We start from the raw sequence: 71,388 nt of genomic DNA, 5'->3' as shown, positions 1-71,388 counted from the left end.
TCAGCTGAACAGGATACATTTTGCAGTTTTATCTTTGGGCTAATACCCTTGTCTATGGGGAAGTTATAGAGTGGAAAAATATTTTACAACTGGGGGATTGGGACCACCTTGATCCTAGGACCAGGGGGCTCTGGTTCTCACACAGGTTTGGGGGACCAGATGAGGGGCCAAGTTGACTGTGTGTAATGTAAGTGCTTTTCTTACCTATTGAATTGTAATCACTTAGGCCTCAAGGGACATCCCATCATCCTAACAGCTGATCATCAACTTAAAATCCCTTCCACTGCTAAAAATACTAAAATCACTTGCAAATCAACAGAATCAAAATTAACTAAAAAAAAAAAAAAATAGCCAAGAGGCAAATGACCCAGCACAGGGTAAAATAAGCTAATTATTTGGTGGAAGCAGAAAATTAAAGCCGGGCTGTCCGGGAGAAAATTTTCCAAGGAACACCAAACTCCTGAGGAAGATGAGCACCAACTGGCAGGGCTACCTGGAGCCCCCACCCCGCTATATCCTGCTGCTTCTCAAACTTTCACCCAAGGCAGGGAGGTCTGGAAGATGCCCACGAGTCACCCCAGGGCCTTAACACAGCTATACTGGCCTCTGGACCCCTGAACACAATAGGGCTGCCCTTCTGACCCCTCTCCTTATCTCATCAATAGGGAGAATGTCCAGGGCATGAAAGTCAGGTAGAACCAAAGTGAATGTTTAGGGAAAAACAGGAAGAGTTGCTTCCCTGCACACAGCTGCCCTGTCTCCACCCAAACTTCTCTGGCCAGCAACTTCCCATAAGTCTTAGAGAAAAAGGGAGAGTACAGCGGGAAGCGAGGAGGCTTGGCTGGGGTGGGGGAGGCCCAAATTGAAGTCACCACCAAGCATATGGTCCAGGCACTAGCCTGGGACCTGCATCTGACCTGCCTCCAGGAACCCCTCTGGTCTCACTGATGACCAGGCCTGGGGGACTGGCCATGGCCCAGGGTCCAGGGAGAAGTGCCCCCTGAATACAGAAGTGGGAGTGCTAGGGAGAAGGTGGCTAGAGCTCACAGGGTGTACACGAAGAAATGCATAAACTCAAGCACCCCGGGGGCGAAGTCTGGCACCACTCACTCTGCAACATCTTTAATCTTGCTTGCTTGATTTTTGGTATTTGGGCCACACCTGGCTGTAGAATTTACTGCCAGTTTTCTGCAGGTCCTGCCAGGCTGCAGTTACTGCAGGAATATATAAGGTTGCCAGGCTCCTGAAGATTACTGCAATAAAATGCAAGTCCGCCTGTGACTTGTTTGCTGCTCTACTACAAACACGCAAGGCTGCAAGGGCTGCATGCTGCAGGGGCTTGCGGCTGTCAGGGCCTGGTACTGCAAGGCTTGCAAGAGCCCATGGGGCCCCAGCTGTCAAGTGGAGTCAAGTATCCCCCAGGGATGCCAACATGTAGTGACCGCCAGTCCAGGACTGAAAGAGAGAAGAGAGAGAAACCAATAATCTTTCTTATTCCTCTTGGAGTCTGAAGCCTGGCACTACTGCCTCCTGGGTTTCAGGGAGAGAGAGAGAGAGAAAGAGAGAGAAAGAGAGAAAGAGAGAGAGAGAGAGAGAGAGAGAGAGTTTCAAGCAGTCAGAGGTGGCTAGGGGAGGCCTGGGTTCAATAGAGAAAGAAAGAGGGATAGATATAAAGCAGGCAGCATCTTGCTGATGCTTTATCCCACCTACCCCCCAGGACCAGCAGGAGCTGCTCTGGTCACTATTCTGGCCCCCCCCAACTGTCTAAGTTTTTCCTTTCAAACCTGGCACGACAAGGGGGCATGTTCATGAGCATGTTCAGGTTCAATATTATTTCAGAGAGGGGCTCTAAGGGTCATGTCCAAGTCCAACTATCATTATATCAACACCTGGCAGGACTCAGGGCTTATTCCTAGCCCTGTGCTCAGAGATCCCTTCTGGCAGGACTTGGGGACTATATGGGATACTGGGGATCACACCTGGGTTGACAAGCTGTCCTGTTGCTCCTCCCTGCTGTCCTATTGCTCCAGGCCTGGAAAACTCATTTCATCCATCACAGAGCTGCCAGCACCCATTTGCCACCATGAAGAAATGGAAGGACAAGGACCTCTGGGGAAGAGGGGAAGCGAACTGTCTCACACATTGTCGCCTACACCTCCAGGCATCAGGGATTGCACTGTAGTCACCAACTGTGTAGCTCCTCACAGTCCCAGCCAGGCCACTCCTTCCTCCTGCTCAGTTTCTGATGGACCAATTCAGTATTAGAAATAACTAGCTTGCTGTAGGATATTAAGGACCCAACATGGTCAGCAAGGCAAATGCCCTCCCTGCTGTGCTATTGCTCTAGCCCTGCAGGTCCTTTTAAACACAAGGGGCCAGAGCCTTGGCAATGAGTCAAAGCTCGAGTGTTCTGTCCACTGGGAGCTGGGCTCCGGCCAACCAGCCATCCAGGGCCAAGTGAGGCAGCCAGGCCCGGCCCCATCTGTGGACTAAGCCTGACTCTCCCATTACCTTTTAGTTCACGCTTCTCTCAAAAGCCTGTGAGGACGATGGAGAAGCACTAGGCAAATAAGCACTCACCCAACCGGTTTGAAACAAGGTCTTTCCCCCACCTGCTTCCAGCCTGGCCTGGTTACCTCTGTTACTGTAGGGCCCCAGGCTGGGGGTTTCCCGAGCTCCAGTGAATACTGGGTGCTTCCTGCCCTTTGTGTGTCTCCACAGAGTTGTTGCTGCTGTTTCTTTTCAAGGTGGTGCTGGTGTGGACAGTCAACTGGGGTTTAGAAAACTCCTGACTCTGTGCTGGGGAGCGAGGAGGATCATATAGTGCTGGAAACTGAACCCAGGACTCCTGTCTGCAAAACCTATGCTGGCCCCTGAGATGTCTCCCAGGCCAGACCCTCTGCCAGGCCCTGAAGTGAAGGACTGGAGCTGACCACTATGGTTGGTGTCAGCCTTAGTGGCCATGGTCATGATCAGAAACCTAGAGCATCCCCTGATCACCCTCATAGCCCTGCTTTGCATCTCCCTTGAGACTCCCCAGGCATTGGGGGGGGGGGCAGAGCAGTAGCAGCACAACCTTCTTCAGCCCCCAAAGCAAGGCCAGGACACCCTCTTTAACTGATCTATAGTTTGGTTAACTCTCATTGAACTGATCATTGGGAGGCCTGGGGAAGTAGGAAGCCTGGTTTCACTCTGACACCCACGGCAGGGCTTGCTCACCTGAGGGAGGAAGAGAGGTGGATTCTAGTGCCCCCAATCAATGTGCTAAATTAATCTTCAATTGGCTCAGAATAAACACGTATGGCCCCTGGGTAAACCCATCATTGCCCAACCACCATGCCCCATCCCCTTTGCTAATGGTCAGTATTTAATCGGCCAAGATGGTCAGTCCCAGCGTGGATCTATCCTTGTCCCTGGCTTGGCTTCCACCAAAGGACAACTGGTTCCCCCCCCCCCCAAGGTGACCACAAATGCATCCTGAAGCCAAGTGGCCTCTTAGGGACAGTCACCCTGGGAAGGAGAATCACAGCCAGCAAGATTGGGTGGGATCTTGGCAGCCTCCCCCCCCCCCCCACTGCACCTGTTCTGACTCCAGTCTGTGATTTCCAGAAAGAGTCCAGAAATTTGGAACTGTGCTTTGCCCATTGATGATGAAGGCTGAAGATGAAGAGTGGATCAGGGGCATCTGGTGGGGTGAGGCCTGGAGCAATCGGGGGCTCCCATCACAGCCACGGTACCTACTGCCATAGCAAAGAGGGTTGCCCCAGCAGTCCCCACAGCTGCTCTGCTATCCTAATGCTATGACTGCTGCAGGTAACCTAAAATCACCACGTTCATTTCTTCACCAGAAAACACAAATATTTCTTCTCACCAGCCGGTTTGCGGGAGAAACAGATGGATACATGCACTCTATGGTTGCACACGTGTGTGTGTATGTGTGTGTGTGTGTGTGTTTGTGTTTGTGTTTGTAACATAGCAGAGCTGCATAGGCGAGAGATTAAACGAACATGGCGGGACCCCACATAAGCATTATCCCCATGAGCATTGCAGGCTGAGCACAGCAGATTCAAACCAGCATAAACGTGGGTGCTCTGTCCTGCCGTTCAATGATGCAGCCACAGCTGGTGTTTTGGGCAAGAAGCCAACTAGCAATAACTTTGTAAGTCACCGTATTTGAACTAAATAGCGCGTGCATGCACACACACACACACACACACACACAGACACACACACACACATACACACATACACCAGGAGCTGGTGCAATAGCCCAGCAGAAAGGGCTTTTGTCTTGCACATGGCCAACCTGGGTCTGATCCCCATCATCACAAAAGGTCCCTCAAGATTGCCAGGAGTGATTTCTGGGCGCAGAGTCAGGAGTAACATCTGAACACTACTGGGTGTGGCCCCAAAACAAACAAAAAATTATCATGTGCAGTTTCAGGGGACAGGTGGGTAACACCGGTGGTGGGACCATTGCTAGAATATTGAGGACCCGAAACAACCGCATAAGGAAGACTTGGTAAACCACGGTATTTAAATAAAGTTAGAAGGAAAAAAAAAAGCCCAAGAGTCCAGGTGTCCCTCCTTGAATCATGCCCAAGAGAACTGGGCTGAGGCTCAGACTGCCCCCTGTTGGCCTGAAGAAGAAATAGCGCCTTTTCCATACTGAAGGTGTGTGAAGACATCTGGGGGCTTGCAGACACCCCGATATGGAGAACAGGGGACAAGCGTGGCCGGGAAGGGATCCTTGGAGGTTTCAGAATAGACCCTGATGCCCAGTGCTATGTCCCTACTACTGATAATACTGACCTAGAGAGATGCCCAGGTAGATGCAGCCTGGACTCTCCCCACAGCAGTTTCCAGGAATAAAGAAAATGTCTTGGTTCTGACAAGCTCTGCTCATCATCATCATCGTCGTTGTCATTGTCATCATCACATACTTACTCTTTTTTATTTGCTTCCAAAACCATCCTGGAGGGATCCCTTCTTGGGTTTTGAGCCTGCTCACAGGATTATCGTCGAGATGGCAGAATGCACGTAGGCACAAGCTTGTCTGTGGGTACACTACCCGCACCTCAAACTTTAGGCGTTTTAATTTTCTATTACTTTTTTGGCGGGGCACACCAGGTATTGCTATCGGCTCTCTGCTCAGGAATTACTACTCCCAGTGTTGCTCAGGGGACCCTATAGAATGTCAGGATGTCAGCTAACCCAGGTCAGCTGCATGCAAGGCAAGCACCTTCCCCACTGTGCTATCACTCTGGCCCCTTAATTTTTTGGGGGGGGTTTGGGTCACACTTGTTGATGCTCAAGGGTTACTCCTGGATATGCGCTCAGAAATCGCTCCTGGCTTGGGGGACCATATGGAACTCCGGGATTCAAACCACCTTCTGTCCTGAATCGGCTACATGCAAGGCAAATGATCTACTGCTGTGCTATTGCTCCAGCCCTGGCCCCTTAATTTTAATTTTTATTATGACTATTGTTCATGGAAGATGGTTGCAATAGGGTTAACATTAATGGGTGTACAAAGTTCCTGCCCTCTCCACTCCCATGCTTGGCTGTTGGAACTTTGGAACCCAAGGTCAAGGTTCAAATCTGTTCCTTCCCTTATGCTGCTCCTCTTTTGCCACAAATGAGGGAGACCGTCAGATATTTCACCCTCAGACTTATTTCATGTCACACACTCCAGTTTCATTACATCCTTACATGGTGCCATCCCTGGCTCCTTCTCATGGATCAGGCAGGCCCTTCCGGTCTCTGGGCAAAAGTCTCATCTCCCTGTGCTCTGGACCTGAGTAAATCACATTTTTGTTCATTGGATTGGCTGAGCTTTGAAAGTAAATGAGACAATCTATTGAGGAAAAAAAAGTGATTTACTTAAGCCCAGCACACAGCAAAAAGAGAATTACACAGATCATAAAATGACCCACCACAGACATCATAGGGACCCACTTGCTTGATGGAGACCAACTGAGACCAAATACAAGTGACCACACAGAAGGAAAACCTCATCACCAGGGCTCTTGGTTTGTATATTCCCAGACCAGCAATGCTCTTAGGCAATGATTTTTCAGTAAGACATGCAGCATGATAAAGCCCCCTTTCTTGGCCCCTACCCTGTATTTTTAACAGTTAAATAATGAAATTCTCAGAATGATTAGAAATGAGTCTAGTGGGGATCATGGCAAAAACAAGTGATCAGAGGCTTAGAACTATATCCATCAAACAAGAATCAGCACATTAGCTTTGGACACCAGGTCCTTAAGGATCCTAAAGGGCCATTTGGATATTCAGGATTTAACCATGGATCAGCTTGGCCGAGAAGGGCTGGACAGGCCCCCTGGGCCACCTGAGCAGCCTTTGGGAGGACCCAATCTCCCATTAAAAAAAAAACACATCCACAGGTTTTATTTTTATTTTGAGGAATATGTAGACACATTCTATTCTGTCAATGGGACTGAGACCTAGTTGCTGGGTGATTATGGGACAGATGAGTCCAAAGCAATCATCTCTTTATCTATGAACTAAAATTACCAAATTAATGCACCTTAAAACATCAAATTAAGTGAAATGAGGCAGGTGAAGCTTCTTTCCCAGGAGCAAGGCTTTAGAAAGATCTAGAAGCATCTGGGACACAGGGGGAAAGAGGGTTGGAACCACCCAGTAGTATACAGTGGCTACTCCCAACTCTAGGCTTTGTGCTCAATGATCACTTCTGGTGATGCTAGGGTGTTGGGAAGCTGTGCTGGGGGTCTCATTGGAGGAAACCCATGAGCAACGCCAATGCTGAACTTCCTGTTCTGTCTCATGACTCCCAGTCTCACCCTTGGTGTCATGTGGCCATGGGCCAGAGAGAGAGACAGAGAAAGAAAAAGCAGGGACCTGACTCAAAGCAGGACTTGTCTGCTCTGAAATTCAGGCACATGGTGGCGGGGCCCTCACACACTTTCTACCAGAAAGTTCTGTGAAGTGGGGTGTCTACTTGGGCTGTGTGACCTAGACACACTTACCTCATTGCTTTGGTAGGGCTGCCTCCCAGACCCACAGTGCAGGGCCCCTTCCCACATAACTGTCATTAAAATCTAGGCAGGGGGACACACAGGTTGTGGAGTTCCCTGCATTCAAACAATCCTTTCCTTTTACCAACAGCATCAATTGACAGCAGTAAACAACAGAGGTGGGTTCTACAGTAATGATACCAGACACAGCGTTTCTGTGTGAAGATTCTAGAAACTCACATTCACCTCTGTGGAAGTATCTGCTGCTCACCTCCAAGCTGTTCCCATGCGGAATTTCTCTATGGGCCTGACCACATCTTCTTTGTCTCTTCCAATTCCCATTGAATGCTACATCTAGAATGTAAAGTTGAGTGTTAAATTAGAAAGAGTTGGACTTGTGAGAAGCATAATGTCGTCTACCTATTGACTGATTTTTCAGTGACATGCATCTGAAATTTAGGTAAGGTGAGGTAATTTGAGGTTTAGACATGAAGTAAGAATAAGAGATGTGAGGAGCTAATTAATGTCCCCATTGACACAGAATTTTTCAGTAGGGCATGAACATGGCCTGTCACATAAATGACCTATCTTGGCTGGTTTTCCCAAGGCAATGTCTTACTGAGTGCATGAATCTAGTTATAAATCTAGTGCTTATGTGGATGTTTTACATGATTTTATGTTTTACATAAATTCATGCCTACGCCCAGTTGCTTTTGGTTTTGTTTTGTTGGGGAGGTGCCCTGCCTGGAGGTGCTCAGTGTTTACTTACTCCCAGTTCTGCACTCAAGGATCACTCCTGGTGGGGAATCAGATCTCATATGGGTGTTAGAGCTTGAATACAGGTCAGTTGCCTGTAAGGAAAGTATCCTGCCCATTTTAAAATATCAGTCCAGCTTTTAACACCTTTTTTTTTTAAAAGAAAAAAAGAAAAATAAGAATTAGTCCCTAATGTAGACTTTTGTGCAGGTCAGCAAACCAAATCAACTTAACTCCAAACCAAATTGCCAGATAAGTGATCCTAAACTGCCCTGATCAGCAATATCTCATCAACATGAGTAAGTTGAAGAGACTAGAGGGAGGGCACAGTACTTGCCTTGCACATAACCAACCTAGCTTTGATCCCCAGCACTGGACATGGTCCTCTGAACCCTGCCAGAGTAAGCCCTGAGCTCTGTTGGATATAACCCAGAAACAAAACCAAAAATAATAAAGTTGCATGATAAGATTTGCCTGCACTCCACTAAAAGGAAATGGCCTGGCCTGACGCAACCACTTTTCTTTGCTGATAACCTCCTTGTCCAATCATCTTTCTGACCTTAAATCTCCCGTTGTCAAGGGCTTGAGTGATATAGCACAGTGAGGAGGGCATTTGCCTTGCTTGAAGCCAACCCGGGTTTGATCCCTAACATTCCATAGGGTCCTCCAAACCTGCCAGTAGTAGTTTCTGAGTGCATAGCCAGGAGTAATGCCTGAGAGGCAGCAGGTATATTCCCCCCAAAAAACAACATATATCTCATTGTCCAATCATTTCATGATTTCTTCTGCTAACTCTATGGGATATGGTGAACCCCACAATCAAATAAACTATTTGGGAACCTTTTATTAAAACCCTTCAGCTAGGGGCCGGGTGGTGGTGATAGAGGTAAGGTGCCTGCTTTGCCTGCGCTAGCCTTGGATGGACCACGGTTCGATCTCCCCGGTGTCCCATATGGTCCCCCAAGCCAGGAGCAACTTCTGAGCGCATAGCCAGGAGTAACCCCTGAGCGTTACCGGGTGTGGCCCAAAACTCTTCAGCTCTTGCAGTAAATTCAGTGGAATTTTTTTTTCTTTTTAACACTTGAACAGAAAAGAGTGGCACCGAAGTGAGCTTGAAGTATCTACACACTTGCTAAAATATAGATTATCCAGTTTCTAATAGCAAGAGACAAAAAAGCTTTTCTGCAGGAAGCAATCCAGGGTCTAATTTAGGCTCTGAGGGGCGTTTGGTCTCTGTCATTCTCAGCTGGGTTGTGGAGGCGAAGAAAGGGCCACAGAAATTGCAGTGAAGAACAGACAATGGTTTGTTCCAGCTGAGGATTAGGAGAAAAAATGGGGGCAAAATGGAAGTGCCCTTTATTGGAAGTACACTTCATTGGAAGTGCAAATCAACACCTCAACAGGTGAGAAAAAATGGGAGCATGTATTTTTTTTTTTTTTTTTTTTTTTTGGTTTTTGGGCCACGCCCGGCGGTGCTCAGGGATTACTCTTGGCTGTCTGCTCAGAAATAGCTCCTGGCAGGCACGGGGGACCATATGGGACACCGGGATTCGAACCAACCACCTTTGGTCCTGAATCGGCTGCTTGCAAGGCAAACACCGCTGTGCTATCTCTCCGGGCCCGGGAGCATGTATTTAACCTCAAAGTCTATCCCAACAAAATTCCAACAGAACCTCCATCAAATCTATCAGCAGCATTGTCTCAGTGGCCCTTGGAGGGCAAGAGAGTGGCCCCGTAGTAAGAATGTACAAGGATGGGGAATGATTCCAGCGATCAGCATGAGCCAGTATTCTAGGGCCCAACCTGGCACACCTGAATGACAGCACCTCGAGAGTGAGAGAAAGGGGCCGGAGAGATAGCATGGAGGTAAGGCTTTTGTCTTTCATGCAGAAGGTCATTGGCTCAAATCCCGGCATCCCATATCATCCCCCTAGCCTGCCAGGAGCAATTTCTGAGCCTGGAGCCAGGAGTAACCCCTGAGTGCTGCCGGGTGTGACCAAAAACAAAACAAAACAAAACAAAAAAAGAGTGAGAGAGTTTGGTTTGGGCTCCTCTAACATGTCAAGGTCACACTCAAGGTCAAGACTGAGAAGCAAAAGAGAAAAACAGAGGGAAAAAAAGATAAAAAATTTAGATGAGGAAAATGCAGAATCCTCAACTGGATTCTTGACTTTAAAAAATGGGGCGGGGGGGGGTGTCATTGGCACAATGGGTAAAGTCAGAATGAGGAAGGACATAGCTCCATTCTGTTGCATCAAGGTCAGTCCCCAGGGGCTTTAGTTTTGCTCTGGTGAAGGGGGAACACATTCCTTTTTGGGAGATTGAAGCTGAAGCACAAGCAGGTCACACAGCCTTCAACTTCTTCTTGCATGGTCCAGAAAATGACATGTCAGAATAAAGGGAGTGAAAATGAGGAAGTGACATGATGAGGGTGGAGTGCCGGGTGTCAGAGTATCTGAATTCTTCCCCCGCATCTGGACATGTTACTATAAACTTGGAGTTCTTCCAACTACAAAGTGAGACTGACATTCTTGGTTCTATCCAGGTCCACTGATGGAGAACCAGTGCCCAGATTTTTGGGGATGAGAGTCAGGAGAGATTGGCAGTGCCCATACTCACACACACTTCCAGCACCAGACACAGCATCAGAAATTTCCTGCTGACTTTGTTTTTTGTCTCTCTGTTGTTTTTGGGCCATAGCTGGTGGTGCTCAGAGCTTCCTCCTGGTGGTGGATGCTGAGGAGACCAGAGGTGCCAGAAACTGAACCAGAATCATCTCTGTGCAGGTCAAGTACCTTACCCTCCATCCAGCCAAAAGGCCATTTTGGATTTTGGCAATATGGGGTGTGTGTGTGTGTGTGTGTGTGTGTGTGTGTGTGTGTGTGTGTGTGTGTGTCTGCGTGCGTGTGTGTGTGAGAGAGAGAGACAGAGACAGAGACAGAGACAGAGAAAGACAGAATTAAAGAGAACCATAGAAACCCTGAAATAAAGCAACATCCATTGTGAAATAAAGCAATATTAATTCCAAAATAGGCTATTTTTTTTCCTTTTGAGTCCCAGCTAAATTAAAGCTTCTATTGAAAAAGTAGGAAATGGTTGGAACAAAGTATTTATTTGGGGCAGAAGAGATAGCACAGCGGTAAGGTGTTTGCCTTAGACACAGAAGGACGATGGTTTGAATCTCGGCATCCCATATGGTCCCCCAAGCCTGCCAGGAGCGATTTCTGAACGTACAGCCAGAAGTAACCCTTGAGCGCTGCCGGGTGTGACCCAAAAAGCAAAACAAAGTGTTTATTTTTTTACTCTGAAGCAGATCCCGCCCCACAGCTCTGCACCTCACACCTCTCACCCTGTCTGGATCCCATCCCCACCCCAAAGTGCTGCAGATGGCACCTGCACTGGCATTGATTACACTGCTATGCCAGGTGCCCAGATGGTCCATGGCCCAGCTGGCAGCAGGCCAGAAGACTGGACTTACCCAGTACCCACCCCTCAAGTCCTTGCCCTCGAGGTTGCCCATGGAGGATGGCTGATTATTTCAGGTGTTCATCTCACAGGAGAGTGGGGCTGGGGGGGCGCTGAGGGGACCTGAGGGGGCCCGTGGGTTTGTCTATCTTCCCTTCCACACCCCCATCATCTCCTCATCGCCCAGGATCTTGCACAGGGCATGTCGGCCACATCCTAGCCACCACCTTGAGCACTGTGAAAGATGCAATCCTGAGCACTGTCCAGGGGTCCCGATGGAGACTGTGTGTGCCAGTGTGTAAGTATATTTGTGTGTTGATGTTGGAGACTGTCTCTGACTTACAGTGTTTCCCAGCTTCAGGGGTCCCAACAAGTGGCCCCCCAATGATATGAGTTTTATCCTCAACTTCCTTGAATATCCTGGGCTCCCTGGATATGCCACCCCCTCTCCACCCCAGGTTGAATAACACTACAATTAGGGATGAAATATCTGAGAAAATGTCATCTTTTTTTTTTTTTGTTTTTGTTTTTGTGGTTTTTGGGTCACACCCGGCAGTGCTCAGGGGTTATTTCTGGCTCCAGGCTCAGAAATTGCTCCTGGCAGGCACGGGGGACCATATGGGGTGCCGGGATTTGAACCGATGACCTCCTGCATGAAAGGCAAACGCCTTACCTCCATGCTATCTCTCCGGCCCAAAATGTCATCTTTAAATGCAAATTCTTCTTTTTTTGTTTAGTTTTGGTGGTTACTCTTGGTGCTGTGCTCAGAAACTTCTCCTAGTGCAGGAGTGATCACTCAAACCTGAGTGATCCATGAGTAATGCAAGTGCCTTCCCTACTGTTCTATCTCTCTGGCCCTAAATTCTTCTCATTAGGGACCATAACCAATAGATTTGCAGGAATAATGAGAATGTGTGTGTATATATATATATATATATATATATATATATATATATATATATATATATATGTCAGGGGTTACTCCTGACTATGCTCAGAAATCGCTCCTGGCAGGCTTGGGGGACCATATGGGATGTTGGGATTCGAACCACTGTCCTTCTGCATGCAAGGCAAATGCCTTACCTCCATGCTATCTCTCCGGCCCCAATTTTTCTTATCTTATGCTTCTTTTTCCCTTGCTCCTGCCTTGACTCAATTTTTACCAATTATTTGAAAGTGTCTTCTGTGTGGTAAAAAATAAGTTCAAAGACAGGTTAGGATCTAGGGAGGTGGGACTCAGTTGGCTGAGTAGAAAAATAACTGGCATTTGTACAGTGATGACAAGTACCCATAAATTTGATTAATGGTGAGTACCCATTTGTTTGATCTCCCTAGTATATCTCCTTAGTACTTGTCATTTCCTCTCCAGTCTTAGCTTTTCTCCAGGTTTCATTTGTGTTTCAAGTTGTTTCTATCTTCCTCTCTGTGCCTCTGATGGACTGACTGGGTTTCTAAAGGTTCTCCCTTTCTTTCCTTTCCAGCTTTTGCCATCCTGCGCCCCATCTCCAAATGTGTCCCTGCTCCTCTCCTGAGGTGATGGAGAGAAGAAACATAATTTCCGGGCAGCAGAAGGGCATTTCCTGGCTGGGTTGGTGGATTGGGGGAAGAAAGAACCTTTCTGAGTGTTTGAACGGTCCTCTTCTGAGATCCTGAGGGTGCCTTGGGTGGGAAGGTGGATGTTCGTGGACTGTGCCAAGCTACTCCATGAGAGCTGAATCTTTAGCTGTCAACACAGCAGACACATATCCAAGTATTCTTTGTGAGGGATAGCCACATGTGAGGGATGCCGGAACCTGGCGAGAATCACTTCCTGTCTCCCCTTTCACTAAGACTCTGCAGGGGGTGGGTGGAGCTTAGCATGTGCACACGGATGTTCATGCCTGAACGTGCATGTGCATATGTATCCCAGGAGCCTCCTTCACTGACCAAAGGACACTTTATGGCCCATGGCGGTCAGCACTGGCCTTCGGAACAGCTCCCAGGGATGGGTGGAGGATCCACCATGGGCTCAGTAGCAATTCCTTCCTCTCCTGTTTCTTCCTGTCTCCGCTGAGTCTATTGGACCCTCATCTTTCTGGTAGATCCCCATCCTCTGAAGGCACACTTGGCTGCCAGCCCCTCATGTTGATACCGAATCCACCCAAGTGCACTGTGAAGCCTCACAGATCCTACCTGGTCCTGGGAGAGGCAACAGTGTATACAACCCCGCAGTTGAAGCCATTGTGCCTGGCGCTTCCCCTTCCCTAGGCAAAGGCGGGCCAGGCCCTGAGTGCCTGCATGAACAGGAGGAAAAGACTGGGGCTTTGTTCTCAGCACCTCCAGCTGGTCTCTTCTTCTTGAGGCACCTCAGGGCTGCACACATACACACCAGCCCCCCTTCTTTTTTTTCTGCACTCCCCCTGATCAGCCTCTCTCCTCCTGGGGTTCATATCCCCTAATTATAGTCTTGGCTGTTCTTTCGAATCCACCCAAATTACCCCTTTTCTTCATCTCTGTGGCAGGCACTGGGGTGTCTGAGCCAGGAGGAGCATGTCCCGTGGGGGTGACTCGGGGGAGGGAACATGCCACCCTATTGATGCAGGACATGCAGGTGTCTCAGAGGGCAACATGGGCAGCAGTCACAGCATGCCCTTTCCTTGGGGCTGGTGCCCAGGTCATGTCTGCAAGTTGGCTCTGAGCTGGGCCTTTCCCCATTCCTCCCTGGCTCGTGACTCACTTTCTTTGGGGGTCCTGTGGTCTTTCTACCCAGGAATCACTGTATCTAGGGAGCCTGTGACCAGGGACATGTGAAGCTGAGGCCAGTGGGGCCACAACCTGGGGTCCCTCACAAAGAGATTCATGGAGCTGAAGTTTTTCCCGGCATAAAAACTAGGGGTGCAGAGCTCTTTTCAGCTTCTCCTTCCCAGCTCAGGAGCACCCAGCACCTTAACCTGTTTTCCTCTGATGCTGATAGAATGCAGGCCAGGACTCTGGGGAGATGCCTGGCTGGGAAGGGCTGATCCTTTTCTGACAGTGACACTCACTGCTCTCGACAGCCACTCAGCACAGGCTCTGTGGAGAGAGACAAAGCAAACGAGTCATTGCATAAGGATGGAGTGTTTCTGGCTAGATCATTGTCTGGGGCTTTTTTGGTTTCGGAACTTAGATCTTGGTGCAGGGAGAGGACAGGGAAGGGGGCCTAGGGCCAGGCTATGCAGTGCAAGTCTCTGCATTGGGCTCTAAGCCAGACTGGCATAGAGCAAAATGGATGACCCAGATGAATCTGGATTTTCATATGGAGTTGCGCGGGCCTATTGGGTGTTTGAGCACCCAGGAGAAAAACAGCAGAAAGAGTCACCAAGTGCACCTCATGTGCACTGTTTGGTCCTCAAAGTTCTTCCTCAACAGGCAGCCTCTGGCCATGGGTCCAGCTTTCAACATGGTGATGAAATGTGTGGATGAGATACCAAGCAGTCCAGAGATTTTCCCTTGATCCCTGGGCTCGTGTTTGCCTGCACACACATCCGAATAATCAGAGCCTCCCCCAGGGACACTTCAAGCCTGGCAGGGATAAACAGAGGCAGAGAGAATTTTAGGAAGTGCTGACTGACTCAGGCCAATTCCCTATTCCCCAGCAGCATGGACGCCCACTGGCAAGCAGGGAGCCAAGCCCTAACCCTGCTTTCACACCACTCCCCAGGGATTCAGTTTGTGCAGAAGAGGCACAAAAGGTGAGAAGAGAAGGGCTTGAGAACCCTTCCACACCAGGTCTGTGCTCAGCAGCTCTGGGTCCCAGCCAGCTGGGGGTGTCTTGGGGCCATGACCATAAATCACCCTTTCCCAGCTACTCTCTCTCTCTCTCTCTCTTTTTTTTTGGGGGGGTCCACATCCAGCAGCGCTCAGGGGTTACTCCTGGCTTTACACTCAGGGGACCATATGGGATACCGGATTCAAACCAATGACCTTCTGCATGCAAGGCAAACACTTTACCTCCATGCTAACTCTCTGGCCCCCCAGCTACTTTCTTAAGTGCTTAGCAGAGAAGAGACAAATCCTCATCCAACCCCCTTCACTGCCTTCAGGGAAACTTCCTGAACTGCAGAATTCTGGCTCAGATCTGGGCATGAGACATTGTCTGCTCCTGGGGAGGATGGAAGCATGCGCAGGTGGGTTAGTCTGTTGTGGACAGTGATCACAGCCACTCTGCAGTATACAGGATCTGAGTAGTCAATTACATGAGAATAGTTCATTGTCCTCATAGAATTGTCCCAGAAATATCTGAAAAAATAAATCTGTGTAGGTGCTGGAGTGATACCACAGTATGGAGACTATTTGCCTTGCACATGGTTAACCTGGGTTCGACCCTCCCATATGGTCCCCTGAGCACCACCAAGAGTGATTTCTGAGCTTTGAGCCAGGAGTAACCCCTGAGCACCACCAGGTACCCAACAACAACAACAACAGCAACAACAACAACAAAATCTGTGTATCCATAAGGAAAAAAAATACCAGAATATTTGCCATAGGACCACATTCAGGGAAGGAGATTAGTGGAGCATATGCTGGCCTATTCCTCCAGCCTTGGCTACTGGGTAGGCTCACTGTATGATGCCAGGCCCCCTAACCCTAACACCATGTGAGGGACAGGCTCCAACTTACTCTCTGCACCCCTTCACTCTCAAAGTCTGCCCCGTGGCCCTTCTTTCTTGGGTAGTAGACACCCAGAATTAATCCAGATCCCCAAAGACAAAATCCCTGTTAGAAAGTTATAGCTAAGGGGCTGGAGCCGTGGCACAAGTGATAGGGTGTCTGTCTTGCATGCGCTAGCCTAGGATGGACTGTGGTTCAATTCCCGCAGCATCCCATATGGTCCCCCCAGCCAGGAGCGATTTCGGAGTGCATAGCCAAGAGTAACCCCTGAGCATCATTGGATGTGACCAGAAAAAAATAATTAGGGAAACAAATAAATGTAACTCTTCAAGAACTTGCTATATCTTAAATACAGGATTTCAAAACTATTGCTCAAGGTAACTCAGGCATTCTATGGCACATCTAGATAGTCAATTAACATTTTTTTGCGGTGGAGGGAGTCACACCCAGCGGCGCTCAGGATTACTCTTGGCTCTGCACTCAGAAATTGCTCCTGGTAGGCTGGGGACCACATGGGATGCTGGGATTTGAACCATCATCCATATTAGGTCAGTTGCATGCAAGGCAAACACCCTACCACTGTGTTATCTCTCCGGTCCCTCTGGAGCCTTTCTCAATGCTAAATATATTCTTGGCCAGATGCATTTCCTCTCCATCTCATTGGAGCTGCAAAGGAATAAGGAATCTTTATGGTGTGGATGGGTCACTATCAGGAAGGGTCAAGGCCAGTCCCTGGTTCCGGAAGCCAGCTTGGCTTCATACCCTGGTTTTTCTTGGAGCTGACCCGCTTCCAAACTCCTCCTTGTGAGATGCCCGAGTCCTGGTCTAGGCAGTTGCTGACCGCAGTGAAGGGCAATCCTTGAGCATTCTACATCTCCCATCCAACTTCCCTGGGAACCGGGCAGGGACCCTTTTCCCATGGACACACCTTCCCAATGACGCGGGAGAAACCTGCTTATCTAAGGAGCCAGACATGCAGGAGCTGCCCTGGAAACCCAGTGAAAAGTTCCAACCTTGAAGGGCATCTGAGTAAACAGCCTAGTCCTGGACACTGGCAGTGTCACTCCTGAGAGTTCGAGAGCCCGGAAGCAAAGAATCAGCTCCGTGTTTGCTTTTCTCCATGGGGGAGCCCCCCGCCCCCTTCTCCTGCCCTTTCTCTGAACCCAGAGGTCTGGATAGAGCTTTGTTTGGCTCTTGGGCAGAAGTTGTGGGTCAAGTGAGGTCAGCACTCATTTGATCTAAATCTTTTGCCCTCCCTCCATCTCAATGGAAAAAAACTTAAACAGAAATATGTTGGCACAGCAGCCTGGGTTTTCATTGAGCCTGAGCTGACATCACAGGTCAGAGCCTCCTCACTTTTCTCCCTGCAGACCCCGGAGGTACTGAACCTGTTCAAAATGTTTGATTGTTTCCAGCCAACTTCCACTCCTTCCCCAAACACCTTCCCCTGATGCTCCGGAGGCTGAATGCCTGTGGGCTTTGGATGTTGGTTCCAAAGGTAAAGTGCTTAGGAGGCCAGTGAGTTCCTTCCAGTGAGTCTCAGCTGATTGGGCTGGCGGGTCAGTCAGAGGATCCAAGGCTATAATGCTGCTCCAGCCCTGGGTCCCAGGACGCCCCCTATCCCAGTGGTGCTCTAGTATCTCTACAGCTGCCCCCATAGTGCTAATGGAACCCCATGCGATGCCATGGGCTGAACTGGGGTCTCCATATGCAGAGCAAGCACCAACCATCCCCAAGCATGGTAGAGATGGGGTTGCCAATGATATAAAGAGGTTCCCTATTTTCAAGTAGAGAGAGTCCTGGATGGGTTTGGGGGCTGGCAAGAGATCCAAGAATGGGGCAGGGTCCCAGTCACTCCCCTTGAGAGGAGAAAGGGAAAGACCAGTGAAGTCAAGCTGGGGCACAAGGTAGGGGCAGTTCCTCACGGTGCCCTTGACAGGGGTATTGAGGGCCCCATGAGTGAGCACTTTGGGTTTCACAGAGGTGCAGGGGTGCAGAGAGGAGGGTCAGACACGGGTACGCAGGCCCTTGTGGATTTCCACCTGGCCCACTGCCTCCCACCCAGCACCGTCCTCATCTCTGGGGCCCCTCCCAGCTGCCCCCCCCTTCCGCTTGCTCACTCCACTCCCCCATGGACATTCGGAATTGAGCCCCGCAGTCGCCCTGGCAACCGCCAGAGCTGAACATTTTGTCTCTGAAGAACAAATGTGCGTTGGAATATTCCAGCCCTTTCCAGCCTGGGTTCACCACCCACAAACACCCTCTGCTTTCTCCTCTTTCTTTGAGGGGATCCCAGGACTTTGGGGGTGGGGGAGAGTCAAGATACACAGTGCCCTCCCTTTCCTCTGAACCTACCCCAGCCTCTCTGGAATTAACGCCACCATGAGGCTAGGGGCACTGGGTTCCCTACTTTGTCAAAGGAAAATGCTCAGGTTCTTTGGTTTGACTGCACAGCGAGGGGTGACCTCCACCTGTGGAGACCTTACTTCCCCACATAGCGATGGCATTGGAAAAGAACCAGCTTCTGGCCCACATTCCTGCCTTCCCCCAATAGAGATATGACAGCTGCCTTTTACATTTAAGAAGGCTCCTTTCCTGCAGGCAGGAGCAATGCCAATGTGATAGCACAGCAAGGAGGGAGCTGGCCTTGCTTGTGACTAATCCAAATTCAATTTCCACCATCCCATGGGGTCCCCTAAGCACCATCAGGAGTGATACCCAAGTGCAGAGTCAGGAGTAATCCCTGAGTATTGCCAGGTATGACCCAAAAACTAAAAACCAAACAACATAAAAAGGAGGATGAATGCCAAAGTGAGTAGGAGAGATGGTATGGGGAAGACACTCGCCCTGTACTGGCCAACTCAGGCTCATCCCAGTGTATGATCTCTGATAGGGCTGTGTCCCCCAATCTTACGAGCATTTTGGTCCATGGTGGGAGTGCCACCCACAGCAGTAGGTTTCCACTTTTAGGTTCTGCCGAGGGTCTGCCTGTAGGTCCATTGACTGGCTTGTAGGTGGAAGAACATGTTTAAAAGACTTGGGGACCCCCAGAAGTCCTTCCAGCTCATGGGGGCCTGAGCAAGTGTTTTCATTGGCTGAGCCACCTTGGCTAGTCACTGCTGCAAGATGAGTTCACGCCACCTTGGGAGTCCTTGAAACCAACCCACAGACCCTGCAGTGCTGACCGGCTATCCGACTCTCACCCCTACACCACTGTCCTTCTTAAAGACAGAACTGACTTCCAGTTTCCATGTATAAGGCCATAGGTTTCCAGCACCCACATCACACTTAACATCCACATGACCAGGCCCCTCACCCTGGTACCTGCCTCTCTCTTCTGCCATGCGCCCCTGATTCCCTTCTGTTCTGGCCTCAGCCCCAACCCACTTCTTTACAATCCACCTTCCCCTACCCATCTCCTCCCTTCCTGCCTCATGATGTCACCTACACCAAGATTCCATCCTTTGTCACAGGTAGTGAGAGTCTCTGGTAACCCGAGAACTCTGGGACACTGGCCTGAGAGCTTCTTAACTCTCAGATGCCCCTTTTGCTCACCCCTTTGTGCCCCAGGAATCCAGTACTATGTGACGGTGTCTGGTCCCCACAAGTGCAACAAGTGAAGAAACAGGGAAGGAAGTGGCCTAGGCTGGAAATTTCACTTTGGGCTCGCTCAGATCTCAGAGAACAAACTCTGCTTCCAGTGACTGGCCACATTCTGCAGAGAGAGCTCAGGGACATGTCCACATGCGATGGTCAAGTGTAAAGTGAACCTAAGCAAAAGCCTAACAAAGGCCCTTCCCCTAACTTCCTTTTTTCCCTAACCTCTCCTTTTGGCTTGTAAACACACACCTGGATTACAGGGCCTTCCTCCACCTTGGCAAAGAAAACAGATGGCAGAGATACTCATGGCAAAGAAAAGCCATGAGGAATAAAGCAAGCTGACTCCAATCTTTTTCGACTGCTAGTTATTATTTCACCACCACTAACCTGCTTTATTAGATCCTAAACCTGCAGGTACTTGCACATCACAAAGAATAAGAACAATTGAGGCTGGAGCATTGGGGCAGTGGTAGGTCATTTGCCTTGTACACGACTGACCGTTAGATCCCTGGTGTTCCATAAGGTTCCCCTTGCCAGAAGTGATTTCTGAGCGCATAGCCAGGAGTAACCCCTGAGCATCACCGGGGGTGGCCCAAAAAACAAAAACAAAAACAAGAAAACATGGAAATTGAGCTCCCATATGTTCCAGCTATACCACTCCTAGGGATATACCCTAGGAATACAAAAATACCATACAAAAATTCCTTCCTTACATCTATTTTCATTGCAGTGATATTTACAAATGCCAGAATCTGGAAACAACCAAGATGTCCTTCAACAGATGGTAACTGTTGTACATATACAAACTGTGGCACATATACACAATAGAATATTATGCAGCCATCAGGAGAGATAAAGTCATGAAATTTTCCTATACATGTATGCACATGGAAACTATTATGCTGAGTGAAATAAGTCAGAGGGAGAGAAGTAGACAGAATATTCTCACTCATCTATGTTTTTAAGAAAAATAAAATACATTATTGTAATAATGCCCAGAGACAATAGAGATGAGTGCTGGAAGGACGGGCTCATGATATGAAGCTCATCGCAAAGAGCGGTGAGTACAGTTAGAGAAATAACTACAATGACAACTATAGTGACAATGTCAATGAGTGAGAGTAGACTGCCTGTCTCGAATACAGGTGGGGGGGGCAGGAGGGAGATTGGGGGCATTGGTGATGGGAATGTTGCACTGGTGAAGGGGAGGCTTTCTTTATATAAAAGAAATAAAAATTAGGGGCCAGAGTGGTGGTGCAGTGGTAAGGTGTTTGCCTTGCACACATCTGACCTAGGATGGACCACGGTTCAATCCCCTGGCATCCCATATGGTCCCCCAAGCCAGGAGCGATTTCTGAGCACATAGCCAGGAGTAACCCTTGAGCGTCACAGGGTGTGACCCCCCCCCAAAAAAAAAAAGAAAGAAAAATTAAAAAAAGAAAAAAAAAACATGGTGCCTGGTGCGACCTCACCCAACTCGTGGTATTTTAATCAACAGCAAAGCAGGTCAGGAACAGGGAATCCATGATCCTTGTTCAGGTAAACCAACAACCCTTTCCAGCCATGCTTTAAGGAAAGGCCTCTGGGTATGGGCAGGAGATTGGGGGGGGGGGGTGTGTGAGAGGAGGGGAGGTCAGGAAGACCTGGGCTCATGACAGGATGGTGCTGAATTGTGTGCAGGTGAAGAGGGGGCTGGGGTAGACTCACCAGATTGGGCGGGGGCTGCTGGCTCTCCTATTTCAATAAACAACAAATGATTTTCAAAGAGAAGAAGTCTTGCCAACTATTTCCTGGGCCATACTTAACCAGGAAAAGAAAAAAGAAATTCTCTGTGTTAATCTGCAATTCAAATTCCATCTACCAGCTCCTGCTTGGATGGGCAAACCACGAGAAAAAATGTTCACTTATTTCTCAGCAGCTCGACCTCGAAAGCCAGGGCAAGTGCTAACCACAGGCTCTAGTCATCGGTCACAGTGGTGCATTTTGGGGGATGAGCAAGACTTTAAAAAATTTGCAGGTGCATGCAATAACCTTAGTTTCTGTACAATTAAAAACAAGCCTGAACTATTGTGCAACAGGGAAGGCATTTGCCTTGCCGGTGGCCGACCCAGGTTCCATCTCCATCATTCCATATGGTCCCAAGAGTGATTCCTCAGCTCAGAGCCAGGAGTAATCCCTGAGCACCACTGGGTGTGGCCCCCAAACAAACAAACAAAAACAAAACAGGTAAGTCAGGGCCCAGGAGAGAGTCAGTGGTCACAGGCACATAGTACTTGTACAAACCTGGATCCCAGTTTTACTAGGAGACCCCAACACCACTGGGGTTGGATAAGGTGGTCCCCAAGCATCACCTGTTGAGTTCCCCACACCTATGATGGGATTCACTCCAGTATATCTGCATTGGTGACAGCACCCCAGAATCCAAGGCCCTTTATTCTTCAGTGCAAAGAACCTGAAGGAATTTAATTGTTTTTCTGAGTAGCCTCTAAAGACAGAAAAATTTAGATCTCACTATGTCCCACCAGGTTTTTCAGGGAAGGAGACAGTATGCAGTGGGTTTGCTTAGAATTGCCAGCATGGGGGTGTCTGACTGCGAGGGGAAGGCTCTAAGGAAAAGTGCAGGGAAAGTACATTAATAATCAGCAGCATTGTGTGTGTGTGTGTGTGTGTGTGTGTGTGTGTGTGTGTGTGTGTGTGTGTGTGTGTGTGTGTAGAGGAGGGGAAGAACAGGGCAGGTCCGAAGAACGACTATGCCACTCACTGCCTCTATCAGTAGCCTGGATGGAAAGGCTATGACAAGAAGACTCAGACACTTTCAGGGACCCACATCCCCCAGCTTCACAGTTTACACAGCAAGAACACAGACGTGATCTCGTTGGCTGTGCATAGCATCTGCAGGAGAGAAGGAGGCGGGCAAAAATAGGCCCTACCTCCAGAAAGGCTCTGGGTGCCTGTGCTCTGAGCCCCCCATCCCCCTGCTCTCTTCCCTTGTTGCTTCCAGACCCATCATTCTCTCAGGCATACTTGGGAATGTGGGCAGGAATATAAGGCATCATGGTAAATACGGTGCAGAGTGCCATCTGCCCGTGGGCGACAGCTCTTCCGGGATCCAGGCGCCTGCTAGGGACGGGGGTGGGGTGGGTGGGCGGGGGGGGGGGTCTGTGCCCACCACTGCAAAGCGAGATTTTACTTGGCAGCATCTTGACTTAACCTGCTGACTTGGAAATCCTGGGCAATTTGTCATATTTCTCTGATCTCGGATTTTTCTCATTAAATCTAGCTAATGATGATCATTCAAATCACGTTGGGGCTCTGAGGATAATGGAAAGGGCATCTCTCCAAAAAGCATCAAATGCAGCATTAAGATGATCTCGTTAGTAATGTAATAAATAACTTGGAGAGCCTCACATAGGTTTTAGCTAACATTTGACATATGTCCATGGGTAAATACTGAAAGGAATGACTGGCATTGCAGTCACTTGTTTTTCTAGCTAAAAATAAGACATTTAGGGCCAAAGCAATAGCAGAGTAGGTAAAATGTTTGCCTCACATTCAGCTGACCCAGGTTCCATCCCCAGCATCCCATATGTTCCCCAGAATACACTTGCAATGATTTATGAGTGTAGAGCTAGGAAGTAACCCCTGAGCACTGCCGGGTGTGTCCCCAAAACATGAGCAAACAAATAAAATAAGACACTTAGACCTGGGGCCAGAGTGATAGCATAGTGGGTAAGGGGTTTGCTTTGTAGATAGCCAATCAGGGTTTGATCCCAGTATCCCATATGGTCCCCCAAGCCTGCCAGGAGCAATCCCTGAGCACTGCCAGATGTGGGCTCTCAGAAACATATCACCATATACAAGTAAGTTACTCATATACCTAACAGTGAAAATGAATATGAAGATTTCTTTTTTGGTTTTTGTGTCACAGTCAGCAGTGCTCAGGGGTCACTCTGGCTCTATGCTCAGAAATCACTCCTGGCAGGCTTGGGGGACCATATGGAATGCCGAGATTTGAACCACCATCCTTCTGTATCTAAGGCAAATGCCCTACCACTGTGCTATTTCTCTGGCCCCTGAATACAAAGATTTTTAATTCCTACACCCACATTGTCCTTCTGTCCCTCTATCCTTCCCCAAATATTATTTGGACTATCCAGGGTTATTTGAACTTGCTTCCAAAGCCCTTTGACTTTTCTTTTTAAATATAAAACGTGTTATTTTTATAAAACATCAGGTAAAGGAGGGATCAAAGCGATAGTACAGTGAACAATGGCACTTACCTTGCATGCAGCTGATCTAGGTTTGATCACTCGCATCCCATATGGTCCCCCAAGCACAACCAGGAGTGATTACAGAGTGAGTGCAGAGCCAAGAGTAACTCTTGAGCATTGCCAAATGTAACCCAAAAAACTTAAAAAAATTAAAAAAAAATTTAAATCAGTAAAAGAATATTGTGTTATAAATATTAACTATAGCTTAAAATCCTCCAGAGATTTAAAGATGATAAAAAACAACAACAACAACAACAACAACTTTCTTGGGGCTGGAGAGATAAAGCAGCAGTAGGGCATTTTGCCTTGCACGCAGCTGACCCAGGACTGACCTTGGTTTGATCCTGGCATCCCATATGGTTCCCCAAGCCAGGAGATAGATATAGATATAGATATAGATATAGATATAGATATAGATATAGATATAGATATATAGATATAGATATTTTGGTTTTTGGGCCACACCCAGCGATGCTCAGGGGTTACTCCTGGCTATGTGCTCAGAAATTCAGAAATCTTTCCAAGCCAGGAGAGATTTTCTGAGCAAATAGCCAGGAATAATCTCTGAAGAGATTTTTGTGTGCATAGCCAGGAGTAACCCCTGAGCATCACCAGGTGTGGCCCCAAAATACACAAAAAGAAAACAAAACCTAACTTTCTTGACCAAGCATCTATTAATATTTAAGATATATTGGAAAAGGTTTAGAAGAAAAAATAAATCCAACCCCAATTAAAAAAAAAAAACCAACAACAACAATGGGGAAAAGGGATCAACAGAAACTACCTCAAAGAAATATAAATGACCAGAAAGTATATGAGAAAATGCCCTCCAGCACTAATCACCAGATAAATGAAAATCAAAATGGCAAGGACAATCACCACATATCCCAGAGACTGACTCATCTTGAAGAATAAGATCAATGCTGTTGCCAATTCAGAAAGCAAGGGCCTTCATTCACTGCTGGCACAGCCTTTCTAGAAGATAATATGGATGTTCCTTAAAAAACTAGGAATTGGGGCTGAAGCGGTGGCACAGCGGTACAGCATCTTGCACTAGCCTAAGACAGACCTCTTTTCAATCCCCCAGTGTCCTATATGGTCCCCCAAGTCAAGAGCAATTTCTGAGCACATAGCCAGGAATAACCCCAGAGCATCACCGGGTGTGGTCCAAAAACCAAAAAAAAAAAAGGAAACTAGAAATTGCACTTTCATATGACCCCCCAAAAATGCAGAAAAGCCCTCTGCACTCCCATGTTCACTGCCACACTATCCACAATAGCCAGAATCTGGGAACAACCCAAGTGCCCAAGAACAGATGAGTGGATAAAGAAACTGCAGTATGTCTACACCAGGGGTCCTTAAACTACAGCCTGCAGGCCACATGTGGCCCGCCAAGGACATTTATTTGACTTGCCCCGTCTTTTTGCCACCACTGCCTGTCCTGCTTAGCGGCTGACTCATTCTGGGCCTGCAGTGCACAAGTATGGAATGTGTATCGCTCTCTCCAACTCCTCTCCTCTTTCTGTCAACAATGACAGTGGGGCATGGTCATTCTGGGTGAGAACTGGGTGCTGGTGGGAGGGAAAGCGATATACATGATGCCCCTTCCAGTAACAGTCCTGCAAACCACAGTGTCTGAACTGGATAAAGAGAAAGGAAAAAGCATTTGCCATAGTGGAGGGAAATTGGGGACATCGATGGAAGGAGGGGACACTGGTAGAGGAATGGGTGCTTGATTGTTGTCTACCTGAAACTCAGTGGTGAATAAGTTCGTTAACTCAGCAATTCTTAGTAATTTAATACATTAAAAAAGAAAGAAAAGTTGGTCTGAGGGCTGTGTGTTATTAAGCTGTTTAACATTGTCTTCTGCTCACACCCAAATTTGACTAACTGGGGAAAATAAAAAAGAAAGAAAAAGAAAAAGAACTTACTTGACTACTATCTCCCAAGAGCCCTTGAAATACGGACAAGAGGATGTTTCTAGCCAACCAGTAGGCAGGCCTCTGGGGTGGGGAGGGGAGTGGTACCCAAGTTTGGTGTGTGTGAGCCCCATGGTTTTGTGTGTGAGAAATGATGCTTAAATTCCAGGAGATGAGTCTCTGTCGAGCACAGGGAAGGCTTCTTAGGCACTGAAAAGAACTGGGGAGTCTTTATAGAGACTTATATTATAACCAAATAACCAGTTTGTTGAATGTCAAAGTGCTAGAAAGGGATGGAGCTTGTGTCTCAGAACTTGCCTGCCTCTGCCCAACCACACATTGCCCACTTTTCCAACAGCACAAGTCAGACATGATGCTGTAGCAACTTTGGAGGAATTTCCGGCTTCAAAGACACTGAACTCAGTCAGTGGGGCAACAGGAGCGCAGGGTGCATTTAAAAGTCTATGGAATTGTTAGGCTGACTTTCACCTCCCAGACATAGCATTGCAGGCCTGGGAGGGGGGGTTCTACTCCCACGCCTGATCTCTCCAAAGCCCCTGAATGTTTCTGAATGTCCCACTGTCCTCCAATGGGCCCTGGGGCTAACACAGCCAGGCCTCTGCTGGACCAGCTCTTAACCAGCCAGCCACTGTCACAGCCGGCCAAAGTTACTGCAAAAGACACTTCAGAGAGTCATGGACCCTGGTGTGTGTTTCCCAAACATTCTCCATCAAAATCCTGGCTGGAAGAGCTGGAATGATAGCAAAGTGGGGAGGTTCTTTGGCTTGTATGAGGCCAATCTGGGTTTAATCCCCAGCATATGGTCCCCTGTGCCTGCCAGGAGTGATCCTGAGCCCCCCTCCCAAAAAATAAATCCTGGAGGGGAATCCTGTGGTTCACTGGATAAAACTTTTCATTCTCTACCTCAAAAAATAGTGGGGGGGGGGAGGGAGAGATAGCACAGCAGTAAGGCGTTTGCCTTAGACACAGAAGGACGGTGGTTCGAATCCCAGCATCCCATATGGTTCCCCGAGCCTGCCAGGAGCGATTTCTGAGCATAGAGCCAGAGTAACCCTGAGCGCTGCCGGGTGTGACCCAAAAACAAACAAAAAGAGCCATTTGTAAGAGTTGCTGCTCCAGGGAAGTCTATTTGTGGTGGGCAGAGGAGAACCACCCCCCATGTGTATGTGTAACAACTATGTGTAACATGTGAGGTCCCCACAGTAGAAGCCCCGTGTGAGGGGGTCGAAAGGAATCCACTGGGCTTGTTTTTCCAAGACTAATGACCAATTCAGAGGAACCTTCTCCCACCCATGACCCATTGTTGGTTTACACCTTATTTTACTCAAAAGAAAGATCATCCCTGGGTTCTTTGTATGTTTGTTTACAACGTGGATTTACCCCAAGACAGAGATTGTCTTACTTGTAAACCTGGGTGGGTTTACTGCCCCACTCAGGGGTGGACCCTATTTGGGCACCAGTTGTAAAATCACCCCATGCACCATATCTCCAAGCCCAGGTAAATGAGTCTGAATCATGGTCAAACAAGAAATAATCCAGACCAGACTGAGAGTGAAGCACATGTAGTCTGACAGTCTTCTATCTAGTATGAAGTGCCCAAGCTGCCTGCCAGAACTGCCATTTTTATTGAGTACAGGGACCACCCCTGGGTGTTTTTGGGTAAATCCAAGTTGTAAACAAACATACAAAGAATTCAGGGATAATCTTTCTTTTGGGTAAAATGAGGTGTAACCCAATAATCCATCACCTCAGTGGCAGGAAGGAAGAGTCCAATGAGAGGCTGAGATTAGACAAGGCCACCTCCAGTTGTGAAGAGTCAGTGGGCAGGAAGCAGGAGCAGCCCTGGCTGCCAGTAATAGCAGAATGAAGTCAAACGCAGCCCAGGAATCAAGTCTTGAACGCATCACATCTCTGTCCCCCACACAGCTCAGAGACTGCTCTGTCCACGTGTTTCCAAGACCAGGGGTGATGAACCTGTCCTCTGCCTTAAAATCTACTCAGGAGAGAGAAGGGCCCATCCCTGGGCTGACACACTGAATGGATCAATATGGAATGAGCTTTTTTCTTCCCCCACTTTCTCCCAGTCTATGCACCACTCAGCCTGCTCAAGGAGCAAATCAACGAAGCAGCTGTCTGGAGCATATCAGCATGTAGCTTCCTCTCTATGTGTCTCTCTGGCTTTTTTCTTTTCCTAATGAAAAAGAACACCAGAACTTTTTGTCATGTAACACTCTTCCCTCACCTCATGCAAATATTCAAAATGTAGAATCCAGGACCTTGCTATTTGCTGGAGTAGTAATATCCACTGATGTGAGAGAGAGAGCATGAAGCTGTGGATAGGTTTCAATGTGCACATAAACATGTGCACTCATGCACCTATATGCATACATATCTGTATGCATATTTATAGAAGCCTGCTTGAGCTTGCTGCAGTGCCAGGCGAGATGCCATTTCATCTTCAGATGTTGACTTTGACCAAACAAGACAGACAGGAAATGCACTTGATAACTTCCGCCAGAACTATCGAATTGCACCAGTTTCTCTATGAACAACCAGAGAAATGATCCTCATTTCAAAGCTTCCTCTCTTGAGGACCACCTCCCATTGCCCTTTCCCTGCACCCTCCATCCTCTCCAGATTGAATTGCTCAACACTGCTGCCATATTGAAGTGCTCATTCCTCACTGATAAAGCTAAATTGTAGCCATCTCAATCTTTGACACAACCTCCCAGAAAATCATGTCTTTCAGTGCAGTTCATGCAAGAGTTACAAGAGGACAAGAAGTTTTCTCTAGCTTCCTTCCCACCACCATCCCCATATCCTATGGACAATTGAGTGCTCCTTCTCTGGGTTCTCCTTGCATACAAAAGTCCCCATCAGATGTGTGAGGATCCACATCATCCAGAATCACAGAGCTAAGGACTGGTATCCCTTGGAAGACCTTCAAGAGAAGACGGATGAGCAAAGACACATTTCGGACCCCAGGATGCTGTCAAAGGTTAAGCCTGGGAAAGGTGAAGAGCTTGTGTTTTAGACAGGTTGGGAAACATCCCACTGCCACCTTGGAGATGGAAATGCACTTTGCATTGGTTTGGGATTTCCTACTGTTCTGCATCACCTCTGTCTAGAATGCCATCAGGGTGATTTTGTTTACATCTCTCTCAACATCACCAGTCTGTGGTCCAGAGACCAGAATGCAGAAACTAGTTTGCACACTGCTACAATGATCATTCCCTGTGAAGGAAAACCCAACCACTTTCCTCTGTGAGTCCACTAGAGTAAACACCGGCTTTGAGATGCTGCCACATTCCAGTGAACAAGACCGTGCCCAATGTGTGGGCTTCACCAGATCACTAGCACTCACCCTGTGACCTGTGGCCTGGGCACACACCCCTTCCGGTCGGGGCTCTCAGGCCAGTGGCTGGGCACACACCCTCAGGAAGCATCACGATCCTGACTCACTCCCACACCCTGCTGTAGGGAAATCTCCACTCAGCACTCATGCAGATAAGAGTCAGCCGAGACCAGCCCACACTTTTGCCCAGGCCTTGCCGGGTTTTGATTTCCTCCCTGAAGGTTGTTTCTAGGTCATCTGTAGTGTGAACTGGCAAGGCCAGAATGACAAGGTTCTTCTTTTGTTTTCAGTCTCTATTCCTCAGCAGCCTGGGAGTTTTTCTGGGCCCATCTGAGACCTCCGCTGGGGGTCCAGCTGGGAGCTCAGAATTCAATTGCCTAAACTCTTGCTCATGTGTATTCTTTACATGGCTGTGGCCATGAACACTGTCCCTGCAGCTTCCTGTGACTGGATCTGGGCAGATGAAACTGTTTCTTCACTGAATTTCCTTCTGATTTGAGAAACGGGCCTTCCCGCTGTTATTGCTTGGTGGTAGACACTGCCCTCTCTTCCTACTCCAGATGTTAACTGAGTACCTACTGCATCCAAAGAGGTGGACTCGCGATATGGAAGACAAGCCAGTGCAGATCCCAACACAGGTTAGAAATGGTCTTGATGCCTCAGGTCTAAAGAAAATGTGGGGCATGGTGGGAAAGGTTCCAGAAAGGGGACTGCTTAGGAGTACTCACCTACCTTCTCCATAATCCTTGCACACAGGCTTAAACTTCAAGCAGGGCCAATTTGAGGCTCTAATTAAGTGGCACTAGCTCCCAGAAGGACTTTTTCTAGCCCCTCAGCTCCTCCTTTTGCTGTTTAATACCATTGTGCCAGATAAAAGGCACTTGTCTGGTTGCTGCCTGATTTGTCTCCCTGAGCCAAAGCCCCAGGACAGAACCAAGGCTGGAACCTTCCCAGGCACCTTAGCCCATCCCCGTCTCTCTCCCAAGATTGTGTCACTCACATTGATTCTGTCAACTTTGGGGACATAATGTGTGGAGGGCCCGGCATGGTGGCTGTTGTGTGATATGTCCACACCCTTGCCTAGGTCAGCAGGATGAAGCCCAGACCCCTGGATCTCTCCCTGTCAGTTGCTGAAGTGACTAGTGGTCCCCAAAAGCCTGTGAGCATACATTCTCTGGGACTGGTCTTTATCTCGCTGTTGGCCAACCTGACCCAGACCATGTTCTTTCCTTAGGTCTCTTTTCGCTGGCCTACAATTACTTCTACCTGCATTGGATCTTGCCTCTTGGATTGAATCCTTTTTTTTTTTTTTTTAAGCAGAGGTCAGTTCAATAGTGCTCAGGGGTCACCAGTGTAATGGCAGGTAAGGCCTTTGGGGTCCAGGAAGTTGTGGGGTTGGGCATACTCAGGGCCTCACACACACAAGACCTGTGCTCACCCTTCGGGCCACTTTTCTGGCCCCACAAGTCTCTTTTATTTTTCACTTTGTCAGCACCAGGATTTCTCTGTGAGCCTGTTCCTGCCATTTCATACCCAGTCCTGAGGAAAACAGGGTGAAAGCTCTTCTCACGGACTCAGATTCACCCTGGGCCCCCACTTTCCACTCCATTGAGGCCATAGGCCCTGAGCTCTGTCTGTGCCATGGGAGAGGGACAGGAAGTTGAGAAAAAGTCACCAGCCTTGTGTAGATGAAGCAACAGAACAGCGGGAAGGCTTTTGCCTTGCACCCCACAGACCTAGTTCAATGAGGACCCCTGAGTCCTGCCAGGCATGAGCAAAGGGTAAGCCTTGAGTGATGCTCAATTGCTTTGTGATTCTCTTTGCAGCCGCTGCCTCTTTGAAAGGTGACCTTCTAGAATGTTCTGGTGTCACCCCAGCTCTGTGAAGGAAGTTCCTAAGCCCTAAAGGCCCAGGAAGGCAGGCCACCAACCCCCATGTCTGGAATACCCTGTCACTCCAGGGGTGAGAACAAGAGAAGTTCTTGCTGGGCCCTTTGTTGGACAGCTGGTGGGGAATGCACAGGTGCAGGCTGACACCTGAGGCTCAGGAATGCTGGGACGCAGGGTGGGCGGGGACAGGCAGGGAAGGAGGGAGGGAGGGAGAGAAAGAGAGAGCAGTTCCTGCTGGCCCCAGCTCAGTATCACCTTCTATCACACAGTGAGGAAAAAGGATCCAGGGTCCACCAGGGGTGGTTCTCCAGCCCCAGAGAAGGACTCTGCTTCCCACAGCCAATTCTGTTGCTTCCCACACCTGGAACTCAGGGCAGGCCCCCTGGTGTGTGTGTGTGTGTGTGTGTGTGTGTGTGTGTGTGTGTGTATGTGTGTGTGTGTGTGAGTGTGTGAATGTGTGTATATGCATGCATGTGTTAGTAAGTGTATGTTGGTGTGAGTCAGTGTGAGTGTGAAAGTATTGTGATTGTGTGCACACATATGTGAGTGTGTATACATGTGTAAACATGTGTGTATGTGTGTATATACATGTGAGTGTGTGGGTGTGAGTGCATGTGCACATGTAAAATATAGAGCCAGTCTATACTAGTATTTGTGAAAGTTATATACAATATATATTGAGGGATTGGGGCCACATCCAGCTGTAATCAAGGCTTCTTCCTGACTCTACTCTCCAAGATCTCTTCTAGTGGTGCTTAGGATACCACACGAGTGCCAGGGATCAAACCCAGGTTAGCTGCTTACAAGGCAAGTGCCCATCCTCTGTATCCTCTCCAGCCCCCACAGAGCAGTATTACAGAGAATGTCTCAGCATCATTGCGCTGTTTCGATCTATTTTTAATCACGCCTTTTGTGACCAAAATGAAGTGAAAATCACATTCTTCAACTGAGTTAGAACACAGCGGCTTTGGTTGCCAAGCTACGCTCTCCTCTTTACTAGCTCTCAGGAACTCAGGAGCTTCTCAAATTGTTGGAGAAGCGGTTTCTGTGCACTGGTTGTGGGGGACATGCCTGTAAACACATAACTTCAGGTGCTTTTTAGGGGTCTTGCTGCTGCTCCTGAGACTTTAGGTCTGGTCCCTTCTCTTTTTTAGAGGGTGAGGGAAATGCCCACTCCATAAACATATGTGTTTATTCATGATCCATGTGCAAATTTAGATTCACATGCGCACACTCCCTGAAATAATAGAAAACAAAAGGAAAATATAAAGGAGCCTCATTATCCTCCAAATTGTTTCTTTTTGTGTGTTCTTTTGGTTTTGGGGGCTTCACAGCTGGAGGGGTCAGAAGCTACTCCTGACTCAGTGCTCTTTGAATTTCTCTGTGGATTATTCAGTGGCTTGGAGTATGTGTTTACATGCTAGAGCACTGGCACCTGCAGCAGACTGGAACACTGACACCCCATGGTGAAGACCCCCCAAAACGTAGCAACCGAGTACTGGAGGCACTGTACCCTCACACACGACACCTCCAAGTTCCTCCACTCCTGTCCCACTGGCCGCAGCCTTGGAGTCTAGGTGACCGGACGGCTGCCAAGCATTTTGGAAGAGGCTGAAGGCCATGAGCTGGACAGCACTAGCCGAACCCAGAGGATGCCAGGCCCTTTGTGGGCCTCTGAATGGACCGGCTGCTTCCCCATCCCTGCCAGGCACAGCACAAAAGCAACCCCTCTCATAGGCAACACTGCGGGGCTGGTTCCAGAGCTCCCCTCACCGCCCTCTCTTGACCTTGAACCAGCTCTGGGCTCTGTACTGATGTTCACGCCAGGGCTGGGCCATGCGCCTGGCCTCCTGGGCCAGTTCCTAAGCAGCTCTCTTTTCTCTCCAAGTGAATGAACAGGCGGGTGCCTCATGTGGGCCCAGCTGCCCACTGCCAGGCACAGCGAGGCTGGACAGCTGCTTTCCAGGCTGGATGGAGCCCAGAGGGAAATCAATGGTCAGTGGTTTCCTGGAGGCACCTGGAAACCGGCTCGTGGGGGATGAGACAACTGGAAGCCCTGTGTGATGGGTCCCTGACAGACACCGAGGGCCTCTGCGTGTGGACTCTCCCACTTTTATGCTAAGTGGGAGCTGGAGGACAAGCTTGACAAAGTCAAAGTCCTTCCAGGGCAAGAGGACTGCCAGAGGCTCCATTTACTACAGTTTAGTAAAATAAGCCATAACAAGAGAAAAAGGAAAACAAAGAGTGGGCCAGAGCCAAAATAATGGCCCAAGGGGCAAAGCACATACATGCCTTGCAGTTGGTCGCTGATACCCCTTAGTCCCTTGACTACCCTCAGATACTGCCTTTGTGGCCCCTAAAACACTAGTGAGTGTAAATGAAGCCAGTAAGTTCAGATCCCAAGATAGAGAAGCCACTGATGAGGTCGGATCTCAGGTGAGTAGAGCACTCACAAAGAAGCATCTACCAGCCACTTTGGGAGAGTAACTCCATTTATTTTAGGTAAGAAAGGAATAATAATATTAGGAAGAGTAAGATGGAGAGTAAGGTGTGGACACTGAGTTAGCCAATCAGGTAGGATTCGAGAGGGGGTTAAAACAATGGGGGGGGGGTGGAGTGATAGCACAGGGTTGACCCAGGTTCAATCCCCAGCATTCGGGGCCGGAGAGATAGCATGGAGGTAAGGTGTTTGCCTTGCATGAAGAAGGTTGGTGGTTTGAATCCTGGCATCCCATATGGTTCCCCGAGCCTGCCAGGAGCAATTTCTGAGTGAAGAGCCAATAGTAATATCTGAGCACAGCCAGGTGTGCCACCCCCTACTCCCCCCAAAAAAGTGTGTGTGCACCAGCAAATGCTGAGTTTCTGTGTTTAGGGAAGACAGGGTAAGGGGATTAGGGATAGCAGGGTGTTTCTCTGGGTGTTAAAAACAAGGGATGTGTTTAAGGTGATTAACTACTTCTCCTACAAGAAGTGAGATGGTTTGGTAAGTACATAAAATAGAGAAGGGCTAGATAAACCATGTAAGATTGTCTTCCACTATAAGTGAGAACCCCAGATAAGAATTTATGAAAGTGGTTGTTATTTTTCGGGGAAATAAAAGGGAAAAAATCTTTTAGTAGCAAGTATGATGGTGAGAAAAAAACCTTTTTTTTGGTTACTGGGTCACTCCTGGCTCTACATTAGAAATCGCTCCTGGCAGGCTCAGGGGACCATATGGGATGCCAGGATTCAAACCACCATCTTTCTGCATGCAAGGCAAACCACCTTACCTCCATGCTGTCTCTCCGGCCCCGGTGGTGAGAAAATTTTTTTGTCCCCCAATTCACAATACAGACCAGGCAAAGGGCCTGGTTGAGGTGTATATGGGGTGCATTTTCTGTACCTCCTCTTTCTATACAGTCAGTGTAAAGAACACAGCCTGTGGTAAGAATTGGGAAGCTGTGGTGAGAAAATTTTAAGCCAATTACTGGAGTAGCTAATTTTTAGCTAGTGAAGGTAGGCTTGGCAGTAAAAGCATCATAGGTTAGATTGTACACACATCATTCTCAAAACAATCAACTTTTTTCAGATCTTTGTCTTATACATATCACAAAGTTTTATTTTCATAGACTTCTCTGAACATAAACAGTAGGAACTTGCTGCAGATATACTTATTTTTAAAACAAGTTTCTAAAAATTCTTATGCTGAGCACTATAATGCAAGTCCAGAGCATCCAAGATCCTTTCCCATAGACTTATCTAAACAAAATCTTAACATTTCTGCAAATATAAATACAGCTTGAAAATAAGTTTGCTAAAATATTCCTATAATGAGTACTGTAATAAGAGTCTGTAGTATCCAAATTCCTTTACCATAGACTTCTGTGGACAAAGACATTTTTGCAGACATACTTAACTTGAAAATAAGTTGCTAACTGATATACATAATCAAATATCATAGGAATTGGGAAACATTCACTAGGATAGCTGAAAACCATTAAAAATCTAACAATATTATGCATGTTCCCCAAACTATGCAAACTAGTATTAAACCACTGTAGTTGGACACAAAATTATCTGTTTGCAATGGGGCTCAGAATAAAAGAGAAGCTATTAAGATCTATACAGGTAGAACACTCAGTTTAACCAGCAATATAGTGACCAATGCTTATAGGTTCAAAAGATTAACCTAGAGGAATGTTAATTTTTTGGAAGTGACCCAGTTGCAGGAGGTCATGAAAGCAACTTCTCCTCAAGTGGGCTTTGTCTGGGCTTAGATTCTTCATCTTCACCCTCTGTGGTAAGCTGCTGAGGTCACCTTGATATGCTGCTGCAGGTTGCCTCCTGTAGAAGAAATGTGGTGGGTGTTGGCATCTGGGATGCTGTTCAGAGTCATCAGCTCTCTTTCCTTCACTACCTGCTTCTGTCCCACCTGAAGGGGCCTCTGCCACCATAGGTGTTGGAGTAGCTGAATGAGGCCAGGCGATGAATCGACAGAACCTTTGTCAATTGAAAACCTATCTTCTACCTTTCACTGGCATTCTACCAGATCTGGATACATTAGCAGCTTTTGGGCTCCTCTCTCATTTCATGACATCAAACTCCACAGTCTTTCCATCTCCAATGTTAAACAAAAACTTCCTGGGATGATTTCTCTTTATAGTGTCCAGTGAACAAAAACATCTTGGCATAATTTCTGTTAATAAATCCCTAACCTTTCCCGATACTGACAGTGCCCAAGACTTGGATTGCCAGCACTGGCTTGTTTCTCTGACTCCTGGCTTGGGTCACAGGTGTGTCTCTAGTTAAGCCATTTTCAGACCCTGAGTCTGCAGAGACGGTAGCCTGCTCATCATCCTTTGGAGATGGGGGTCTCTCTGGTTTAGTGCCAGTAGTGAACAATAAATTATCAACCATGGGAAGGCCTTTAGATTGACAACTCGTCACCACTGGGAAGTCATCTTTCCTCTCTTGGGGCATGTGCGTGAGAGAATCTCTAGGGAGCTTGGGCATCCAGGGTGAGAAACGCAGATAGATGGACCAGAGCAATATGATGGAGATGCATCGATGTTCCAGTGAAAGGCACGGCACATTCAGTCCAGCTCAAGGGGGGCATCATGGTGATTATCCACCAGAGGGTCAAATCACTCCCCATCATTGGGGTTTTCTTGGGTCCCTGTTCAGGTTTCAGATGTAAACGAGTAACTTTTATTTTAGGTGGAAAAGGGATATTAGGGGAGAGTAGGGTGTGGACTCTTGTCTGTCAATCAGGTAGGATGTGAGAGGGGATTCAAACAGGGTATATGCCTCTGTGTTAAGGGAAGACTAAGAGATTAGGGAAAGCAGGGTGTGTGCTCTGGGTGTTAAAAACAGAGTGCTTGCTTAAGGTGATTAGCTACAGGTGGATACAGCCCCTATTTTTTTTTTAAAGGCAAACATGAGGTCGTCACAACAGAACAGTGGGGAGGGCACTTGCCTTGCACGACTGATCCAGGTTCAATATCCAGCATTCCATATAATGTCCTGAGTCCCACCAGGAGTGATCCTAAGCACAGAGCCAGGAGTTAAGTCCTGAGTACAGTCCCCTCCACGCCCCACAGTTCTATCCACAGAATGATGTGGGGAGGTGGACTGCAGAGGAACCAGATCATGTGATACAAGGCAAGAAAAGGCACAGGGCTGCGAGGTTTGTCTGGGAAACACCTTGGCTTCTGCTCCGCATCCAAGGTGTGCGTGCAATCCCGGAGTGGCCACTAGGGGGCAGGCTTCAGCTCATGTCACCATCTCAGGCACCTCCCTGCAGCCTGGCAGAGCCGCAGGATCATTGTAGCATCCTCCAAGCTCCCGTCAAGCCTCTGTAACAAGAACATAGAGAACCGTCCTGCCATTTTCATCTGGCAGTAAGACTTGGGTTTTTTTCAAGACAGGGATTTTCCTCCCGTTGAGTAGGGTGAGGCCAGCAATGGTGATTCGGACTCCATCCCTCAGTGTGAAGATGATGATGATAATGAAGGACTCCACCAGGCTGTGGCAGACAGAATTGATCATTTTCATCTCTGATTTCTCCCTCTCTTGGTTGCTTGCTCTGAATTTTTTGATATGCTCACACAAGCCTTTGCTGTTTTTTAGGCCACCTTCATTTTATTATGAAAAATTTAAATTGAGATCTGCAGAGTCCTTTAGCATCAGCAGAGCATGTCTTCAAGTCCAGAGCTGGCTGGTCCATATTCCACTGTAATGATTTGAGCAAGGAGCCTCCATCAGACGATATTTGCCTTTTAAGTGGAAGAAATGACAACCTCTGGGACTGGGTGATTTAATTGTGACCACACAGATACAAGGAGGAGTCTACCTCTGCAAGATGAGACTTGTGTGATCGGACACTCAGCAAATTCTCCTGCAGTGTTAGTTAATGGACATTTCTAAGATCCCTGAGCATGTCCTAAGTAAAACATTTGTCTGTTTTGTTTTTTTGTTTTGTTTTTTGTTTTGTTTTGTTTTGAGGCTACACCCAGTGACACTCAGGGATTACTCCTGGCTCTGCGCTCAGAAATTACTCCTGGCTGAGGGACCATATGGGATGCTGGGGATCTAACCAAGGTTCATCCTGGATTGACCACGTACAAGGCAAATGCCCTACTGCTATGCTATCACTCTGTCCCCTTGTCTGTGGATCTTAACAAGCTTTCTTTCAGAGAAAAGAATTCATAGAATACTGCAAATGAATAATAAATCAACAAAAGCTTGAGGGATATTTTGGTATGTTTTAATTTGGGCCACACCTGCAATGTTTAGTAGGGGTGACTCCTGGCAGTGCTTGGGGGACCATATAGGATGCCAGAGATGGAACCGGGCATGGCTGTGTGCAAGGCAAGTGCCTTCTCCGCTGTGCTATAGCTCCAATCAATAAAATTTAACTTAAAATAAAATCAAAAAAGTTTTCATTGAAAGAAGAGTTTAGGGGAAAGGCTGAATACCCCACCCCCAATAGCACAACCCTCTGGAAAGGTGGATACATGCCAAACCATCAACGTGACATTTCTTTTTTTTCTTTTTTTTTTTTTTTTTTTGGTTTTTGGGCCACACCCAGCATTGCTCAGGGGTTACTCCTGGCTGTCTGCTCAGAAATAGCTCCTGGCAGGCACTGGGAACCATATGGGACACCGGGATCGAACCAACCACCTTTGGTCCTGGATCAGCTGCTTGCAAGGCAAACGCCGCTGTGCTATATCTCCGGGTCCCAAAGTGACATTTCTATCTCAAAATGCATCTGAGTCCTGAGCCATTCAATGAACATGTCTGAACACAGCATATGCTCAAGTTGTTTTCCACCTACAGTGAAAATCCGCCTTCTGATATGGGGCCAGTAACAGCCGCTTTACCTTCCTGGAGAATAGAAACTACTTATGTCGCCTTCTTTCCCTGTTTCCCTTCTCTTCCTCCTCAGACTGGCTCTTACTCCAGTTGCATCTTCAGCATCATTGTGTGACTCCAGAGTCTGATGGTATAGGGGAGAGTGTCACTCACACAGTGGGCAGCCATTCACTGTGAGTGTCACCACCCACTTCCCCATGCATAAGGGGTTCTAGTAAGGGAGAGAAAGGACCTACAAGCAGAGACTGATCCGAGAGCCAAGATAAAGTATGACAGAAAGACAAGACAGCAAAAGGGCACTACCTTACAAATTGCAGACCAGGGATCAATCCCCAGCATCTCATAGGGTCTCCCAAACCTCACCATGAGATATTCCTGAGCAAAGCCAGAAGTAAGCCTTGAGTACCACTGAATGTGACTGCAAACAACAACAACAAAACCCTCCAAACCTACCCCACACTGCCGCATGCAGTCTGATGCAGCCACATTAACTCCTCCCAGCACTATTGGTATCAGGTTGAGCACTGTTGGTATCAGGTTGCTGGAAGCAGAAAGCAAGAAAATTAAAGCTGCATAGGGCTAGTCCCACTCCCAGAACAGTACAAAGGCATTTGAATCCTGGGTGCTTGCACGGAGGACTCAGAGCCGGTCCCAACAGGAGTCATCTCAACTGCTTGCTTCCTGATGCCCCTTCTGGGACTTAGGGCTGCGACTCTAGTCACACTGCCCAGGCTCTACTTTCTGGTCCCCGGGAGCCTTACAGAGCACTTAGACCAGGCCTACAAATCTTGCTGAATACATGAATAATTTCAGTTGAGTGCTTTAGGGAAATGGGAAGCCTGTTTTTCTCCTGAGCTTAGACAGGGAGAGAAGTTTCCAGAAGAAAAGTCTCAAGAGCAGGAGCAGAGCTCCAGACCCATCTCGAAAATTTCGGGGACAGAATGCAGCTCAGTGGAAATCTTGCTGGCCTGGTGGCAAGGCCAACCTCAGAGGAAGTTTAGAGTCTGGGTCCAAAGAGAAAGACCCATGGACTGGCCCAAGGTTAGATGCAGGTAGCCTGAGTCTGACCCCCAACACTGCCACAAGGGAACCCCAAAGTAGTAGAGAATAAGAAAGAAGAAAAATATGAGAAAGAGAAGGAGATGGAGGAAGAGGAGGAAGGAGAAGGAGGAAAGGGAAGAGGAGGAGGAAAAAAAAGAGGAGCAGGAGAACTTCAGGGAGGAGGAGGAGCCCCATATGAGCCATCTCTAGGAGGCTCATCTCCCTTGCTGGCTCCTCTTTCCCTTGAGTACCTCCATAGCAACTGCTCTACCTGGTGTGTATATGTGCTGACAAAGAGCTGGAATCACACAAGGCCCTTCAAGGAATGAGGGGGCCTAAGAGCACCATTTTCAGGGCAGCTGGCAGGGGAGGAAGGGAGGAGAACAGGGAGGGTGGGGAGGAAGGGCAAGGCTGGGAAAGACAGGGAGGGCAAAGGGGAAAGGGAAGGACAGGGAAGAAAAGCCCAGAGAGAGCACAGCAAGTAGAGGGCATTTGCCTTGCATGCACCTACTCAGTTCCATTCCTGGCTTCACATACAGTCCCCCCAACACCACCAGGAGTGATCCCTGAGTAAAACCCTATATGACTCCCAGCTATTAACCCAAAACAAAGGCAGTCCCACATCCTCTTTCCTTTAAATCTATTTCATTGATATGTAAAAGTCCACCTGGATCTTTCTACACCCTCCCCTCCCTTACATTTTTTTGGGGGGTCACACACGGCAGTGCTCAGGGGTTACTCCTGGCTCTACACTCAGAAATCACCCCTGGCAGGCACGGGGGACCATATGGGATGCCGGGATTCGAACCACCCTCCTTCTGCATGGAAGGCAAACGCCTTATCTCCATGCTATCTTGCCGCCACCCCACCCCCCGAATTTGTACTGGAGAGTAAAGAAAGGTCAGTTTAACTTGCAATGCAGAAAGAACATGAGGGAGAAGCCACTGACTTTATGACTCTCTCCTGGTTGGCTTGGTTTATTAATTCTTCACAGTTATCCTACCTGCTTCAGACCCATCTGCGTGGGATTGGAGATACAGTGTCTGAGGCAATTTCACAATGTGTGGGGATATGTTTTACAAACTCAAATTCAGGAGTCAGCCCTGAGTACCACCAGGAATAATCCTTGAGTGCAGAGCCAAGAGTCAACCCTGAGCATCACTGGGTGTAGCCCAGAAATAAAACAAACAAAATCAAGAATTCCAGAAAGCACAGAAGAGAGTCATGTCTCATGGCTACCTCGAATCCGAAACTACCAGGAACTCACACCTGTGTGTGTACATGTGTGGGTGAGTAGCACACACACACACACACACACACACAAAACATCTGTCTCTGCATGACTGAGCAAGGCAATGGCTCTCCATATTCATGAGCCTCACACTCTCCCCTGGGAGTCAAGAAGGCTAGATGGGTCCAAGACACTGCAGCACTTGGGTTGTGACAGGAGAGTGGGGGGGGGGGGGAGAGGAGAGAGAGAGAGAGAGAGAGAGAGAGAGAGAGAGAGAGAGAGAGAGAGAGAGAGAGAGAGAGAGAGAGAGAGAAGGGGGGCTGAGAAAGAAAAAGAATTGGCTCATGAAATGGAAAATTCCAGAAACAGGTCTGGCTCTGGATAAGATCTGACTTCATGTTTTCACTGTGTTGCCAAGAAGTGAGTTTTCGGGGCCAGAGAGATAGCATGGAGGTAGGGCATTTGCCTTGCATGCAGAAGGATGATGGTTTGAATCCCAGTATCCCATATGGTCCCCAGAGTCTGCCAGGAGCAATTTCTGAGCTTAGAGCCAGGAGTAACCAGGTGTGACCCAAAAACCAACAACAACAACAACAAAAAAGTGAGTTTGATTCACTTTACCTCAGGCAGGCTCCAGGATGGAGGGAAGAGAGCACATGCTGACCCTGGTAGACACCAGTCATGCTGGAAGGGGTTGTGTAGACAGTCCAGGGACACATCTGACCTGTCACAGTCATGAAGAGGCGGGGTGAGGCCCACAGGTTGGACCCACCATATGTTGTTTGGGGCAATGCCCAGTTCTCTAAGAATCAGTGGGCACAGTTGGAGTCAGAGCAGGGCAGGAAAGAGGCTGCTGAGTTCTAAGGAGACCTTAGCTCAGGATGGGGTGATAAAACCTCCAAAGGTCTTAACACCAAAGAAAGACAAGCAGAGAAGCTTCTTGTAGGTGCCCCAGTGGCCCTGTAAACACAGCCAACATCAGTGACTCATTCGTTTCCTGTAACCATCACCCCCATTGTAGGTTCATTCTAGAATGTTCTACAATGTTCTAAGGGCCTGCATCGAGGAGACAATTCTAGGCAGATCAGGGGTAACCAGAGCTTAGGACTTTGCGGAAATATCCTGGAAGCTCAAGAAGGCAGAAAAGGTGGGATGAGAGTATCAATTTCTGAACCAGATGCTTAAAGATGAGCAGGCATTTGTTAGGAGGATAAAAGAAGGAGAGAATTCTGGAGAGAAAGGGAAAAAAAAAAGACATGTTGGCAAAGAGCAAATAGGATCCTCCATGGGGACAGGGCTGGCGGGATGTGGGGGTCAAATGTCAAGCATGTTTATGCTGAGATGCTATTTCAGCAACTGGCAAAAGTGGTGGGAGGGTGGAATCCAGGGAGATCAGGGAGCAGATTTTTGTGTTACTAAGATCATTCCTGGGGAGTACCATGAGGACTGGGGCGTTTCTTCCTCCATTGGCAAATGCTCTCTCCCAGCACTGCCAAGAATCCCCCACTCACTTCATGAACTTTGAGAATTTAGAAAATGATGAGGATCTTTTTGGGAACAGGCTCAGTTGGAAAATGTCCTCTGATTCTTTCTCACAGTTTCTCTGTCTCTTCTCCAGAGTTAGCTGATGCAGACGCACTTTAAAACCGTCTCATAGATTAGAGACCCTGTATCCTTCCTCAGTAGGAGTCCCACCATCCTGTTAGACCCCATCATCCAACAGTTGGGGTGTATCCCAGGCTGGGGGGCTGCTGAGAATGATGCTTTCTGGACAGTGACCACATTTCGCAAGCAGACCTGGGGCTGCATCCAAAATCCTTGGCTACATCCAGCCACGCATACTGATTTCTCTACAGTGAGCCTGAACATCTGTTTATTCTAGAAAATCCTGTTTATTCCTTCTCTGTCCCTTACTGAAAACCAAATGGAACAGAGAGGATCCTTCTCCTCTGCTGAAACTAACAGCATTTGGGCTGTCATGGAACAGTCTGGGGCCCCCAAAGAGCCAGAGCCTAGCAGAAGGACTCTGGCACTTGACCACAAAGTACATACCAGAAGAGAGGCTGGAAAGGGAGAAGAAGGTCATCAAACACCCACACAATGAGGTGACCACAACAATCACTGGAAAATGGGTGACTCATCTGTTTTGACAGTTTCCATGACCCGTCTGAACTCCAAATCGGCACCATCTCTCTCCTCTGTTAAAAGCTTATAGCATACATGGCTGGGCCTCGCTTAAAGGTTCGTACTGGTTGACCATGAAGCACAGCGACCTCACTGCTGGATTTTAAAGGAAGGTTCTGGAGAGCCGCAGGAGGGCAAAGATGGAAGCAGGTCATTCACTTGTTTGCTTATGGTCACTATGGCTTATGACACGGGGCAGGGTCATGAATAGTGAATTCATGAACATGAATAGTGACTCAGTTTCCCCCACCGAGATGGTTCTGGAGGTTGACCCAGGAACAGGAAGGTAGATTAACAATCCAAGAATATGTTGTGTGAAAGAAAAAAATCAACAGAGGCTGGTTTGGTTTCATTGAATGAAAATTTCCTGGGATGCAAAGCCTCAATTTTCAGCTACTCACTGTACCTCGAAGCGCTCCTTAGTCCAGGGCCAGGAGGCCATGGGAGGATCCAGCTCAGAGGAGCTAGAACCCAGAGCCAGGTCAGCTGCTTGGAGCTCTGTCACCTTTTGGCTAAAAGACTAAAGAGACCATTATACCCTTTGCTTTCGTTCCTTTGCCTAAAAAGTACAACTCAAAACGAGATCAAGGAGAGACCCCTTCTGGCCAGAAAATGGGGGCCAGGGCTCTTCAGGTTGTGCGCATGCCTTGTAGGCATGAGGCCTTGAGTTGGACTCCCTGGCACCCCATGGACACCCTCAATCCAGCACTATCTTGTGTGATGCTGCTTCCACTGCAGATAGAGTCCTGTGGGGTTTTGATGGAGAATTCATGATGGAAACACATCAAGAATGTACAGCCCACAAAAGGGCAGGACTCCAATCCAGAGCAGCCCCACCGCCCAGTGGACCCCAAGGCCAGCAGCAGGGTGCAGCAGGGCCACTGGCCGCAGAGTTCCCAGAAGCTCCCAGGCTCAATCTCCAGCTCCACAGGGCTCAGAAGAGAAGGAGAGTTCCTTCCCACCCCACCCCCTTATAACCCCAGGACAGAAATAATAAAGATTAAGGGCCCAGAGATGATGTGATGGGCAGAGCACTTGCCTTGCATTCTGCCAAGCCCAGTTTGATTCCTGGCACTACATACAGTCCCCCGAGCACTGTCAAGAGTATCCTTGAGCACAGACAGAGTCAGGCAATAGCTCCTGAGTCTGGTCCAACCTGCCCCCACCTCTAAAAGAAGGAACAATTGCAGCAAAATATCTGGATAAAGTGTTGAACTTGTGAAAAGACTCAAATTGTGACGTTCTTCAAGGCCTGGTCACCAGGCAGAAGAATGGAAAACTGGCCCTTTAGGAAGGGGCCGGGGGGAACAAAAAGAATTGATGGGGGGGGGGTGCTGTGAGAGGAGACAGAAGCGGCAGCTACTCCAGACAGCAGCACCCCAGACCCTAAGTACTCAATGTGTGAGTCGATGTCCCACACCCCAAGAACCTCAGCCACAGTCCTTCTAGAAGGTGCTTCTAGCTCCCAAAACTCTTCTCCACTGGACACTGTTAGCTATGCCTTGCTGTCGGGGCACGGGGGGAGAGGGTAGAACCCCAAACTCCCAAGAGCCCGGAAGCCTGACCACCACTGGCAAGACCCCAGGAGGGTGGGGGTGTCCCAGGCTCCTCTCCACACTGGCCTGGAGAGCGAAAAAGGGGGCGGAGAGGGGGACAGGAGCTTGATGCAAACAGGACAGGCACTGTTCCATGAACACAGCGGAGACACCAAGTTTAAGGAGGATCTAGTAGTAGGACACTGCGTCTCCTCCTTGAAGGCGCAAGTGCCATCTGCTCTTCAAACATGTATTGCCTTGCCGTGGGGTGGAGACAAACATTCACCCTGCACAGGAGTTTCCCCCTACCCCAAAACAAGTACTGTGACCTTGTGTGTTTGCCATAAGGTGCCAGCAGCTTCTTTGGCTGGCCGATGACTCAGACCCTAATTTTAGTCAGTGAGGTGTGACTCATCCCCTTTGAAGTCAGGATGAACAAAGGAGAGGCTGAGCTCTGGGTGCTTCTGCTGGGCAGTGCAGAGCCTGGGCACCTGGGTTCTGGATCTCATCCCTGGGCTGCCACCTCACCAGGCTTGGGACCCCGAGGGTGTTGGCAGGTCATTTTGCCTCGCCTGCTGAGGCCACTCACAAGCCTGTCCCTGAGGGGCCCTGACAAGAGGTGGGTGGCACCTGGGAGCTGGCTAGAATGTGTGACCCACCACATCCGCACACTCACACACCTGGGCCCCTGTGAGCCAACCAATAGTTCTTAATGACTAGGGACGACTTCACCCTTCACAACAGTCACTTCCTCCTCTCTAGGTCCCTTTTATATTTTCTTTTCTTTTTTTCTTTTTTTGGTTTTTGGGCCATACCTGGTGACGCTCAGGGGTTATTCCTGGCTATGCACTCAGAAATCGCTCCTGGCTTGGGGGACCATATGGGATGCCAGGGAGTCAAACTGCAGTCCATCCTAGGCTAGTGCACACAAAGCAGACACCTTATGGCTTGAGCCACCACTCCGGCTCCACCTTTTATATTTTCTGGGCTTGTTCATGTGTATGTGTGTGTGGGGATTTTTTTTTATGTTTAATGTTTTTTTTTTCTTTTAATTTTAGGGGATTCCCACACTCTGCTTACAAGACCTGGGAGTTCCACAGGTGGTTCTGGGCTACCATGATGCAATGCAAGGGTTGGAGAGTGCCATGTTACAGGGGTCCCCATGGTGCCAAGGCCATCTCCACCTGGACCCATCCTGGCAGTGCTCAGAGCCCCCAGAGCAGCACCTGGTAGAGCTGGGGCTTAGGGTTTGGAGGGTCCTTGCAGTGCTAAAATCAGAAGTATATCAGAACATGCTTGGTGTCACCTCAACAGTGGTACTTACCTTTATTTATTTTTTGTTTTGTTTGTTTTGTTTTTGGCCATGTCTAGCAGCACTCAGGTTATTCCTTTTTTTTCTGATATATATTTTTTTATTTAAACAACTTTATTACATACATGATTGTGTTTGGGTTTCAGTCATGTAAAGAACACCACCCATCACCAGTGCAACATTCCCATCACCAATGTCCTAAATCTCCCTCCTCCCCACCCAACCCCTGCCTGTACTCTAGACAGGCTTTCCATTTCCCTCATACATTCTCTTTATTAGGATAGTTCAAAACATAGTTATTTCTCTAACTAAACTCATCCCTGTTTGTGGTGAGCTTCATAAGGTGAGCTGTAACTTCCAGCTCTTTTCTCTTTTGTGTCTGAAAGTTATTATTGCAAGAATGTCTTTCATTTTTCTTAAAACCCATAGATGAGTGAGACCATTCTGCGTCTTTCTCTCTCTCTCTGACTTATTTCACTCATCATAATAGATTCCATGTATATCCATGTATAGGAAAATTTCATGACTTCATCTCTCCTGACAGCTGCATAATATTCCATTGTGTATATGTACCACAGTTTCTTTAGCCATTCATCTGTTGAAGGGTATCTTGGCTGTTTCCAGAGTCTTGCTATGGTAAATAGCACTCAGGTTATTCCTGGCTCTGCATTTGGAAATCACTCCTGTAGGTTTGGGGGACCATATAGGATGCCAGGGATAGAAACCAAGTCAGCCTCGTGCAAGGCAACTGCCCCTTTTAGATGTCCCTCAATCCCTCAGGTTCTGGCCTTCTCTGGACTAATGTGGGGATCTAAGGCCCCCCCCCCACATTAGCTGAGGACTAACATCCCTTCTGCTCTGCTCTGCATGAGATTTTGTCATGTCAAAAGTTATGTGTGGAGCACAGGGGGCTGATAATCAGACCCTGGGCCCTGCAGTGTGGCTCATCTGTGTGTGTGTGTGTGTGTGTGTGTGTGTGTGTGTGTGTGTGTGTGTATGTACCTTGGCATATGTGGAGCACAGTCATACCCTAACCTTCCAACAAATTAACCCAGCAGCGTCTCATCCTGGCATCACGAATTCCATGCCAGGTAGTGGGAACATCCAGGCAGCCCTGGGCTCTAACCCATTTGTGGGATGAGCTGAGAGCTTTCTTGGGGCTGGGGGGCCAGAAAGCACTGGTTCTAGGTGAGAGATGAATTCACACTGGGTTTTTAGCAGCAAACATCAGGTGGTAGAGGCCAGCAGATATTCACAAAGATATACCCCTGACTCCCCTGTAATATTGCGAAGAGAACCACGGATACAGCCGTAACACTGTTCACATGGTTTAATTTGAGGTACAGGGATGTGCCTGGAAGTGCTTGGAGTGAGGTGGAGGTATGCATAGATTGGTACTTGTGGGCATAGGGGTTCAAGAGGGTCAAGTCCGAGGCTCCTGTCTGGTACCATCTCTCAGTACAACTTTACATTTGTGGGGTTTTGGGGTTTTTGTTTTTTCTGGTTTTGTTTTGTTTTGTTTTCTTTTTCCTCCCAAATACTTGGCTCTGACTTTGGATCTAGTAAGTTAAGGTTGTTTCCGGGGGTGGGGTCTGAGAAAATACCTGATGTAGCCCCTGCTGACTTGGGGTCCCCAGCGCCACTTGCACCTGGCTCTTGTTACGCTACAGGAAGAAATTGGAGGTTTGGATGGCAGCTGGTGCAAACCGGTTCCTATCAGGCTGGCTTTGAAAAAGGAGCCAGAGAGGACAGGAAGTGCTGAAGGCAAGGTAACTGCACTGCAAGGGGAGGTGTTGGCAAGAGGAGGTCAAGATGGAGTGCACAGAGATCCAGGAAATAAAAACATTCCATCTTTTCCCCATGGCACCTCTGAGCCACATTGAGTGGTGCCCGCTGGGTTTGCTGCAAGCCAGGCCACTGTGGCACCACCCACAGACTCCACACACACCATAGTCCTTTCTCATGGAGCCTTTAATTTGCAATCAAACAGGTCACCTCCCAATTGAGCAGTCACCTGTCCATTTAGTGGCCCATTTGGCTGGGGAACAGGAGACACACACACACACACACACACACACACACACACAAACATGAGAGAGTCTTTATTGGAACCACTCCAGTGGAAGAACAGCTCACCAACCACATGACCTTGAACTGCCCCAAGCTCAGCAGGAGCCTGTAAAGTGAGATGAAGGTGAAAACTCAGGACATGAATCTAGGCGCACAGCTCCTTAGGCGCTTTGGCTAATGCCTAGCGCTTCTCACTGCCTGGCAATGACCCGATGAGATTGGCACGAGGGTAACTGCATGGTGTAGGCACATGAAAGTGGAAGTGGTTGGGCAGAAACAGGAGACAGAGGACAGTCAGGGAGGGATGCAGCTTCCCAGCTAGCCCAAGACCCGCAGGCACTGTAAGTGGGGAGGAGGGACCCCTAGAATTGCCTTTTCATTAGGATTTTTTATTTTCCACTGAGTTATCATCTGGCTTGGGGTGTTGGTGATAATTTCATTCATCCCACAAATATTTTTTCTGCCTACCATGTGCCAAGTTTTCCAAATAAAATAGCAGCCGCTTTTTGATGGAGGAAGGAGGGTGTTGTAAAATTGTGGGTGCAAAGACTGGGGGGCAACAAAGCTTTTGAGAATTTTTCCCAGATTCTTTCTCGTTCTTCTCTCCCCAGAAGCCCTCATCTCCTGCCCTCCCCTGCTCAGACAGTAGGTGTCCCTCCTGATGCGAAGGGCTCCCTGCCTTGTTTTCCCTATTCTACAGCCTGAGCTGCCCTTGGGAAGCAGGTGCAGAGTCCACTGATGTAGATGAGCCTGCTGCAAGCAGGGGGTCCCCACATTTGGATACCCCACACTTAAGGTCCCTGCTCTTAACTGAGCCTCTGAGCCTTTCCCAAGAACAATCGTGCCCCCCAGAAATCTACCTTCTTTTAGTAAACAAGTACAAAGTGCCCACCAGTGGCTCAACACCACTCCAGCTCTCCAGATCACCCAATCCCCATTCTGGGGGTGCCAGGTTAGGATGCATTATAGTGAGCTTGGCCCCCCCAGTCACCATCAGTTTAGGGATTCCTGAGAGTGAGGCTATACCCTGCTTTGTGCCAATACTCCTCCAGGTTCCCAACAATGCTTACAATGGTAGGGGGAACAGCAAATTTCTTGAGTGCATGTTTAGAAACAAGGCCACCCCATCCCGCACATCTGCATGAGCCAAACTCACAGAAAAAGGGTGGCAGATATTGGTCTTGGCTCTCATCATTCCTGCCCCAGATATGTTTCGGGGTGGGGAGGACATGGATTCTGGAAACTGTCATGCAGCCATGAGGGGAGCACCACCCACAACCAGTGCCACGGGAACAACTGCAGCAAGACAAAGAGAAAGAAGTCAGGACTAGGGACTGCAGGGTTCATGGGTATCTTGATTCTATCCTGGTGACAGTCCAGTGGCTAAGGGAAGGATGTGAGCTCCCAGGAAAGCTTTGCAGCACTCAGCAGCCCTAGAAGGAGCCTTCCTGGGCTGAGTCCTTCCGACTGGGGCATTGGGGCAAGACCTCAGGTCACAGAGACATGCCTAAGGAACTCCTCTATGAGAAGGTCAGGGCCAAGAAGCAACTTCAGAATTCCACCTTAAAACGAGCTGGAGCTGTGGGCCTGCAGCTGAGTGCCAAGATGCTCTGCAGACATGACCGAACTTGGACCCGGTTCCCCCACATCTGGAAACCACATGTCGGCTGCAGCCGCATAAAACAGACCGCCAGGCAGCCTGGGGAGGTGTCTGTGTCAGCAGCAGGCAAGGGGCAGCATGAACGTTCCTCTCTTTGGGGTTCTCCTGGCCCTGGCCAGCGCAGCCCGGGCACAGTACAGCCACTACGACTTCCAGTACCAGGATTATGACGAGGGCTGGGTCAACCTGAACCGCCAGGGCTTCAGCTTCCAGTGTCCCCAAGGACAGGTGGTGGTGGCTATTCGGAGCATTTTCAGCAAGAAGGAAGGGTCCGACCGCCAGTGGAACTACGCCTGCGCCCCCACACCCCAGAGCCTGGGCGAGCCCAGCGAATGCTGGTGGGAGGAGATCAACAGGGCAGGCATGGAGTGGTAAGGACCTTACAGCACACCCCGGGATGCCCAAGAACGGGGATCCCCGCAGATGGCCCCTGGGGTTCTATCTTCTGAGGGAAGCAGCCGACTGTCTACGCAGCCTTCCGGGTGTTGAGCTCAGAAAGGCATAAAGGTTTGAGAGGAGGGAAGGCAAAGCAGGCCTGGCTGCGCACCGCCCCATGGTACCCATCCTCTGTGGCGGTGTTTTGCTGCCTGAGGGGCCGAGGGCTGGGACAGAAGCAGTCTGGGTCTGGGGGGCCTCAGGACATAGCTGAGAAAGTGGGCAGGCCATAAATGGGGGGCCAGACAGACGAGATGGAGGAGGGGGCTAGGTCAAGCTCCCTCTATCTGGATTTTCAAGGGGTCCCTCTCCCAAGAGGAGGACCAGAGTCCAGATGCCTCCACAGATGCTTCTGTTTCCACAAACCAAGGGAAGTATTTCCAGGTTTTCTGGCATCAACACAGAACCATGGGGACTAAACGAAAGTGGGGGTGGGGGGTACCGTATCTGTAGATAGACCAAAAGTCTGTCTGACTGGCTCCCAAAGGAGGGTGTTGGCTGCAGGCCCCTGAAGGTGTCCTGGCCCCCTCCCCAGCTGCAGGTGAGGGCCGGGTAGGGGTGCTTGTCTCACGGGACCCTTCCCCTGCACCCCTAGGTACCAAACCTGCTCCAACAATGGCCTGGTGGCTGGTTTCCAGAGCCGCTACTTTGAGTCCGTGCTGGACCGGGAGTGGCAGTTCTACTGCTGCCGCTACAGCAAGAGGTGCCCCTATTCCTGCTGGTGAGTCTGGGGACCCCACTGCCAACTTGGGGTGGAGGGCAGGTGCCCCAGGGACCACAGTGGGCCACGAATCTTGCGCCTGGCTTCAGAGCTGCCACCCAGGCAGCAAACGAGTGGCATGAAATAGGGAGTGAGTGAGTGAACATGGAAACAAATGGATGAATGAGTGATGGAGTCAGGAGAGGTACTAATGATTCTGTATTGGTACTTCGAAATTAATACTTCAGAATTAATGCTGGAATATCAGTACAGCGCACCCATATGCCCCTTGTGTCTGTACTCAGCCAACAAAGGCAGCTAAGGATGCTGGGTTGAAGTGTCCCTACCGAGGCTGGGCACTGTACAGGGAATGTTTTCTGGGGAGTGGCTGAGGGGATGGAGGCTGGAGACAGAGGTAGAGAGAGTCGCCCCCTAGTGATGATGTTAATAGTAGCAACAATAACAGTAATGGCAATAGTAATTATAATAGTAACAATAATAGCAATCTAGGGCCGGAGCAGTGGCACAAGTGGTAGGGCGCTTGCCTTGCATGCACTGACCTAGGACTGACCGCGGTTCGATTCCCTGGTGTCCCATATGGTCCCCCAAGCTAGGAGTGATTTCTGAGCACATAGCCAGCAGTAACCCCTGAGCATCACCGGGTGTGGCCCAAAAACAAATAAGCAAAATAATAACAATAATAGCAATCATAGCAATATTACTGTAATAATAATAGTACCAATAGGTGGGTTTCTGGCCATGCCATGGCCTGGCCCCTGCTCCACCCAAACACAGCCCTGAGCCAACTCCCATGCCTCACAACTTCTCCCCTTCCTCTCCACTTAGAATTTGCCTTTAGCACATCCCCAGGTGGACAATCTAGTCTCAGACCCTCATGAAGTAGCAGTTCCAGGGGTCAGCAATGATTGACTTCAATAACAATGATCCACCCCTCAGGCTGGGTCAGGCCCAGCACCCTCCTGGGTGATGAGTTTGTAGAGAGAATATATTGGGGACCAGAGCAATAGTACAGCAGGGAGGGCACTTAACTTGCACACATCTGACTCAGGCTCAATCCCTGACATCCCAGCCCTACCAGGAGGGCTCCCTTAGCACAGAGCCAAGAGGAGCCCAGCAGAAGAAGGGGCCTGCTGGGGGCCTTTGGTCCCTCCACCCCACCACAGAAGTGCTGTTGCTCCTCTTCCATGTCTCCCACCACAGGCTGACTACAGAACACCCTGATCACTATGGTGAGGACATGGACATGGTGTCCTACAGCTACGATTACTACATCCGAGGGGCTACAACCACCTTCTCAGCAGTGAAGAGGTGCGTCTCCTGGGGCCCTGGGATGGGCTCGCCTGGGTTCAAACCCTATTTGAATTCTGTCTTGGATGAAGCAGGGTTTGCTGGGAAGACAGATTCCTGAGGGGTTGGGTGGAGGCTTATGAACCCTCACATTGAAAATGGGCCCCCCAAGGTTGGTTCCATGGGGACTGCCCCATCACAGTGCCCCAATGTGCGAAGTTATTGTCCTGACTCAGCTTCAAAGTCAGGAGTGGAGGGCAGAGTGTGGAGGATCTGTCCCTTTGCCAACCTTGGCGCCTGGCCCCCCTGTCTGACCCTGCAGTGTGAGGGTTGGGAGAAAGACAAACATGGAGTTCTAAACACTCAGAGTAGAAAGAAAGAGGAACAGGGAATCCTGTTCTCTGTGTTTGCATCTTCTGCTGGACTCAGGGCAGTGGGATGTACACAGAAGACTTCTCCCGGCACGGCACAGAGGGCATGGGCAGGTCCAAGGGGCTAGTCACCCCCTCACAGAGAAGCTCCCCACCCCTCCAGCCAGTGTCAACTGCCTGCAGAACATACTATCCCCATGCACAGCATCAAGGAGTATTGGGACCCCTGACATTTCAGGCTTTCTGCGGATATCTGTGCCTCCTGGAAGTCAGCTGAGAGCTCTGGTCATTCAAGTGGCTCAGGGCAGCTCAGCATACCTTCTGCTCCCTCAGTCTTTACTGCTCACTGAGCACTGACCCCTCTGGTCCCCTAGGAACTCCCTAGGCCCCTATTTCTCCAGGGACCCCCCTTATGCTCTTTCCCCCTAGGGGCCCCCTGACACACCTGTCCCCCCAGGGATCGCCAATGGAAGTTCATCATGTGCCGCATGACCAACTACGACTGTGAATTTGAGAACGTGTAGCCTGACCAGCTCACCCAGGCCCAGCCACGGCTTTCAGCCTTCCCGAGCCCCCGGAGCCTCATGTCAGCTTGTCCTTGTCTGTCCTGCACAGTGCCACTTGCCAGTGGCGAATATGGAGGTGCCAGGAAGAGCCCACTGGAGGAGTCCACAGTGCCTGGCCACCCAGAGCTCCAGAAGGTCACTGTCACCTCCCCTGAACCCTCCCAGATCCCCTGCAGTTTAAGTGAAGTGCAATTGGGGACGCCCTGATCAGACAGAAGGTCCTGGATAATGGGCAAGTAGCAGACTGCAGGAAGCATATGGTACATCAGGGAGGGACAACAGGTGGGCACTTGGGGCAGGGGTGCAGTGATATGGATACCCAATGCCCTCCAGGGCCCTGGACAGACTGGCATGTGCCACTGGCAGCCCTGGCACCTCCCTCGCTTGCTCCTGTGTTTTCTGTGTTTTGAGTCAGCAAGGTGACCTGACTGTTGTTCTTTCTGGGGTCTATATGGGGTATCCCGAGAAGGGGCACCATCTCCTTTTATGTGTCCTCTCCCCTGTACCAGAAATAAATGCTGTCATTGTCCCTAGCTCCTTTTCCTGCCTATTTCCTCCAGCTTACACAGCACTGTGGGCTGTGCCGAAGGCATAGCTCCTGGGACAGGATGGCATTAGCAGTGTTGAGGACTCATGGCCCTGCCTGAGTGCACACCCGAGGCCATGTGTGGGACTTGGCAGATCCAACCCCCTGAAGCCAGTAAATGCTGAGAATTCATTTTAATGTGGTTTAGCAAACAATGCACAAGCTGGGGAGAAGTTGCTGCATGGGGGGTTCAGGTTCGATGTTCAGCAACGCACTGTCCCCAAGCTCTATGTAGAGGAGCCCCTTTACCTAATTTCACCAGGCGCCTCCCCCCACAAATAATAAACCAATCAGAAAACTCGTATGACGTGATAGCCTACAAATAGGTCCCACCCTCTTCTGCAGCCAGTGTCTCTACTGAGAAGGGCTGAGCAGACTTGCCACTTTGGAGTCCAGCATCAAAGGGGGAGGGAAATCTGATTTGCAAAATGTATCCAGCACCTAGTGTGTGTGACTCCCACAAACCACAATTGTATAAGCTATTTTCACCCCCACACACACACACTACATCCTCATTCTTAGTCAAGCAAAACCATGGAACATCATTTTAAAGAGTAAGAGCATGCCACCAACCAACTTCCAATCCTCAGCACTCCTGAGCCCCAGAACACTACCAGACGTGATCCCTGAGCACCAACTGGGTGTGGCCAAAAAAGAAAACTAAAATAAAGAAAAAAAAGAGTAGAGCCAAAGCAATAGCACAGCGGTAGGGCGCTTGCCTTGCATGAAGCTGATCCAGGACAGACCTCCATTCCATCTCTAGCATCCATATGGTCCCCTGAACCAGGAGCAATTTCTGAGCACATAGCCAGGAGTAACCCCTGAGCACCACAGGGTGTGGCCCATAAAAGCAAAAAAGAAGAAAGAAAGAAAGAAAGAAAGAAAGAAAGAAAGAAAGAAAGAAAGAAAGAAAGAAAGAAAGAAAGAAAGAAGAAGAAGAAAGAAAGAAAGAAAGAAAGAAAAGAAAGAAAGAAAGAAAGAAGAAAGAAAGAAAAGAAAGAAAGAAAGAAAGAAAGAAAGGAGGGAGGGAGGGAGGGAGGGAGGGAGGAGGGAGGGAGGGAGGGAGGGAGGGAGGGAGGAGGGAGGAAGGGAGGAAGGGAGGAAGGGAGGAAGGGAGGAAGGGAGGAAGGAAGGAAGGAAGGAAGGAAGGAAGGAAGGAAGGAAGGAAGGAAGGAAGGAAGGAAGGAGGAAGGAAGGAAGGAAGGAAGGAAGGAAGGAAGGAAGGAAGGAAGGAAGGAAGGAAGGAGGAAGGAAGGAAGGAAGGAAGGAAGGAAGGAAGGAAGAAGAAAGAAGAAAGAAAGAAAGAAAAGAAAGAAAGAAAGAAAGAAAGAAAGAAAGAAAGAAAGAAAGAAAGAAAGAAAGAAAGAAAGAAAGAAAGAAAGAAAGAAGAAAGAAAGAAGAAAGAAAGAAAGAAAGAAAGAAAGAAAGAAAGAAGAAAGAAAGAAAGAAAGAAAGAAAGAAAGAAAGAAAGAAAAGAAAGAAAGAAAGAAGAAAGAAAGAAAAAGAGAAAGAAAGAGAGTAACAATGGTCTGTTGGCTGGGGCCAGAGTGGTGGTGTAGCGGGTAGGGTGTTTTGCTTTGCACTCGGCTGACCCAGAAGAGATGACCGGCATCCTATATGGTCACCCAAGCCAGGAACAATTCCTGAGCACATAGCCAGGAGTAACCCCTGAGCATCACTGGTGTGGCCAAAAAAAAAAAGAAAGAAAAAAGAAATAAAGAGTAAGAATGGTCTGGTAGGGTCTGCACTGGTAGTGCAAGTCCAGAGCCTCCTAGACCCCCTCATACCTAATGACAGGGGACAAGTCCTGTTACTTTTAGACCTACAGATCTGATGGCTTGGTAAACACTGGAAACCAAGTCTTGCGGGATCCCCTATCCCCAACTTATCACCCCCACACAGTGCCCCGGGAGAGCCCAGTTCTCTGCAGAAAGGAGAGTCTCTGAGCCCGTGAGAAATGTGGAAGGAAACATGCCCCTTGGTGAGACAAGAGCACGTTGGCTGGGAGCCTTGCAGGGGATTACACTGCTGTGGAGGGAGAAGAGTCATTCACTGTCCTCTGCTGACGGGCTTCTGGGCTATAGAGTAGGGAAGGGAGCTGGGAGGAAGAAAACCATATGGGCACATCTGGGAAAGGAAGACAAGGACCAGAGCTTTTTTGTTTGTTTGTTTGTTTTGTTTTTTGTTTTTTTGGGCCACACCCGGCAGTGCTCAGGGGTCACTTCTGGCTGTTCTGCTCAGAAATAGCTCCTGGCAGGCACGGGGACATATGGGACACGGGATTCTTACCAACCACCTTTGGTCTGGATCGGCTGCTTGCAAGGCAAACGCCGCTGTGCTATCTCTCCGAGCCCAGGACCAGAGCTTTTTGTCTGCCACCCACGGGTTCTAATATGTAGCCCAACTGGGCCCTTCATACCCATCTTCAGAGACACTGGGCAGGTATTACCTGTTGTGAAATCTGGAAGAAAAACAGCATCAAGGGTCCAGAGAGGGGCAGAGAAGCAGGTGCTTGCTTTGCCAAAACAGGTACCGCACAGAGTGCCACCAGGTGCTCAGAGATTGTGACTCCCCAAATTCACCAAAGGACCCCAAGCTACAATGAAGCCCTAAACTCAAGTCTCCTGAGCTTCCGAGCACCAGTGCATTCCCAGAAGCAACTCTCAACTCTGGCCCAGAATTCCCAAGTTCCCTCTAGCTAGAGAGTGCAGATGAGGTCCCCTCACGCAGATCTTATTACATCAGTGTGCCTGGACTGTCTCCCACGAATTTTCTCAAATGCAAAGTGCCTCTTCTTCTGAATCCACATGCGCAATAATTTAGTCATTACCATGCACTCAGCAGCCAGCCAGTCTCCAAGTGAAAGCACAGTAGGGAGGGCGTTTGCCTTGAACACACACAGCAGACCCGGGTTCCATCCCTGGCACCCTATGGAGTCCCCCCCAGCACCACTAGGAGTGATCCCTTAGCCAGAGCCAGGAATAAGTACTGGGGCACCCCCTCAAGACAAAAACAAAATAAAAATAAAATGAACAACTAATGATCCGTTTCGTCACAGGGTCTAAGGGCAATGGTTCCACTCTGCTGGGGAGAGAGGTGAAAACACAGGTGTGGCTAGGCCAACAATGACTTCATTTCTTCGGGGCCCTGAAAGCAGGAGAGGCTAGTCCATCCCCTTCACAAATGGCACCCAGCTCTCTTCACCTCTGCACTGTTACCATCAGAGGTTCTAACCCCACTCCTGTTGGCTACTCAAAGAAGATTCCTGTTTCCTGGTTTCCCTCATGCCTCCCTAATCTTGCTCAGTGCCCTCCTGTTTGTCTTGAGGAACTTTAGGAATTGGTGAGTGTGTCCCTGCTGCGGTAAGGCACTGCATTGTGACTGGGGACGCCACTGCCATGGCTCTATTTAACTGCAGGGCTGACACTGGGTGCTGGGGAGTTAGATCTGAACCCACCCACTGCTAAGTGTGTTCTTATCTTGGAGATAGGCAGAGTCAGGGATCTGCTGCTGGTAGGGAGGGCTTTGCTGGCAGCCAGTGAGTTGGCTTTGCCCACATGTTCTCGATGCCAGGGACTGGCTTTCCAGGCAGCCACTCACAGAGGACTCTTAGGTCTGGGAGACACAGTTGACCCTGCACACAGCCGGGCACATAATGTGTCTTCCCCCACCTAATTATTTTTGTTATTGTTATTTGTTTATTTGGGGTCACACCTGACAATGTTCAGAGGTTACTCCTGGCTCTGTGCTCAGGAATCACTCTTAGCTGGGGATCAAAACAGGGTAAGTCATGTGCAACGCAAATGCCCTACCTGCTTTGCTATTGCTTCAGCCCTCCCAAGTCTTCTCTAACCATTACTCCAAGTGCGTGCCTGCTAGTAGCTGGGTGATTTCTGCCTTGGTCCCCAGCACCCCCTGGACACTGTTCAAGCAGCAGGGGAAACCTTTGTGCCTTGTCCCAAGCAATGTGAGCACTGCTGAAGGCAGATGCACTCAGAGACTCATAGGGAAGTGTTGCAAGTCAGCCCCCTGAAGAGGTTGGCTGACGGAGGGAATGAGGATGAGGTCTTTCCCCTCCAGTTCAGAGCACGTGTCTGCCACCCTGTCCAGCCGACGGTTCTGAGGTGAAACGTGCGGGGTAAAACAGCTCGCAGACAGTCAGGCTTGTGGAAATATTAGCTTTTTTTTCAGTGGAGAAGACTGAAGTCCAAAGACTCAGCATCAGTTCCAGCCACAAGCCTCTCGCCCTCCACAGACCCTTGCTTTTATCCCCCAGAAATCAGGTAGCACCAATGGTGGAAGCAGAATCAGGTACCACCCCTAGGGTTGGGGCAGAATGCCAGGTCACCACCCTAGGGTAGGGAACAATCACCAATCATGGTAGGGATCATTAACATAATAATCCCCTAAAATATTTACATACACAACAATTCCCCCATTTGTTTTTAGTAAACAAACAATATTGTCTACAATTATTAAAGGAAAAATAGTCAATAATAAAAGAGCAGCTGTTTGCATAAGCACATCACAGGAAAATGTAAAGAAAAACTTCTAACCTAAACACAGGGTGTCTAAAACCAGAAACATGTATCAAGGAATCAACTGCAAGCTCCTGAGAAGATAAATCTAAGACGTACATAGATCCTTCGAAGAGATGCCAGAAAGGCTGTGTAGCAGGCAAGAAGAAGCACCTTTTTCTTTATTTGCTGTTGTTGTTGTTGTTGGTTTTTGGGTCATACCTGGCAGTGCTCAGGAGTTACTCCTGGCTCCACACTCAGAAATAGCTCCTGGCAGATACGGCATTCAAACCAATGACCTTCTGCATGTGAGGCAAATGCCTTATCTTCATGCTATCTCTCCGAACCATTTTCATTCAAGTCCAGGTAGACCAGCAAGCCCATCTTTGAGGTCATTGAATTAGGCCCTTATTTTGGAGGAAGAAGCATATACCCCCTGCACAGTGGGGGGCCACTGCAATGATGATCAATAGGCTTCTGAACTTAATCCAAGTTCTTAATCCAGGCTAGGCTTGTGGCTGAAAACTGATGCTGAGTCTTTGGACTTCAGTCTTTGTCCACGAATAAAGCTAATATTTCACAAGCCTGACTGTCTGCGAGCTGTTTACCCGCTGTTTCACCTCAGAACCGTCGGCTGGACAGGGGTGGCAGACATGTGCTCTGAACTGGAGGGGAAAGACCCTCATCCTCAATCCCTCCATCAGTCAACCTCTTCAGGGGCTGACTTTCACAGGGAAGCTTCCAGTCTGTTTCCACTTGCTCCAAACACTGCAGGAAGCTCTGAACAGGGCCTCTTTCACTGGAAATAAGGTCCATTCCTTCCATGTGGGGTACTGACGTGTCACCTGTCATTGTTGTGGGTGGGGGGTTGCAAATATCTGCTGTGATTTTACCTTTTCTGTGGTGTTGTTTCTTTGATTTTTGTTTGTTTGTTTGGGGGTCACACCCAGCAGTGTTCAGGGGTTACTCCTGGCTTTGCACTCAGAAATCACTGCTGGTGAGCTTGGGGAAAGCTATGGATGTCAGGGATCAAACCTGGTAGGCTGCATGCTAAGCAAGCACCCCTCACCACTGAGCTATCACTCCAGCCCCTTTTGTGTTGTTTTGTTTGGTTTTGGTTTTGATTTTGGATTTTGGGTCACTCCCAGCAGTGCTCAGGGGTTACTCCTAGCTTTGCGCTCAGAAATCACTCCTGGCAGGCTCTGGGGACCATATGGGATGCTGAGAATCCTGTGTTGGCCACATGCAAGGCAAATGCCTTACAGTTGTGCTATCACTCTGTCCCTTTGTTTTGTTTTGTTTTGTTTTGTTTTAATGACTAGATGCTCATCTGTGGTGCTTCTCCTGCTCACAGGTCCAATTAGCTACAACAGAATCAGGTGTCTAACAGACTCATCTCTCAAGGAGTTGGAGGTTGGGGCCGAAGAGATAGCATGGAGGTAGGGCGTTTGTCTTGCATGCAGAAGGACAGTGGTTCAAATCCCAGCATCCCATATGGTCCCCCGAGCCTGTGAGGAGTGATTTCTGAGCATAGAGCCAGGAGTAACCCCTGAGCGCTGCCGGGTGTAACCCAAAAACAAAAAACAAAACAAAACAAAAAAGTTGGAGATTTACTAAAGACAGGCAGAGAATTGGGGGTTTAGTGTACAAGACACCCAGCTCTCTCTGGTTCTCCTCCTCGTGTATAGGGGCCAGCACTGCCCAGAGCAGATCACAGTCCACCTCACACCACCATGCACCATCCTCACACTGAGCATTTCATTTTGGTCCTTCCAAGGACACAATCCACCCTTGGGAAACAGCTTCTCCAGAGCTGCTGGCTTGTCCTTGGCTGGTTCCTCTGAGGTGACTCATGGAGGCTCCTGAAACCCAGGCTATAAATACTGACTGCAGTAGCAGAAGAGATGCTGCCACTGTGCTCAGTCTTTTCCATGTCTTTGGCCACCAGCTCAGCCTGGAGTCATGTCCCTATCCCTGACCATGCTGTGATTTGGAGAGATGAGTCCAGGGGCTGGGGGATTGGATGGGTAAGAGGGTAAGTGAACTGGCCTGATTCCAGCTGGTACCACTTGGTTCCCCTGAGCATCTCCAAGTGGCCTGCAACTCTCCAGCAATGCATCCTTAACCCTTTGTATGGAACTAGCCCAGATCCAGATGCTGAGAAAAGCCAGTGGGGCTCTAGTCTACCTGAGCACTGCTTGGGAACAAAGGAATAAAAGAGGGGTCGGGGGCCGGAGAGATAGCATGGATGGTAAGGTGTTTGCCTTTCATGCAGGAGGTCATCGGTTCGAAGCCCGGCGCCCCCATATGGTCCCCCGTGCCTGCCAGGAGCAATTTCTGAGCCTGGAGCCAGGAATAACCCCTGAGCGCTGCCGGGTGTGACCCAAAAAAAAAAAAAAACCACAAAAAAAAAAAAAAAAAAAAAGAGGGGTCAAAGTGATAGCACAGTTGGGGAGGGCATTTTGTTTGCCTTGCATGAAGCCAACCCAGGTTTGATTCCTGGTATTCTATATGGTCCCCCCTCCCCAGCCCCAAAGCATGCTGGAGTGATTCCTGATTGCAGTCAGAAGTAAACTCTGAGCATTGCTGGGCATGGCCCCAACCCTGCCCCAAAAGATGAGTTAGGATTGTTTTAGCCAATTATCGGGGATTATGCACCAAACAACTCATAGATGTTGAGTTAAATAGGCCCCAACTGCAGAGTCTGAACTGACCAGAGGACCTGGCGACAACGGAGGCCATACCAGTCCTGAGCAGGGTGAGTACGATGTCAGAACTCATGTGGGATAAGAGCTGGGAGCATTCATCATGCTTGTGAGAAACTGGGATGTGTCCCCACATGAGATTTGGCTGAGCTTGAATTTTATAAGAAAAGGCCTTGGTGATTGGGGGCACCAAGGAATTTTCCTGAGATCATGGGTTACTCAAGCCAATGGTCAGTCCCTACATGTACACATTGTGGCCAGGGGTCTCCCTCATTCCTCAGGTGACCATGAAAAGCACCCTGACTAAAGAAGTGGCCACCAGGAACCAGAGAGAGAGAAAGTGCTGGGGTGAAGGCACTTGATCTAGTTTCAGTTCCTGATAACTCATAGGATCCCCCAGCCCTGCCAGGAGTGACCCCTTAGCACACAGCCAGAAGTCAGCACTGAGCACTGCCAAATGTGGCCATACACAAAAAAAATCAAAACCAGGGCCCGGAGAGATAGCACAGCGGCGTTTGCCTTGCAAGCAGCCAATCCAGGACCAAAGGTGGTTGGTTCGAATCCCGGTGTCCCATATGGTCCCCCATGCCTGCCAGGAGCTATTTCTGAGCAGACAGCCAGGAGTCACCCCTGAGCACTGCCAGGTGTGGCCCAAAAACCAAAAAAAAAAAAAAAAAAAAAATCAAAACCAGGATCAAAGCTCTAGGACAGCTGGAATGGCATTTGCCTTGCAAATTGCCCACCCAGCTTCAATCTCTGGCATCCCATATGGTCCCCCAGCACCACCAGAAGTGATCCTTAAATACAGAATCAAGAGTAACCTCTAGTATTGGCAGGTATGACACAAACAAGCAAGCAAACAAACAAAAAAACAGTACATGGCTTGAATAGCCTAAAAATAGGAGAGTTTGCAGAAAGCTTATAAAGTCCTGGTGGTAGAAGGCAGAGGAAACACAACAGAATGGAGGAGGAAGACAATGTGTGGGATAGAGATGAGCCATCTTGTTCCTGGTGTTGGATGCCGGAAGGAGCTCAGACGGGCTCAGCTGGCCTCCATGTCTGGAATCCACCCGCCACATGTCACTCAACCTGGTTCTGCCCAGGGGCTCACTCACCATCACGAATATTCCTCAAGGGAGACAGACTAGCTGTTAGGTGGCAAATCATTCTGAGTGCTTCTGTGTTATTCTCTAGTGGTCTTTTTGTTTGTTTTTGAGTCACACGGCGGTGCTCAGGGGTTACTCCTGGCTCTGCACTCAGAAGTCGCTCCTGCAGATACGGAACCATATAGGATGCTGGTATTCGAACTACTGTCTGTTCAAATCAGCTATGTACAAGGCAAATGCCCTACCACTGTGCTATCTCTCAGGGCCCCCCATTTTTTAAAGTAATATTTTAACCATCATTCCATTTGCTTAAGGAACCCTGTATCGTGAATTCCTACTTGAACAACTATAGTTTTCACTTCCATGCCGAAAGGCCAGTCTCTCTCTAGATGTGAAATGGATGGTTCTCAGAACTCAGCTCTAGGCCCTTTATACTGCAGCGTACTGCAAGCCAATGAAAGCTTTTTGCCAAGGGGAGGGGAATCTTGGCCTCACCAGTAAGACCTTGGATATAGCCAGGAAACTTAACCCTCCAACAAGTACTTGATCCCCTTCACCTAAAGCATTCGGTCTCCCCCTCATCCCACCTCGAAATCACTGCCCAATTTGCATGCCAAGTAACTGGTCTGCAGTTCCCAGGTCTTTCTCCTTGGACCACCCATCTCTCCCTTGATTCTTTGGTCACACACACAGCACACACACACACACACACACACACACACACACACACACACACACACACACCGTCTTAGTTTGCAAAGACAGGCATTTCCTCGGGAGATCACTGCAGACCACAATCAATAGTCATGTTTCCCCATCCCTAAATCCTTTGCAGAGCAGGAAGGAGGTAATAGTGAACCCCACTATTCCCCACTAATCCCACCGGGATAAACGTATTTCAGGACACCTGTTTCCTGCCTAGCACCCTGTGGGATGAGAGATAGGGTATATTTTAAGGCTGAGTTGACTTTCCTGACTCCCTCTGATGGAAAGATGGATCATCTGTGTCTTTGGATCTGCGAAGAACAAGTACTGAAATGATATGAATGACTGGCAAACTGCTTGTGCAGAAGGTACTGGCTCTGCTCACTCCTAACCCAAAAAGATATGGTCTTGGGGCCAGCGATGGTGGCACTAGAGGGTAAGGTTCTGCCTTGCAAGCGCTAACCCAAGGAAGACCGCGGTTTGATCCCCCGGCGTCCCATATGGTCCCCCCAAGCCAGGGGCAATTTCTGAGCGCTTAGCCAGGAGTAACCCCTGAGCATCAAACAGGTGTGGCCCGAAAAACCAAAAAAAAAAAAAAAAAGATATGGTCTTTCTCATCAGAAGGTAAAATAGCTTCTCAACCTGGACCAGATTGAGAAAACAAAGAACCCTGGAAATCTCAGACAGCAGGTAGGGCATTTGTCTTGCACAGAGTCAACACGGGTTGGATCCCCTGAATCCCATTGGATTTCCCCGAACCCTCCAATAGTGATTCCTGAGCTCAGAGTCAGGCTTAACTCCTGAACATCACCAGGTATGCCCCCCCCCAAATAACAATAATTAAATACTCGATTCAACACTTTCTAGCTGGTTGGAGAAAACCTCCTCTACCTCCATAGTGTATTTTGCAAACAGTGGAAAATGCCAGGAGATGCAGAGCTCTGGGCTTGGAAGGTCTTTATCAGCCCTGTAAATCCCATTAAGAAGTCGAAGTGAAGCATAGATGAGAACTGGCTTCCTTGCAGGCTTATTCCACAGTGCACTGTTGATCCGGCTGGGACCAGACTTAAGGAATCAGAGAGGCAAGAGGTTCCAGATGGTATTATCCCCTCTTCTCTATGTCACAGGCTTCCAAAAATAGAGACAGTGCCACCTTGGAGCAGGGACATGTCTGAGGGGGGGCGCTAATGGCTTTGTGGACTCTCAGGTCAAGGCAATTAGCCAGGAAGCAAGCTGGAGTTGCAAAGAGGTGTGGTCGTCTCAAAACAGAGGGATGTGGTGCTCCTGGGCAGATTTCCCCTGATTGGGCGAGGAGGGGCATCTAGGAGGCCTATTGGTGACAACCTCTTCTTCCAGAGCTCACCCCCAAGCCTGCAGGTCTCTACCAGCTGGGTATAACTGCCAGAGCTCTTTCCAGAGGCGTGTAATTACCTTCTTTGTCAGGAAGAAAACTGTTACTCCCTTACAAGGACTGCAATGCAGGTCAAAGAGAAAAAGCCCCTGAAATTCTTTTATAGATTCTGAAGTCACTGAAATCCACATTGAGAGCCAGTTCGGGCTCCTCCCCAATGGGGCTCTGCTTCTGCCTCTGTCCCCATCACCCACTACTTCCATTCATCACCCAGTCCATCAGCCTGCACATCCCAGGTACAACTTCTAGAAGCTTCTCCATGCATCCTTCCCACTCTATCTACCCACCCAGGTCCTCATGACCTCTTACCTCCTGGGCTCCTGGGCTCCAAGAGACTAACTGTAGATAGGGCCTAGGAAACTGAAGGTGCTTCACCTAGACGAGTAGCAATGTTCCAGGACCTCTACTGATGCTTTCAGACTTGTACCACTCACTGTTTCCAGAACCACATTATCTGCTGCCCAAACAGCAGCTTCTAGAACATTCTCTGTGGTCCAAACTACAATTAAACAGAACATTCTCTGCTGCCCATATTACAGTTTCCATAAACCACTGGGCAACTACTTCCAGAACAAGCACTGCTGTCTGAACTGTTGCTTTCCTGAAAGGTTGCTTATCCAGAAGCGCAGCAAGTACTTCCAGAACAGTCTCCGAATCCGTACAGGCAGTGGGCAACGCAGCCCAGGGTGTCCAGACCACAGCACTGCCTTACAGCTGTGTGGCAAAAGCTGAACTCCTGATCAGTTTCTTTACCTATAAAGCAGACACTATTGTGAACCAGGACACCCAGAGCCCCCAGACCTGCCAGTGTGTCTCGGGGGTACCCTGGAGCTGGGTTAAGAGACCCCCAGAAGGGGCTGGAGCCCATAGTACCGCAGTAGGGCATTTGCCTTGCACACAGCTGATCCAGGACGGACCCTTGGTTTGGTCCCCGGCATCCCATATGGTCCCCTGAGCCAGGAGCGATTTCTGAGTGCATAGTCAGGAGTGACCCCAGAGCATCACAGGGTATGGTCCAAAAAGAAAATAAAAAAGAGACCCCAGAAAAAGAAAATGTTTGGCTTCTTCAGAAGAGGGGACGAGGGTCTGGGCCCCGCCCTCTGCCCTTCACAGCATTACTATTTAGTCAAGAGGATGGGAGTCCCCAAGATAAAAAAAAAAAAAAAAAAGCCTGAAAAGTGACTGAATTTCCCCAAGCCCAAAGTACGATTTATTTGGTTTAGGATCTGAGCACAGATTCTGAGACAAGTTCCCTGGAGTAGTGCTCTGGACAAGAAGTTCTCCAAGACCATTAAACAGTGCAGTGGGGGGGAATTGAACCCCCATTTCCCTCCAACAGAGTTTACCCCACCCCAGCTGCTCCTGGTGGTTCTACAAAGATTTCTTTGGGAACTTTGATATTGTGGGTCCTGTGGTCTTGGCATCTATATCTGTCTTCTAGTGTCAAGATAATGTCACTTAGTATGGTTTTGAGGTGCCTGTCCCGAATCAAGGACGTGGTATTGCAGTGGCCTCAATATTGCAGTGGCCTCAAAACCCCTGATTCCATATGTAAACAGGACCAGCTCTGAGACAAGAAGCCTCATTCAAGGGAAAATCTTATACCACAAAAATAACTACAGAGAATTCTGTATGTTTTCTCATGGAAACTATCTTGCATAGCATGTAATAATATAATATAATTATTGCCCTATTCTGAGGGTTTTATTTTTTTAATCACAAAAATGTCTTGGGAAGCAGCTTAAGTAACTGGTCATTTATAATAAAATTCTGTGGGAAACTAACCCCCTGACCTATCGCCTGCTGCCTGATGTTTACCAGGGTTGGTGAGTTTGATTAACTTGTGTCTGATTAGGGGGTGTGTGACTGTGCACTTGTTTCTATTCATCATACTTAGGAAGAATCTGACTTTGGAGGGGGGTGAGGCTCCTCTAGGGTTGATGTGGGCCTCCCTAACTCCCTACGCCTTCCCCAACCATGAGCCACCCCCCAAACCCTGCATCACAGCCAACACTTGGGACCATGCACGTCCCTTCTCAGATGTTCCAGGGGAAGGAAATGAGGCATCTTGGCCTTGTTGCTAAGGCAACCTTAGTGCTTTATGATTGCAGGGGCTGGGGGCTGGAGTGAGTCTTATGGGTAGGCTCAAGGAAACAGAGATACTTGACCCCCAAATAAATTTGATCGCTGACATGGTTCTATCGTGTAGCATCCCATAAAAAACTGGCTCCTGGTTTTAACATTAACAAATCCTCGAGAAGCAATTCCACCAAACTAAAGAGTCTCCCGGGGTGTCCTCAATGCTGAATGGGGTTTAGGGAACATCTGCATCCTGAAATAAAGCTCCACTAAGACTCATTTTTAGTTCTTTATTCCAGGAGGGGGGAAGGGGCACTTCTTGCTTCAAGAGACAGCTGCTACTCCCCACTCCACCACTATTTCCCTGAACCCCTAAAAGTTCAGACTTTGACCCAGTGAAGAACAGCTGCTTTTTGTTTGTTTTGGGGGTCATACCTGTGATGCTCAGGGAATCAGAAATCACTTCCTGGTGGGTGCTTAGTAGATAATATAGGATGCCAAGGATAGGAGCCTGGATCAGCAGCATGCAAAGCAAGCACCCAACCCCGCTGTGCTATTGCTCTAGCCCCCAGCAAATGTTTTTCACATGGGGTTCTGGGTAAGCTTTTCAGTTGGTGATTCCAGGTAAGCCCTGAGCATCACTGGATGTTGCTCCCCCACCCAAAAAAAGGGGAGGGTGGAGAGATAGCACAGCAGTAGGGTGTTTGCCTTGCAAGCAAGGTGTGACCCAAAATAAAAAAATAAAAAAAACCAAAAAGCCAAAACAAAGCTAAATTCAAGGTTCCAATTCCTTAATCTCTCCCCACCCTGCTTTGGGGGGCTTCCTCTCATTTCTTTTTTTTTTTTTTTTTTCCTCTCATTTCTTACAACCCCTGCAGTAAGTCTGATAGTTTACCCTCCAAAGAGCAAGATTTTAGATTTCTTAATCCCCATTTTCTTTCTGGCTATTGAAATGGATGCTGGAGATTCATATGGAGGTACAATGTGAACACCCCAAGTTCAAGTAAAAGGTCTGGATAGGCCACATTCAAGGGTTTCTCAGATCTGCAAATTCTGATCTCAGGGCTTAGTCCTGGCAAGGCTCAGGTGGGTGGAAGGGACTGAACTCAGCAGCACCCATTCACTCTTCTTTCTCTCAGCCTCTAATTCCATATTTCATTATTTTTGAGGGGGGGTCCACACCTGGTGGAGCTCAGGGGTTACTCCTGGCTCTACACTCAGAAATCACTCCTGGCAGGCTCATGGACCATATGGGATGCCAGGATTCGAACCACTGTCCTTCTGCATGCAAGGCAAATACCCTACCTCCATGCTATCTCTCCGGCCCCTAAATCCATATTTCTTACTGTCATGTCAAGTGGCATGTAAACATCCCAAAGAGAACAAACAGTCACTAGTGGTGTTATTAACATTCCTTTGCTTTTTGTTTTTATTTAGGGAAAGGTTTGGACCACGCTTGTGGTGCTCAAGGGTTTACTCCTAGCTTTGCACTCAGGACTTACTCCTGGAGGTGCATGAGGGGCCATTTGGGGATCCCAGGGATTGAACCCGAGTGCAAGGCATGCAAGGCAAATGCCCTCCCGACTGTACTATCTTTACAATCCCTCCTATGGCTTCTATTCTCTCTCCACCCCTTCCTGTCTTTTCCTTGGCCCCTCAAATACTGTCTCCTTCCATTCTCATTATGGATTTCATGCCACCTGCATCTCATCTTCCTGATTTTCTCCTTTCTCTACAAGGAGCTCCTAAAAGTGATCTATCTCTATAGCCCTCGGACCTCTACAGTGCACCAAATTTTGATGACTAGAAACAAGTGTGCACTCACTCATCCCCTAGTCTGACACAAGCTAATCAAACTCAACGACCCTGGAAAACATCAGGCATCAGGTCAAGAGGTTAATTTCAAACGGAAATTTTATTATAAATGACCAGTTATTCAAGCCGTCTCCTAAGACATTTTTGAAATGTAAAACAAAAATAAAATAAAAATAAAAATTAGCATCTGAGGTTTATCCCTTAACTTGTGGGGCCTTGGATTCTGAACAAGGAGAGAAACACCATTTTGTAGGGGTCACATGTTAGGCTTCTCTTTCTCAAGCCTAAATTTCCATTAACACCACCCAGAACTACCTAGCCATACCAGGTAGCCTATCTTAGACAACAATCAATCATTTTAAAGATCATCAGAAGCTAGAATCTCCTTATCCCCTCCCGATACTCACCCTCTCCTCGTATAAAACTGGCTTGTGACCTTGGGCAGAGTCGTCTCCTCTGGAGATTGGCCCTGATTGGTCAGTATGGGGCTTGTGGCTGACAGAACCAAGTTTTGTTTTGCTTTACTCCAATTGTGTGGTCTTGCCCCTAACTCTGGGACCCTAACAACTAAGACACCTGGTTTTGTGAATTTCATGCTCTTTAGCTTCTTGATGGTGAGGATCCTGAGATCTGGGCGCCTTGTGAAACCCTTTCCCAAGAAAACAGATGCTAATGGCTGCCTCTGCTCTCTGGAACCCCACTGCCCAAGTCTCTGCTCTCTCTGGCAGGACAGAAGGAGGATGTTGGAACTGGGTGGGGACCCGCAGCTTCTACTAACTGAAGCTGAGTCAGATCTGCAGAACTGGCAGCAATTGAGCTACAGTCCCATATCCTGGACACAAAGCATCCATGGGGAAGCATGGTGGTGATGAGGAGTTGACACCCAAGGAATGAAACAGGCTCAGCTTCTTTCTCCCCTGTGGACAAGGCAAGGGGGGCCCCCGGCGGGCTGAGCTTTCCCTTTCCCGGGGGGGCCCTGCAGAAGACAGCAGACAGGACCTGCTGACCTTCCCCACCGATTGTGACTATGCACCGCCCCAGGCAGCCCCCCCCCCGCTGCAACGGTCAGCACATTGCCAAGTTAGTTTCGGGTGTGCATTCCGCAGAGCAGCAGCAGGGATGGGGGAGTGGGTGGGAGCCGCATTGCAGAGCTCGGCAAATCGCCGGCCCCCGGCCCCCACCCCCATCTTTACACACACACACACAAGCACGCACACCGCTGCAGCTGGCAATGGTCACGCCCTGCCCCTAGCTCCTGCTGCAGCCCAGCTCCCCCGGGGGACCTATGATACTGCTGATTCTTGCTGGAAAGGAGGGGACTCGGAACTGGCCGGCCCTGCTGACACAGCGCTCCCTGCTGGCGAGTTCCGCCTCCGCCGCCTTCTGCAGCAGGTGCCAGCAAGTTCCAAGGGGACCAGAGGGGGGGCTGAAGAGATAGCATGGAAGTAAGGCGTTTGCCTATCATGCAGAAGGTCATTGGTTCGAATCTCGGCATCCCATATGGTCCCCTGAGCCTACCAGGAGCGATTCCTGAGCATAGAGCCAGGAGTAACCCCTGAGCGCTCCGGGTGTGACCCAAAAGCCATACAAAAAAAAAAAAAAAGAGGACCAGAGAGACGATGGCATTTTCCCTGCAAGAAAATTTTTCCTGCAAGAAGGCCTGAGAGATAGCACAGCGGGTAGGGCGTTTGCCTTGCACGCAGCCCGATCCAGAACAGTGGTTCGAATATCGGCATCCCATATGATCCCCCAAGCCCTGCCAGGAGCAATTTCTGAGCCCAGAGCCAGGAGGAACCCCTGAGCGCAGCCGGGGTGTGACCCAAAAACACTACAGCAAAAAACAACAAAAAATAATGAAGAAGCAAGAGGGGAGGCTTGATTTTGTCTCGGTCCCTCCCATCCCTAGGCAATCCACTCCATTCTCCCCCACTCCGAGGAGCCCTCAGTACTCTCTTCTTCCTCCTACTAGGCCAAGTCCAGAATACAATTCCATGGGCCTGCATTAGCAGTGAAGAGAGCCCCCCCACCGCCCCACACACACATACACAGGATAGAACTTTCTACAGCCCCTCAGAGACAGGAGAGGGGGCCAAGCTGGGAAGGGTTGCAAGCAAGTACCCCCCCCATACACACACCCTCATAAAGGCACTGGCTCTGCCCCCAAGTTAGCCCTAACCAGAAGAGCCTAAGACTTTGAGAAGAACGCAGAGAGATGGGCCATGGCAAGACAAAAGAGGCTTCCCCCCCTTTGTCCAGGATTCAAGGGGTGATGGGGGTAGGGGGAGGGGAAGAGAAAGAAGAAAAGAGATGATGAGAGACAGAGAGGGAGAGAGGAAGAATAAAAGAGGAAGGCTGGAGCGATAGCACAGCAGGTAGTGCATTTGCCTTGCCAACCCGGGTTCTATCTTCGGTATCCTGTATGGTCGTCCTAACCTGCCTAGCAATTTCTGAGCACAGAGTTAGGAGAGTAACACCGGAGCTCTGCCAGGTGTGTCCAAAAAGAGAGCAAGAAAGAGGGTACATCTGGACACACGGGGCCAGAAAGGAAGGACCTTTTCATTCTCCCTCCTCCCCCACCCACCCACCCCCATTTCCCCAAGTATAGACAAAAGCACTTGCTCCACAGGACGAGCGAGCTGGAACTGACCCACTTCCGGGCAGCACAGAAACAGGATCTGTCCGGCTGGAGCAGGAATACAGGGGCAGCGAACCTGAGAAGGTGGCAAGGAATCAGTGGAATCGTGTTCGGGACATTTAATCTCCAGCTCCAGCTTGTTTATGCCAGGGAAAGCCATAGCAAGGAGCCCCAGCCCCCCCCCCCCCCCCCCCCCACAGCTGGCCTGGCTCTAGTCTCTCCAGTCCAGGCTGAGGGTAGTTGGACCTCATGTGCCCTGGGCTCTGCCAAGGGTCCTATGAAGTGAGTATCGTGAGAAGCCTGGCTTGACACTCGGAGCACCTGAGTGCCTTCACTGGAAAAGGTCACCCTCAGATGTAAAAGCAGGTCACACACAACCCCCCTCCCAGACTCTCACTCACACACACACACACACACACACACACACACACACACATTCATCCAGCTGTCAGCATTGTCAGAACTCAACAAAGAGGGGCTGGAACCATAACACAGCAGAGAGAGCATTTGCCTTGAATGTGGTGACCCACCCAGGTTCGACTCCCAGCATCACTTATGGCCCCCTGAGCCTGCCAGGAGTGATTTCTGAGCCCAGAGCCAAGAGGTAAACCACAAGCACCCACCAGTTATGGCCCCAAAACAAAACAAAATAGTAACTCAACAAGGAGATAAGGAGCTACTGATGAGTCTAAGAGACTGCATTGTCACCCCTCCCAAGGGGGAACGCTTGAAGAACAGCTGAGTCAGGAAGGATTTACAGGGATTGAGTCATCTGGGCCTTGCACTTGGAGCATTTAGACCAATGCCTGTCATTAGTTGAGTGGCCAATCAGCCTCCATGAAGTATGCCTCTCCTGTTCTGGCCCATGATTTTTATCCCCCTGACCAGAAGCTGGGCTCCTGAGGGCAAAACTTCAACAGGCCTCTCACGTGGTTCATTTCATATCACATTCTCCAGCCTCATCCAGGTCACTGCCTGGTCCAGTGCTTTATCTTTCTCTAATGTTTTCACGGTGTGCATGCTGAGGGGGGAGCATGCATATGTATATGTGTGTGCAAAACACATATTTGGTTTTGTTTGTTGTTTTTTTGGCTTTGAGTCACAGCTGACAGCACTCAGGGGTTACTCCTGGCTCAGTGCTCTGAAGTTACTCC

The 71,388-nt window shown here is 49.0% G+C and overlaps 1 protein-coding gene and 1 non-coding gene across 2 annotated transcripts; one reads left to right on the top strand and one right to left on the bottom strand.

Annotated features, from left to right (window-relative positions):
• Positions 1-34,217: 34,217 nt before the first annotated feature.
• On the bottom strand, positions 34,218-34,349 carry LOC126014711 (small nucleolar RNA SNORA51). Its single transcript, XR_007497711.1, has one exon. It is a non-coding gene; the product is annotated as a small nucleolar RNA SNORA51 (small nucleolar RNA).
• Positions 34,350-49,373: 15,024 nt separating this feature from the next.
• On the top strand, positions 49,374-53,014 carry DPT (dermatopontin). Its single transcript, XM_049777597.1, has 4 exons — positions 49,374-49,666; positions 50,326-50,451; positions 51,652-51,759; positions 52,567-53,014. Exons 1-4 carry the CDS (start codon positions 49,374-49,376, stop codon positions 52,631-52,633), a joined length of 594 nt encoding a protein of 197 aa, XP_049633554.1. The 3' UTR covers positions 52,634-53,014.
• The last annotated feature ends 18,374 nt before the right edge of the window (positions 53,015-71,388 follow it).

Source organism: Suncus etruscus, chromosome 7, assembly GCF_024139225.1.
Source record: "Suncus etruscus isolate mSunEtr1 chromosome 7, mSunEtr1.pri.cur, whole genome shotgun sequence".
Classification (NCBI taxonomy): Eukaryota; Metazoa; Chordata; class Mammalia; order Eulipotyphla; family Soricidae; genus Suncus; species Suncus etruscus.
The sequence above is the reverse complement of the archived record's forward strand: the minus strand, read 5'-3'. Positions and strand labels throughout refer to the sequence as shown.

Excerpts from the sequence above, each read along its gene's own strand:
- DPT (XM_049777597.1), top strand. The coding sequence starts at position 49,374 with ATGAACGTTCCTCTCTTTGGGGTTCTCCTGGCCCTGGCCAGCGCAGCC. Across the intron at positions 49,667-50,325 it reads AACAGGGCAGGCATGGAGTG|GTACCAAACCTGCTCCAACA; the intron begins GTAAGGACCTTA and ends CTGCACCCCTAG. Across the intron at positions 51,760-52,566 it reads ACCTTCTCAGCAGTGAAGAG|GGATCGCCAATGGAAGTTCA; the intron begins GTGCGTCTCCTG and ends CTGTCCCCCCAG.